The 72,089-nt window shown below is 45.6% G+C and overlaps 1 protein-coding gene across 1 annotated transcript; it reads left to right on the forward strand.

The window, feature by feature from the left end:
* Positions 1–30,345: 30,345 nt before the first annotated feature.
* LOC120941679 (antimicrobial protein CAP18-like) lies at positions 30,346–45,726 on the forward strand. Its single transcript, XM_040355223.1, has 5 exons — positions 30,346–30,569; positions 38,282–38,383; positions 42,753–42,815; positions 45,288–45,425; positions 45,479–45,726. The coding sequence occupies exons 1-4, from the start codon at positions 30,396–30,398 to the stop codon at positions 45,399–45,401; spliced, it is 453 nt and encodes a 150-aa protein (XP_040211157.1). The 5' UTR covers positions 30,346–30,395; the 3' UTR covers positions 45,402–45,425; positions 45,479–45,726.
* Positions 45,727–72,089: the final 26,363 nt, after the last annotated feature.

The raw sequence follows: 72,089 nt of genomic DNA on the forward strand, positions 1-72,089 counted from the left end.
GTGCCGGAATTATCGTTTAGGAACAAAGTGTTGTGAAAGATGTTTTTGTTGTGTTATTAATGGAGCAATAAAACGGATAAAAAGATTCCACAAGACTTGTAAAGAAAGAGGAAGATGGAGGTGCGGGAGATAAATAGAATCGGACACATAAATCGCCATTACGGAGGACACAAGATGAAGGTCTGGCAGTGTGTGTTGTGGCTCTGCACAGTCACATTGGAGGTCGCTCGCTCTCAGGCCTCGTACACACGACAGAGTTTCTCGGCAGAATTCGTCGAGAATCTCGGTGAAGAGCCGGATTCTGTCGAGAAACTCGGTCGTGTGTACATTTTTGGCCCGATGGAGCCGCCGAGGAACTCGTCGAGCAAATAGAGAGCAGGTTCTCTATTTTCTCGATGGCAGTGGATTTTGGCTCGACGAGTTCTTCATCGGGCTGTTTTTTAAACGAGAAACTCGGTCGTGTGTATGCTAAGAAACTTGTCAAAAACTTGACACTGGAGACCAACATAGGTAAAACTAGCGTTTGGATTGGAGATAGCACATTCGTGTCGCTTCCAACATTATTTAATCGTTTATTTGCAGCGCTTTACACAATTTTTCCTAAGGGCACAAAACTGCAATATACTAATTTTTTTTTTACGATATTCACACAGAGTTCCTTAAAATTAGGTGGAACCTTTTTCTTACTGGACTCAATATTTTATTTTTTTTTTATTGTCACCTTATTTTGGTCGTGTGTTTTAAATCCTGCTTTTAATCACCTTAATTTTAAATTTTTTAAAAATGCAAATCCTTTTATTTTTTGTAATGTCAAGTTCCCCCCATAGAAACCTTATTGCTTTGTCTTATCTCATGTGTCCCTTTCAAATTACACCTTATATCCAATTTTTACAAAATAAGAACCTGCCTTCTCACTTGCAAAATTGAAATGTAAAAAAATACAAGGACAAGTATGAACTGTAAAAAAAAAATGTACCATTTATTTTGGTAATAAAAAAAAATTTGATATGCAAAAGTCAGCACTGGAGAGCTTGCTGCCATTTGTGCACAGCCAGGTGTGGCCTGATGTGACTGGTGATCAGTTGGAGGCCAAAATGGGGACTTGAGAGGTTCATTCAGGAAGTCACGCATCAAGGTCTTGGACTCCCCGAGGTCAGAAACTGGAGCAGGGCAGGCAGATGTCACCAGGTTGTGGTACTACAGCAGCCTGAACTCTGGTACACCACATGGAAGTAAGGGAGTCACTTTCTTGATTTCTTCAAGGCCTTCCTTGGTGGCTTCCCTGCAGCCTGCTCTTTCACCTTCTCTGCAGCCTTCTCAGCAGCCTTCCTCTTATGCCTGGCTGGAGGTGGTGCCACAGGGGTAGTACTCATGCCAGGAGGAGGAGTAGACGAAGGTGGTGGAGGATGAGTAGCCGACGGTGGTGGAGGAGGAGGTGGAGGAGAAGGAGGAGCAGTAGAAGGAGGAGGAGCAGTAGAAGGAGGAGTAGAAGGAGGAGGAGCAGTAGAAGGAGGAGGAGTAGAAGGAGGAGGAGCAGTAGAAGGAGGAGGAGCAGTAGAAGGAGGAGGAGCAGTAGAAGGAGGAGGAGTAGAAGGAGGAGGAGTAGAAGGAGGAGGAGCAGTAGAAGGAGGAGCAGTAGAAGGAGGAGGAGCAGTAGAAGGAGGAGGAGCAGTAGAAGGAGGAGGAGTAGTAGAAGAAGAAGAGGAAGCAGAATGTTCAGATGGAGCAGGAGAAGAAGAGGAAGAAGAATGTTCAGATGGAGCAGGAGAAGAAGAGGAAGAAGAATGTTCAGATGGAGCAGGAGAAGAAGAGGAAGAAGAATGTTCAGAAGGAGCAGGAGAAGAAGAAGAAGAAGGTGGGGGAGCTTGAGAAGGAGCAGGAGAAGAAGAAGAAGAAGGTGGGGGAGCTTGAGAAGGAGCATGAGAAGAAGAAGAAGGTGGGGGAGCTTGAGAAGGAGCATGAGAAAAAGAAGAAGAAGAAGAAGAAGGTGGGGGAGCTTGAGAAGGAGCATGAGAAGAAGAAGAAGGTGGGGGAGGTTGTGAGTTATGTGGTGTGTGAGGATGGGGATGGCGGCAAATCACAGTGTCCTCTGTGAGAAGACCCCTCACCCCCTGATTTGCCAGGGTGATGAGGAGGCCCTCAAAGAGGAGGCGTTGGTCTAATGTCATTTCTGACATTTTGGCCAAAACAACTGTGACAAATCCCTCCTGAGCAGTGGGAGGCTGTTGCAGGGTTGCATGGGCATCCCGAATGAGGGCTAGTGAGGCGTCACGCACCCTTGTATCCCTCACCTGCCTTCTCGGACGCAGATGAAGAGGAGACACCTGGCATCTCGTGCTTGGCCCAGCAACCTCCTGCAACCCACTTGGGCCTGCCACCTCATCCGCTCCACTTGGGCCTGCCACCACGTTACTGCTACTTGGGCCTGCCAACACGTCCAAGATACTTGGGCCTGCAGCCTCCTCCAAGCCACTCACCCTGTCCTCCTCCTGCCTGGCATTTTCCTGATCCTCCTGCTGCCTGGTCTCGTCCTGTGTATGGGAAAAAAGTAAAGTTTTACTATTTTTTAAAATTTTTGGTTTATTTATTTAAGCTCCTGACTGTAGCATTTTTTTTGGTCACGACTTAGCTAAGCCAATCATTCTGACCCATGTTTTATGGTCAATCACACCACAAAAATTCATGGCCAATACTGACAAATTTTAGGAATAACACTTTTAGATTTAAATTTTTTTTACCTTTAATATCTTAATTTACATCTCTTTAACAACATTTGAACACCACATATTTGCACATTGAAAGTACTATATACCTGGCTCCAGCTGGGCAAATCTGGATCTTCATCCAGGATGGAAGGCTGCTGAGAGGGTTCTTCTGCAGAGGGAGCAGCAGGTTGGCTGGAGGGAAGGCTGGAGCTTCTGTGGCTTCTGGGGCGAAGGCTAGAAAGTGACTCCCTAACCTCCAGGTGTTCATCCAGGAAGCTCAGTTTGCTGTAGTACCACAACTTGGGTTGAAATACCCGCCCTGCTCCAGCTCCAGACCTCATCGAAGCCAAGACCTTGTTGCGTGCCTTCCTGTAGGTGCCTCTCAAGGTCCCAATTTTGACCTCCAACTGGTCAGTTGTCACATCAAACCCCACCTGTCTCCGCACAAGTGGGAGCAGGCTCTCCAGTGCAGTTTTCCGCAATTCTCTATTTCGAGAGATGGGGTCTTTGGTGGCCCACAGAACAGGAAGTTCTTGCCACCTATCAATAAAGATCTCCAAGAAGTCGGGTTGGTTAAAGCGATTCATCTTTTCCTGTCCAAAACCAAGGATAAAAAAATAATGTCACTACACAATCTAGAAAGTCAATTACTCTTTCTCACAAGCTAGCCCTTAAAGGGTCACTAATGGATAACTATATTTTTTGAGGAAATTACTGTTTACAGTGTCTAGAGACATACAAGTGCATACATATAATGTGCCTCTAGTTTCACTTTTGGTTTTAAATTTAGTTATTGTTTCTGTGAAGTAAAGAGACACACAGAACCAAAAAAAAATAAAAGCAGGGCATATTTTTATTGTCAAAAATTATTAGCATTGTTTTGGTTGATTTTTAAACACACAGCTTAGACCACAGTGACAAGCTCCCCTGATAAATTTGAGAGGGAGCAGAACCAGGAAGTGATGATTTATGCAAATGATTACAGCTGCTTAAAAGCAAAAAGGGACAATGAGGACATGAAATCAATACTGATATAATGTAAAGTTAGTTATTTCTGCCCCAAACAATTTTGGCTTAGTGCTCCTTTAAATGTCTGTCTTTCCTGAATATGCCACTGCTGTCCCAAGTTCGAAGCATACCTACACGCTTGTCGTTCAAACGTCTTTCTTACGCAACCCGGTCGTATGGACGCTACATGTTTTCGAGCCTTATATACACTCCGCACACGACATCCGCCCATGCTTAAAAAAAATTGATGTTTCCCCCCCGCCCCTTATCTTCCGTCGCAAAAACGACAAGGTGGAATTGGCAGCAGATCATGTTGGGTCAGTTCCTAGGAAACAGATGACCAGTTGTGTCGAACTAATAAGCCAGATCTCATCCTCATTTGTGTATGAAACGTTAGTTAGAGAAAAGCACTCCGATATAGTTTGGTCAAGACATAAAAGCGACCATTTGCATCATGTTTAAACCGACTTGTTTTTAGAAGACATCCTGATGAGAACCGAGATTGCCCACACAACAGTAGTTGGATCAAAATGCATAATCAAAGCGTTGTTTACGTACGACGGCACTATAGCGGACCATTACCTTCAAATTAAAAACTGGCTATGTTGTAATTTCTGAACCTAAGATGTAGGCCACAAAATCATTCAATCAAGAAAAACATGTAAAATGTAGTTACATACCGGTCTTTGACCCGATCGTTATCTCCGCCGTCTTCCACAAACTGTGAACGCCCCTTTTACTCACGTGGTAGCCCTTTATACACGCGCATGTGGGACTTTACGCACGTCTCCCCGCCCCTGACGTTCATGGTATCGTATTTTCCCCGCCCCTTTTCCATCTTTTTTTTGTTGGAAGCACATGTTGGAGAAGATGGCAGCACGGCGAATCAGGTGTAAGGCCTCCAACATGACCTTTGAGGAAATGGTGGAGATGGTCCTCATCCTCAAAGCAGAGGACTACGATGGGAGGCATGGGCCATATAAGTACCCTAATAAGGTCAAGGCCCAAATAATGGAGAAGGTGAGGAGGAGTCTCCATCAGAAATTTGGGGTGAAAAGGTCCAAGGAGCAGATCCGGAAAAGGTGGTGTGACCTTAAAAAACGGGAGCCGGAACAAATGAAGAGGATCAGGAGAGTGATTAGAAGAAGTAAGTTTGTTATATATTTTGTAAGATTTGTTCCGCGCCATGTGTTTTTGATTTCAGGTTGTACTGTAATATTTTTTTAGGCACAATAATTTGTCGTCAAACTGGACGTCCATTCGGAACGACTAAATATTGTGTTTAAAATCCTAGAAATTAGGACATTTTTTTAAAATTGTGGTGAGATCAATCGTGAAAATAATGTAGATGTGCTATTAAAACCACCAAACTTTTTTTATTAATTAAATATACAGTAAAAGGAGAGTCTGCTCAGCAGTCGGTGACACATGTGGACTCATTTGCATAATTGTTGTCCCCTTTAATAACCCATTTTGGGATTCACACAGAGCTGAGGTGATCCAGTGTATACTTTGTTGGCTTACATGTTTAAAAGTAGACCAAAGCTACAAGATTTGTCAGGATCTTTGTGAATGCCTTCAATCCTGTGTTTTGCCCTGAGGGGTTTTTCAAAACATCAATAGTCCCAGAAATTGTCTAAAGTGAATCATATTCCTCTTTCAGGCCTATAAGCTAGAAAAAACCTGTTTCCATTTTCTTCATTCTCGTAGGGCGTCATGAAGCTTCGACACGGGAGCAAGAAGTCCAGCAAGCCACACCCCCGAGGGATGGTGATGATGCGCAGCCTGCCACCACATCAGGTAAAGTAACATATAACTAACCCAGCTTCAGGTAATGTAGATGTAGGCCTGCCTAATTTTAAAAAATGGTTTTGTCCCACATTTCAGGATCAGGTGGTGGCTTGGACAGGCATACAAAACAGATGGTTATATCTGAAATCTGGGCCTGCAGAGAAGAGGTGGAGGAGATTCATCTGGCCAACCGACAAATTAAAGAAAGAACAAGGAGGGTGGAAAATAAATTAAAAAATTTACTTGATGTTTTGGGGAGACTCTGAATCTAAAAAAAATACCAAAAAAAATTTTATATACCAGATTTTAATGTTTATTTAATTTAAAAAAAACCAAAAAAATAATAAAACCAGATTTTCTACTTTATGTAATTAAAAAAAAACCAAAAAAAAAAAAAAAACCAGATTTTCTACTTTATTTAATCAAAAAAAAACCAAAAAAATAATAAAACCAGATTTTCTACTTTATTTAATCAAAAAAAAACCAAAAAAAAAATAAAACCAGATTTTCTACTTTATTTAATCAAAAAAAAACCAAAAAAATAATAAAACCAGATTTTCTACTTTATTTAATCAAAAAAAAAACAAAAAAATAATAAAACCAGATTTTCTACTTTATTTAATCAAAAAAAAACCAAAAAAATAATAAAACAAGATTTTCTACTTTATTTAATCAAAAAAAAACCAAAAAAAATACAAAAATTATTGTATATTGTATGAGAAAAATCAACCAAAAAAATACAAAAATGATTGTATATTGTATGAGAAAAATCAACCAAAAAAATACAAAAATGATTGTATATTGTATGAGAAAAATCAACCAAAAAAATACTAAAATGATTGTATATTGTATGAGAAAAATCACCCACAAAAATACAAAAATGATTGTATATTGTATGAGAAAAATCACACACAAAAATGATTGTATATTGTATGAGAAAATATAAAAAAAAATTTTGTAGGGTATTTATGAATAAATAAAAATAAAAAAATTTAGAAAATAAAGAGCTTTTGAACATCAAAAAAGTGTGTGGTGTTTTTCCTAAAATACGTCAAATTTTCTATGTGTTTGGTTTGGGGGTCACCTGGGAAATGTTTGCTAGTTGATAATGAAAATACACTTAGTTACACTTAGTAAAGAACTCCAAACAACACAAGCAAGACATAACAAGTTTAGAAAAAAAATTATGATTTATTTTTAAGAAAGCTACAATTATGGCAAATTTGCTTGAGATGGTATTGCCCCCCTACCCATGAAATAGTCCATGTATTTGTCCCGGACTTCACGGGCACTCTGGGGGGGCAGTCCTGTGTGGCCAGCTTCAAGGCCCGCCAAAGTTTCTGCAGGGGTCAAATGTTGTGCCTCGGGCCCAACCAGGGCCATATAATTTGGAGATTGTCTCCTTAAAAAATTGTGGAGAATGCAGCAGGCAAAAATAATTGTATTCCACTTATATTCCGCCATGTGGAGAGAGGTGAGGAAAAGGCGGAACCGGCTGGCCATGATGCCGAAAGCGTTCTCAACCACTCTACGTGCTCGGCCCAGCCGGAAATTAAAGACACTCCTCTCTGGGGTGAGGGTGCGCTGAGGGAATGGCCTCATAAGATGGGGTCCCAGGGCAAACGCTTCATCAGCCAGGAAAACAAATGGCAGGCCTTCTACATTCTGGTCATCCGGTGGCAATGACAGATCATCATCCTGAAGGCGAAGCGCGAACTCCGTCTGCCTGAAGGCTCCCCCATCCGATACCCGTCCATTCATCCCGACATCCACAAAAAGGAATTCATACTGTGCTGACACCACCGCCATCAGCACAATACTGTTGAACCCCTTATAATTAAAGAACTGGGATCCTGAACGGGGTGGAGGCACGATGCGGACGTGCTTCCCGTCGATGGCTCCCCCGCAGTTGGGGAAGTTCCATCGGGTCTGGAAGTCCAAAGCCACAGACTGCCACTCCTGTGGTGTGGACGGAAGCTGGGGAAGAAAAAAAGAAAAAATTAGCCACATAACCTTGCAAGCAGATTATACAAAGACATTATAAGCATTATAACATTTCTGGGAACTAGCATATTATATCTAAATATATTTAGCCAATTAACACATTAAACACCCCCTCTGATGGGCCAGTGCCCAAGTTTGGGGGAGGGCTAGATGAGTTTGGGAGTACTAAAAAAAATTAATTTTGATTATTGGTGAACATAGACTTTACAACACATTTTGGAGGGGAGGGCTAGATGAGTTTGGGAGTCCTAAAATTAAAATAAAAAAAAATTAAATATTGGTGAACATAGACTTTACAACACATTTTGGAGGGGAGGGCTAGATGAGTTTGGGAGTACTAAAAAAAATTAATTTTGATTATTGGTGAACATAGACTTTACAACACATTTTGGAGGGGAGGGCTAGATGAGTTTGGGAGTCCTAAAATTAAAATAAAAAAAAATTAAATATTGGTGAACATAGACTTTACAACACATTTTGGAGGGGAGGGCTAGATGAGTTTGGGAGTACTAAAAAAAATTAATTTTGATTATTGGTGAACATAGACTTTACAACACATTTTGGAGGGGAGGGCTAGATGAGTTTGGGAGTCCTAAAATTAAAATAAAAAAAAATTAAATATTGGTGAACATAGACTTTACAACACATTTTGGAGGGGAGGGCTAGATGAGTTTGGGAGTACTAAAAAAAAATAATTTTGATTATTGGTGAACATAGACTTTACAACACATTTTGGAGGGGAGGGCTAGATGAGTTTGGGAGTCCTAAAATTAAAATAAAAAAAATTAAATATTGGTGAACATAGACTTTACAACACATTTTGGAGGGGAGGGGGGGGACATTACAATGGATATAACACAATACATTGGGAAGTGACTAGACTAGGTAGGTTGGGGCCCAGGATAGCATGCTGGGGAGGTAAGTGATGGAAAATATGCATGTAGGCCAAAAAAGGGGCATCAAAGTTTACAGCATGCATGGGGGCAAAGGGGACATTCACAGCATATTCCAGACATGGTAATTAGGGAAGGAGGAGATAACTACAAGACATTAGCATACATTATAGACATAAAATGTGATATTAAAGGAGAAAACTTACCCTCATATATTCCTCCTGCAGAACCTGGATGATGGCAGAGCAGGTGTCAGGAATGATGAGGCCCAGAGCCTGGGGGGAGATGCCCGTGGAGAACTTTAAGTCCTGAAGGCTTCTCCCAGTTGCCAGATAACGGAGGGTGGCAACTAGCCTCTGCTCAGCACTGATGGCTTCCCGCATAACGGTGTCCTGCCTGGTAATATAGGGGGACACCAAAGCCAACAGGTGCTGAAAGACGGGATCAGACATCCTCAGGAAATTCCTGTAATCAACAGGATTATTTTCCTGAAGCTCCCGCAGCAAAGGCATGTGAGAGAATTGGTTCCTACGGAGCAACCAATTCTTGGTCCATGAACGTGTCCTCCTCCTGTTCATGAACTCCTCATCGTCTAGGTCATAAACAAACAGACCTATAGACAGAAGATGCTTAGCACGAAGTCGGCGACGACTAGGTGCCTGCAACATGGCTACAAGGCTAGTTACGAACGACAAATCAGAATTGCACTAAACAGACCGCAGTGAAGAACAGCAAGACCTATGAAGAACGACCCTGACAATGAAAAACGCGGGGACAGGACCGCAATGTAAAACAATACGACCTGACCGCACGTCTCGATTGCCTAGATACGACCCACACAAGTACAAACTGAACGGCAGAGATCAATCTGAAAGCACAAAGACTGAAAAGCACGAATCGTCACTCACCAAACTTTTACTAACACGCGTAAACACGGAATCAGCAAAAGGAGCCCCAAGGGTGGCGCCAACAAAATCAAACCTCCCCTTTATAGTCGCGTCATACGTCGTGAGCGTCATCGCGCCGGAGAACGACCAGATTTTGGTATGTTACGTGTGTACGCAAAGCAAGCCTGCCGAGCTTCTCGACAAGTTCAACAAGGAACTCGTCGAGGAACTCGACGGGCTTGGCACGTCGAGTTTCTCTGTCGTGTGTACGAGGCCTGACTCAACCTAAGACACAAAATGGTGTCTCTTCTGCCAAATATATATGGATATGGAAAACATGAAAACTATGTAATATGCGTAATATAAAAGGCCTGTACGTATATTCTTTTAACCCCAAATGTCCCCCAAATTCGAAAATTAGAAAGGAAAATCTGAAAATTAGAAAGAACGAAAATCCCCAAATTCTAAATAATAACTAAATAATTAATTAATAACTATTAAATTACAAGTATTGGAATTTCATTTCAAATTCATCTGTTAGTAAATGTAACGAATTCGAATTTATCTGACGTTACGAATTATCTGAAATAAAGAATGCCGCATCTAAACAAGTGGAACAAAATAATAATTAATAATAATACGTTTTTTTTATTATTATTGCTATTTATTATTATGAATTCATTATGTTCCATCTGTTTAGATGTGGCATTCGTTATTTTGGGTAATTCGTAACTTCGGATAAATTCGTATTCGTTACATTCACCAACAGCCAAATTTAAAAGGAAATTCCAATACCTATAAATTTAATAGTTAATAATAGTTAAGTTATTTTTTCAGATTTTCGAATTTTCAAATTTTGACTTTTTTGAATTTCATATGTCTCAATTGCCACCCCTTCCCACAGTCAAACACTATTATTAAACATTTATATAGCTCTGACATATACCGCAGCGCTGTACAGAGATCACTGAGACAGTCACACCAGTCTCTGTACCAGAGGAGCTTACACTCTAATGTCCCCCTAGACATGTGCACTGACGAAAAATGTGTTTGTTTTCCTTTCATTTGTTTCTTGTTATTTTTCAGAAATTCAAAAAATTTGTAAATTCATAAATAAGAAAGGAAATCCGAAAATTAGAAAGAATGAACATACAAAAATTCGAAATAATAACAACTATTAAATTATAGGTATTGGATTCTAATGTCCCCCCCCGCCACAGTCACACACTATTATTATTATACATTTATATAGCTCTGACATATACCACAGTCACATCAGTCTCTGTACCAGAGGAGCTTACAATCTAATGCCTGCATGAACCTCCACACACACCCCAGAGTGTACATCCATGTGGGTCCAGTACAGGGGTCAGGATGCTGACAGACACCTTATAAACCTTCATTGGATAGGTAGCAATTTGCGAGGAAGAGAGCAAGCACATTGCACCTGGATATAAAAAATGTGTCTTTTTTTGGATATTGTAGACAAATATTTCACTCATTTGCACCACGGATACTAAGATTTTTTTGGGCAGCCGGCCATTTCTGAGGGATACAGCAAGTATATTGCATCTGGAAGAAAAAAAATAGATGTCTTTTTATTTTTATGTTTTAATCATTTTTATTACAAACCATACACAGCTTGCATTAAATGGGTTGTAAAGGTTTACATTTTTTTTAAATAACAAACATGTCATACTTACCTCCACTGTGCAGTTCATTTTGCACAGAGTGGCCCCGATCCTTGTCTTCTGGGCTCTCTCTGCAGCTCTCTCGGCTCCTCACCGCATCAACTAACCCCCCTGGGAAGCGCTTTCCCAACGGGGTTACCTTGCGTGCGCGCTCCTGAGTCCTGTATTCAGCGTCCATAGCCGCCAAAACTACAGGACTCGGCCCCGGCCCTCTCGTCATTGGAGTTGATTGACAGCAGCGCGAGCTAATGGCTGCCCTACTATCAATCTATCCAATGAAGAGACGAGAAGAGCCGAGGAAGCCTGGCCGAGAAGCCAGCGCGTTCATGACTCAAGACTTTCGAAGGCTCAGGTAAGTAAACAGGGGGTTGGGGGGGGTGTAAGAATCAGATGTTTTTTCACCTTAATGCATTAAAGGGTCACTAAAGGAATTTTTTTTTTTAGCTAAATAGCTTCCTTTACCTTACTGCAGTCCTGGTTTCATGTCCTCATTGTTCGTTTTTGCTCTGATGTTGCTGTAATTCTTCTCTGTTCTGGACACTTCCTGGTTGTCTGTTTCCTGATGACCACAGTACTGGGAGATTCTAGTTTCATTTTCCAAACCATCACTGCTCTATGGCTCTGTACATGCACAGAGGCAGGATAACATGCAAAAACGAAATTAGATGCAAAAACGAAACTAGAGGTACATTATATGATTGATTTTTATCTATTTTTAATCAATTTTAACCACTTAAGACCCGGACCAAAATGCAGCTAAAGGACCCGGACAGGTTTTGCGATTCGGCACTGCGTCGCTTTAAAAGACAATTGCGCGGTCGTGCGATGTGGCTCCCAAACAAAATTGGCATCCTTTTTCCCCCACAAATAGAGCTTTCTTTCGGTGGTATTTGATCACCTCTGCGGTTTTTATTTTTTGCGCTATAAACAAAAATAGAGCGACAATTTTGAAAAAAATGCAATATTTTTAACTTTTTGCTATAATAAATATCCCCCAAAAAATATATAAAAATACATTTTTTCCCCTCAGTTTAGGCCGATACGTATTCTTCTACATATTTTAGGTGAAGAAAAAAATCACAAGAAGCGTTTATCGGTTGGTTTGCACAAAATGTATAGCGTTTACAAAATAGGGGATAGTTTTATTGCATTTTTATTCATTTTAATTTTTTACTACTAATGGCGGCGATCAGCGATTTTTTTCATTATGGCGGACACATCGGACAATTTTGACACATTTTTGGGACCATTGTCATTTTCACAGCAAAAAATGCATTTAAAATTTGCAGTTTGGGAGTTAACCACAGGGGGGGTGCTGAAGGGGTTATGTGTGACCTGAAGTGTGTTTACAACTGTAGGGGGGTGTGGCTGTAGGTGTGACGTCATCGATTGTGTCCCCTTATAAAAGGGATCACACGATCGATGATGCCACCACAGTGAAGAACGGGGAAGCTGTGTTTACACACAGCTCTCCCCGTTCTTCAGCTCCGGGGACCGATCGCGGGACTCCAGCGGCGATCGGGTCCGCGAGTCCCGCGGTCCCAGAGCTTCGGTTCCCTCTTACATCAGGTGCTCCTACCAGAGTAATTCATTACACGGGGTGCCCCTATCAGACTACCCCCATAAATCAGTTGCCAACATTACAGTATCCCCTTTATATCAGGCGTCCCCATCAAAGTGCCCCTTTACATCAGGTATTCCCAACAGAGAGCCCACTTACATCAGGTGTTCCCATTACAGTGCTCCTTACATCAGGTGCCCCCCCCTACATCAGGTGTCCTCATTAAAGTGCCCCTTTACATCAGGTGTCCCTATCAGAGTGCCTCCTTACAACAGGTGTCCCCATCAGTGTGCCCCCTTAACATAAAATGCGCCCCTCAGCATGCTACTTTAATTTTATGTTAAGGGTGACTCTGATTGGCACAACAAAATGTGCCCATCTGCACGCCCCTTAACCACTTCAGCCCCGGACCATTTTGCTGGTCAATGACCGGGCCACTATAAACAAAAATAGAGCGACAATTTTGAAAAAAATGCAATATTGTTTACTTTTTGCTATAATAAATATCCCCAAAATATGTCTAAAAAAATATATTTTGAGCCAGATTCACATACAAGAGCGCCGGTGTAACGTAACCCGTTTACGATACACCGCCGCAAGTTTCCAGTTTTAGTGCCCGATCCACACAGCACTTACCTGGAAACTTGCGGCGGTGTATCGTAAAGACGTCCGGCGCAAGGCGGGCCAATTCAAATGGGCGTGTGCCATTTAAATTAGGCGCGCTCCCACGCCGGACCTACTGCGCATGCTCTGTTTCGCAATTCCCGTCGTGCTTTGCGCGCAGTGATGTCATTTTTTCGAACGGCAACGCGCGTAGCGTACTTCTGTTTTCCCGGACGGCTTACGCAAACGACGTTCATTTTTAAATTTCGACGCGGGAACGACGGACATACTTTAGACAGCAATACGTTTGCTGACTAAAGTTAGGGCACCAAAAACGACGACTAACTTTGCGACGGGAAACTAGACTAGCGGCGACGTAGCGAATGCGAAAATCCGTTGTGGATCGCCGTAACTCCTAATTTGCATACCTGACGCTGGTTTACGACGCAAACTCCCCCCAGCGGCGGCCGCGGTACTGCATCCTAAGATCCGACAGTGTAAAACAATTACACCTGTCGGATCTTATGGATATCTATGCGTAACTGATTCTATGAATCAGCCGCATAGATAGAAACAGGGATACGACGGCCTATCAGGAGAAACGCCGTTGTATCTCTTTTGTGAATCTGGCCCTATTTCCTCAGTTTAGGGCGATACGTATTCTTCTACCTATTTTTGGTAAAAAAAATCACAATAAGCGTTTATCGATTGGTTTGCGCAAAAAATAGAGGATAGTTTAATGGCATTTTAATTAATAATTCTTTTCTTACTAGTAATGGCGGCGATCAGTGTTTTTTTTGTGACTGCGACATTATGGCGGACATATCGGACACTTTTGACACTATTTTGGGACCATTGTCATTTTCACAGCGAAAAGTGCTATAAAAATGCCACTGATTACTGTGAAAATGACAATGGCAGTGAATGGGGTTAACCACTAGGGGGCGCTAAGGGGTTAAGTGTGCCCTAAGGGAGTTATTCTTACTGTAGGGGGGCGTGGCTGTAGGTGTGACGTCACTGATCGTCATTCCCTATATCAGGGAACAGATGATCAGTGTCACTGCCACACAGAAGAACGGGGAAGGTGTGTTTACCCTCACCTCTCCCCATTCTTCAGCTCCTGTGACCGATCGCGGCGATCGGGTCCCGCTGGCGCGGTCACGGAGCTTTGGACCGGGTCGCGAGCGCGCCGCCGGCAGAGCGCTCGCGAACCCACGGCTGGGCTCTTAAAGGCAATGTACAGGTACGTGATTGTGCCCTTCTGCCGATGTATATCGGTGTGATGGGGTCCTTAAGTGGTTACGTTTCCAAGTCCATGCCAGGTCTATCATCCCCTCACAAGCATGTGACCACATCCCAAGGCCCCAATTGGTCAATTTCATATTGTCCTCGGGTGCAGAGCACTGCCCCCCGAACCCTCCCATCCTGCGATACCAGCAAATCAGCATCGGCTTCCGGCTTCCTGGCCAATCAGGACAGGAGACCAAAGACCCAGAACCTGGAAAGAAGACCGGGTCAAGACAGAAGCCACAGTGCCAGACACCAGGGGAGCCATGACAACTGGAGGGTGATTGAGGACCTGGAGGTGCCCGCCCGCACCCGCTCCCTCCAAAATCCTCCAGCACCAGCCGCCACTGGTCTATACACATCTAAACCACACAGGGCAGGCATAGATGTGGGGGGGGGATGTCCTTCCTAGATATGATGATCTACTCTCTCCTGCACTGCGCTCTATCACCAATAGATAGTGCCACGTCCCACACTCCGCTTGAGTGCTTCCATCATATACCGCTTCCTATCAGTCTGGATAGAGATATCAGATATTCCAGCTGCTCACAAGCACCCAACGAGACGAGACTTGTTTGTGTGCTGAACATGGAGTGTTTATTAGAACCAAGAATACAATCTTATATACAGTTAACCACTTAAGCCCCGGACCAATATGCTGGCTAAAGACCCAAGGGGTTTTTACAGTTTGGCGTCCTTTTTTCCCCACAAATAGAGCTTTCTTTTGGTGGTATTTGATCACCTCTGCGGTTTTTATTTTTTGCGCTATAAACAAAAATAGAGCGACAATTTTGAAAAAAATGCAATATTTTTTACTTTTTGCTATAATAAATATCCCCCAAAAACATATATAAAAAATTGGTTGGTTTGCGCAAAATTTATAGCGTTTACAAAATAGGGGATAGTTTTTTTGCATTTTTTTTTTTAATATTTTTTTTACTAGTAATGCCGGCGATCAGCGATTTTTTTTCGTGACTGCGACATTATGGCGGACACTTCGGACAATTTTGACACATTTTTGGGACCATTGTCATTTTCACAGCAAAAAATGCATTTAAATTGCATTGTTTATTGTGAAAATTACAGTTGCAGTTTGGGAGTTAAACACAGGGGGCGCTGTAAAATTTAGGGATCACTGTGTATGTGTTTACTAGTGTAGGGGGGTGTGGCTGTAGGATTGACATCATCGATCGAGTCTCCCCTATAAAAGGGATCACTCGATCGATGTGCTGCCACAGTGAAGCACGGGGAAGCCGTGTTTACACACGGCTCTCCCCGTTCTTCAGCTCCGGGGAGCGATCGCGACGGAGCGGCTAAAAACAAATAGCCGCGCCGTCGTCCCGGATCACTCCCCAAACGGACCCGACCTCCGCATGTACCGGGGGGGGGGGTCCCGATCGGACCCCCCACCCACGTCTAGGCAGGCACGTACAGGTACGTTGATGTGCCTGTCCGTGCCATTCTGCCGACGTAAATGTACATGAGGAGGTCGGGAAGTGGTTAATCACTTAAGGACCGCCTCCTGCACATATACGTCGGCAGAATGGCACGGCTGGGCACAGGCACGTACCTGTACGTCCTCTTTAAGTGCCCAGCCCTGGGTCGCACGCCCGCGACCCGGTCCGAAGCTCCGTGACCGCGGGCGCGGTACCCGCGGACCCGATTGCCGCTGGAGTCCCACGATCGGTCCCCGGAGCTGAAGAACGGGGAGAGGTGTGTGTAAACGCAGCTTTCCCATTCTTCACTGTGGCGCTGTCATTGATCGTGTGTTCCCTGATATAGGGAAACACCATCAATGACGTCACACGTCCAGCCCCGCCCCCTACAGTTAGAAACACATATGAGGTCACACTTAACCCCATCAGCGCCCCCTAGTGGTCAACCCCCAAACTGCAATTGCCATTTTCACAGTAATCAGTGCATTTTTATAGCATTTTTTGCTGTGAAAATGACAATTGTCCCAAAAATGTGTCAAATTTGTCTATGGTGTCCGCCATTATGTCGCGGTCACGAAAAAAATCGCTGATCGCCGCCATTAGTAGTAAAAAAAATGTATTAATAAAAATGCAATAAAACTATCCCCCATTTTGTAAACACTATACATTTTGCGCAAACCAATCGATAAACGCTTATTGCGATTTTTTTTACCAAAAATATGTAGAAGAATACGTATCGGCCTAAACTGAGGAAAATTTTTTTTTTTATATATATTTTTGGGGATATTTATTATAGCAAAAAGTAAAAAATATTGCATTTTTTTCAAAATTAACGCTCTATTTTTGTTTATAGCGCAAAAAATAAAAACCGCAGAGGTGATCAAATACCACCAAAAGAAAGCTCTATTTGTGGGAAAAAAAGGACGCCAATTTTGTTTGGGAGCCACGTAGCACGACCGCGCAATTGTCAGTTAAAGCGACGCAGTGCCCAATCGCAAAAAATGGCCTCGGTCCTTTACCTGCATTTTGGTCCGGGTCTTAAGTGGTTGAAGAGGAGGTAACCAGAACACAAATTAACTAATCATTTACCCAGACTAGGCGACTCCGAGATATGACCTTTCAGTGTAGACGTCGCGTCTCCTCGCTCACCTGCTATACAATACACATTATCATAAGTGTAAACACAGGACATCTTCACACAATAGCCGGGTCAATTAGCACAGAGAATAGACAGAGGGCTGGAGGGGATCTCCTTACACTGTATGTCCCAACAGTATGAATCAGTCACTCTAATGGCATATACATCGTCCCCAGGCATACAGCTCACAAAGAGCACCGTTCCCCCAAATGCCAGGGCGCCCATGATCGCAAGGCAAGAGGCTAGCATTCAGTCCCCTCCAAAAGCCTCTGTCCCAGGTGAGTCTGTCACAGATAGATTCATGCAATGCATGAATCTATCTATTGTCACCGCTGACACCCCTACTCAGGTGGAATATTCAAATTGCAATAGCAGCCACCGAAATCCAGACCCCTGCTGTAGATACTGTAGCTGGAAGAAAGGGCGGGGCCGAATCGTGAAGTATGTTGAAACTTGAATTTATTTATTTAACCACTTGCTGGCCACATCATTTAAATATATGTCGGCAGAATGGCACGGGCGCATGGGTCCATGACCGCGCCCGCCGGACACGCGGGCTCCATGTCCACCGGTGTCCTGTGTCACGGAGCTGCAGAACGGGGGGATGCCTAGTGACAGGACACCGATAGACTGCTCCCTGTCATCGGGAGCAGCAATCAGTGTCCTGTTACAGTAAGCCCCGCCCTCCACACAGTTAGAATCACTCCCTAGGACACACTTAACCCCTTCCTAGCCCCGTAGCGGTTAACCCCTTCCCTGCCAGTCATGTTTATACAGTAATCAGTGCATTTATATAGCACCGATCGCTGTATAAATGTGAATGGTCCCAAAAATAGCATCATAAGTGTCCAATGTGTCCGCCATAATGTCGCAGTCACGACTATCCCCCTATTTTGTAGACGCTATAACTTTTGCACAAACCAATCAATAAACGCTTATTGCAATTTTTTTTACCAAAAATATGTAGAAGAATACGTATCGGCCTAAACTGAGGAAAAACATTTCTTTAAATAGATTTTTTGGGGATATTTATATAGCAAAAAGTAAAAAATATATTTTTTTTTTCGCTCTATTTTTGTTTGTAGCGCAAAAAACAAAAACCGTACAGGTGATCAAATACAACCAAAATAAATCTCTATTTGTGGGGAAAAAAAGGACGTCAATTTTGTTCGGGAGCCACGTCACACGGCCGCGCATTTGTCAGTTAAAGCGACGCAGTGCCGAATCGCAAAAAGGGGCCAGGTCATTGGGCAGCCAAATCCTCCGGGGCTGAAGTGGTTAACCTAACAGCCAACTTGATACTCACATTAAAAACATGCAAACTAAACACAGCGCCACGAGCGGCGAGCTCGCAACCTGACGTCACTTCTGACTTCATCATTCCCCCACGTGGCTTCTCACAAACTGCAGACAGGACTTCTTCTGTCTTTCTTTCTCCAATGTCTTTCTTCTTGTCACTCTTCCATAAAGGGCAGATTTGTGGAGAGACCACTAATAGTTGTCCTGTGGACAGATTCTCCCCCCTGAGCTGTGGATCTCTGCAGCTCCTCCAGAGTCACCATGGACCTCTTGGCTGCTTCTCTGATGAACGCTCTCCTTGCCCGGCCCGGTCAGTTTAGGTGGACGGCCATGTCTTGGTAGGTTTGCGGTTGTGCCATACTCTTTCCATTTTCCGATGATGGATTGAACAGAAGCTCCGTGAGATCTTCAAAGCTTGGGAGATTTTTATTATAACCTAACCCTGCTTTATACTTCACCACAACTTTATCCCTGACCTGTCTGGTGTGTTCCTTGGCCTTCATGATGCTGTTTGTGCATTAAGGTTCTCTAACAAACCCCTGAGGGCTTCACAGAACAGCTGTATTTATACTGAGATTAAATGACACACAGGTGGAGTCTATTTACTAATCAGGTGACTTCTGAAGGCAATTAGATCCTCTAGATTTTAGTTATCAGAGTAAAGGGGGCTGAATTCAAATGCCCCCCCCCCCACACTTTTTACATATTTATTTGTAAAAAAAAAAAAATGAAAACCATTTATAATTTTCCTTCCACTTCAGAATTATCCACGTTTACATTTTTATTTTTTTTCTTATTTATTTTAGCTTTTATTTTTTATTTTTTACACTGTTCTTTTTTTTTTTTAATGGTGTCACTTTTATTCCTATTATAAGGAATGTAAACATCCCTTGTAATAAAAAAAAGCACAACAGGTCCTCTTATATATGAGATCTGGGGGATCAAAAAGACATCACATCTCATTTACACTAAAATGGCAAAAAATTAATAAAAAATTTTGTCATTTGAATTTTTTTTTTAAAAAAATGGCCCTTTAAGACCCCCTTTCACACTGAGCCGCCCATAGGGTCGGCGGTAAAATGCCGCTATTTTTACCACCGACACTATGGGCGGATTTGCGGCGACCAACGACTCCATTAAACAGCGGAGGGCACCGGAAAGCGGCGGGAGGGGGGAGCCCCTCTCCTGCTGCCGATAAAAGTGATCTTGCGGCGAATCCGTCGCAGAGAGCACTTTTATCTAAAAGAGGACTGCTCACTGAAGAAGAGGATACCGGGGGTTACGGTAGCTAGCGGCCGCCATAACAAAGATATCCCTCTTCAAAGTGCCGACGTATATCGGAGTGAGCCGGTCCGGAAGAGGTTGCGTTTAAAACAAATAAAAACAATGGATAAAAAATAAATAAAAAATTAAGGATCGCATTGCACAACATCGCAGCTCGGTTAGAAGCAAAAAAACAGGTCTGCCGATATCTAAGCATTCCCCTGAATGTGATTATAATAAGGACACAAAACTGCGTTTTCTACATTTGGAAAAAGTACCTAAAGATAGGAGGGGTGGAGACAGGATATTGAAAATTAAACAAAGGGAGAAATAGTGGATTCATGAACTTCAGTCTTTGTATCCACAAGGATTAAACAGAGATTATGATCTTTATTTGTTTTCCTGAAAGTAACAATCTAGTTGCATTGTGACATATTGTATCCATTGAGTGATCGCTCGGCTCTCTTGTAGGTCAAGGGTGAGTAGCAGCATTTTTTGTTGATTGAATATGAAGATTTTCAAATTTCTAGAAATTGCAGGGACAATTTACAGCGCCTTGAAAAAGTATTCATACCCCTTGAAATTTCCCACATGTCATGTTACAACCAAAACAGTAAATGTATTTTATTGGGATTTTATGTGATAGACCAGGGGTCTCCATAATTTTCAAAAGCAAAGGGCCAGTTTACTGTCTTTGAGACTTCAGGGGGGCCGGATTCTGACCAATGGGGGTAGAAAATGCCCCAGGGCCGAGCATCAGTGAGAATAAACATGGCCCCATTTTCTCTCCATGTCGAATCTTTTCTCTCTATGTCAAATCTTTTCTCTCTATGTCTAATCTTTTCTCTCTATAATGTCGACTCTTTTCTCTCTGTGTCGAGTCTTTTCTCTCTATGTCGAATCTTTTCTTTCTATGTCAAATCTTTTCTCTCTATAATGTCGAATCTTTTCTCTCTGTGTCAAATCTTTTCTCTCCATGTCGAATCTTTTCTCTCCATGTCGAATCTTTTCTCTCTATGTTAAATCTTTTCTCTCTATGTCTAATCTTTTCTCTCTATAATTTCGACTCTTTTCTCTCTGTGTCGAATCTTTTCTTTCTATGTCAAATCTTTTCTCTCTATAATGTCGACTCTTTTCTCTCTATGTCGAATCTTTTCTTTCTATGTCAAATCTTTTCTCTCTATAATGTCGAATCTTTTCTCTCTGTGTCAAATCTTTTCTCTCCATGTCGAATCTTTTCTCTCCATGTCGAATCTTTTCTCTCTATGTTAAATCTTTTCTCTCTATGTCTAATCTTTTCTCTCTATAATTTCGACTCTTTTCTCTCTGTGTCGAATCTTTTCTTTCTATGTCAAATCTTTTCTCTCTATAATGTCGACTCTTTTCTCTCTATGTCGAATCTTTTCTTTCTATGTCAAATCTTTTCTCTCTATAATGTCGAATCTTTTCTCTCTGTGTCAAATCTTTTCTCTCCATGTCAAATCTTTTCTCTCTATAATGTAGAATATTTTCTCTCTATAATGTATAATCTTTTCTCTCTATAATATTGAATCTTTTCTCTCTATGTCAAATCTTTTCTCTCTATGTTGAATCTTTTCTCTCTATGTTAAATCTTTTCTCTCTATGTTGAATCTTTTCTATGTCAAATGTTTTCTCTCTATAATGTCGAATCTTTTCTTTCTATAATGTCGAATCTTTTCTCTCTGTGTCAAATCTTTTCTCTCCATGTCGAATCTTTTCTCTCTATAATGTCGAATCTTTTCTCTCTATAATGTCGAATCTTTTCTCTCTATAATGTCAAATCTTTTCTCTCTATAATGTCGAATCTTTTCTCTCCATGTCGAATCTTTTCTCTCTATAATGTCGAATCTTTTCTCTCTATAATGTCAAATCTTTTCTCTCTATAATGTCAAATCTTTCCTCTCTATGTCGAATCTTTTCTCTCTTCTCTATAATGTTGAATCTTTTCTCTCTATGTCGACTCTTTTCTCTCTACGGTATGTCGAATCTTTTCTCTCTATATCGAATCTTTTCTCTCTATGTCGACTCTTTTCTCTCTATGTCGAATCTTCATGTCTCTATAATGTCGAATCTTTTCTCTCTATAATGTCAAATCTTTTCTCTCTATAATGTTGAATCTTTTCTCTCTATAATATTGAATCTTTTCTCTCTATGTCAAATCTTGTCTCTCTATGTTGAATCTTTTCTCTCTATGTCAAATCTTTTCTCTCTATGTTGAATCTTTTCTATGTCAAATCTTTTCTCTCTATAATGTCGAAACTTTTCTCTCTATAATGTCAAATCTTTTCTCTCTATGTTGAATCTTTTCTCTCTTCTCTATAATGTTGAATCTTTTCTCTCTATGTCGACTCTTTTCTCTCTATGTCGAATCTTTTCTCTCTATGGCGGGCATCACTAAATGGCGGACCGCGGGCCAAATGCGGACCGCCTCACTCTCTTATGCGGCCCGCCGCGGTACCGCCATTTAGCAGCCTTTTCTTTCCCCTGCCGTCTCTGTAATCCTCACACAGAGCCGACAGGAGGAGGCGGGACAGTTCTGGATGCAGGGCGGAGTTGCCGGAGGTAAACAAGCAGGTGATTGGCTGCTAGGATGAAGGGCAGTCTTAGCAACCAATCATCATCTTACAACACCCGCCCTCCATCGGAGCTATGCCGTGCCTCCCTCCGATCTTCGGTCTATGCAAGGTGAGTGAGGGGGCAAAGTTGCAGTGGCTCTGTAGTTCCCTCACTGCGGGGGGGCCCTCAGGAGACCGGGATATCGCTCCATTGTTGCTGGCTGCAGTTATGAGCAGAGAGCGTCTACTCTCTGTCACACTGCCAAGACCTCGCACTGACAGCCCACACCCTCCTCCTCCGGACACTCAGACAGGAGAGGAGATAGAGAGAGCAGGAGCTTCTCCTCCTGTGTGCACCAGCAGCCCCGCCCACATCCAATCCCTGGCAGCTCCGTGCCTTGCAAAGGGAAAGTTCAGCAGCCTGCAGCTAGATAGATAGTGGATGAAAGATTGCAACCCTCCACAATAGGGGATCCACAGCTCTCCAGGACAGCCTTTCTTCCTTCCTTCAAACCTCTCAGTGATTGAAAAGAAAGCAGCTCACAGGTGGGTCAGTCATGAAGAGAGAGTCTGTTGTCACCTCCAGTGCCCCTCTACCAACACAGCAGCCTGCTGGGATTTCCCTGGTATGGTGCACTACAAGCCCCAGCATGCTCTGTCAGCCTATGTGTATGTATAGCACAGGTGACTAGGCCTGCTTGCTGACCACAGTGGCAGAACTCCACTGCCCAAGTCAATGGCAGCTGGTGCTCAAATAAACTGAAAAAACCCCCCCCCCATCAATTGCAGCCTCACTGTACCATCAAACGCTCCCACTGTGCCCCATCAAACGCTCCCACTGTGCCCCATCAAACGCTCCCACTGTGCCCCATCAAACGCTCCCACTGTGCCCATCGAATGCTTCCACTGTGCCCCCCCTACCGCTGTCTGCCCGGCACTTACCCTGTCTCAGTAGGGCAGACGGCGGGTGGGCACAATGCCCCCCCGCCATTTAGCAGCCTTTTCTTCCCCCTGCCGTCTCTGTAATCCTCACACAGAGCCGACAGCAGGAGGCGGGACAGTTCTGGATGGAGGGGGGCAGCAGTGGTTTCCTCCATGCTACCTTATATTTATTCTCTTTTCTAACACAGCAGGGGGAACTGCGAGTGCCAAGAATAGGGGGTGTCGGCGGCGGCCATTGATAGATTCATGCATTGCATGAATCTATCTATTGGTGATAGAGGGGGGTGGTTGGAGAGAGGGGGCAGCGACCGGGCGCACCACCACTGACCCAAGCCTCCATCTATGATGGAGGCTTTCTCTTATCTCGCCAGCCTCTGAGCACACCAATGTAAGGGAGAGCTCCGTGGACTGTAATGTAAAGGGGGATTCTGATATAAGTGAGGGCTTTGGTGAGTAGAGACCCCCTTATATCGGTTCCCAGAGCACCCCTTACATCAGAGTTCCCCTTTATATTACAATCCACAGAACTCCCCCTTAGGGCCCTTTCACATGGGACAAAACGGACACCATGATCATTGGAAAGGGCCCCGGGACCAGAGATCAGGGGGGCCTTTATGGTTCCCTGCACCGGGGCCCAGATGGTTCTAGTTATGCCTCTGAGTTACAGGGAGTGAGGACACTGGTCTGGAAAGCGGAAAAAGATAACTCGCTGAGGACATTAAAGTGGAGTTGTTGAGGGCTGTCATGTGGTGGGCTGAGGACATGAGGGTGGGGGGGGAGGGAGGCTGAGCGGACTGTGATGTATGGGGGGAGATGTGGATATTACAGGGTGGGAGATGTGGACATGACAGGGGGGAGGCTGAGGACTGTGATGTGGGGGCAATGAGGACAGTAATGTGAAGGGGGCTGAAGATAGTAATGAGGGGGGATAATGTAAATTGGGGCAAAGGACAGTACTGGCGGGGGGGTTAGTGTCAAGGTAGTCTGAGAACATTACTGTGGAGGGGGGAGATATAAAGGAGGACCTGAGGACACTCCTCAAGAGGGCTCTGATGTGCACTGGGGACTGAGGATGCTGATGTAAGAATGGGTTCAGATCTGTACATGTGCATATGTCGTGGGTAGGTCAGCCCTTTTTAATGGGCTGCACTGCCCGCAAAAAAACTGGGGAAAGACGTCCTTGACGTCTTTTCCAAAATAGTGCGGCAGCAACATGCGGTTTGGCACATGCGAAAAGGCGCAACGGGTAATGACATGATGTTCGGACCCCTGCTGGAAGAAAATTTTGCTGACCGGACCTCAGTGAATTTTAATTCATTACCCCTGCTCTATGGCGACTCTTTTCTCTCTATGTCGAATCTTCATGTCTCTATAATGTCGAATCTTTTCTCTCTATGTCGAATAATCTCGGACAAATAGAGTTAGGCAAATTCAACCGCAGGTTCGATAGACACAGATCGCTATTGTCAGCGTCATGTTGAATCATCTATCCGTATCGAACTGTCGTCGCAATGGTATGGAAATCATTTTTTTTCTTATGGAGCCTGCACGTTCGTTATCGTTTGTTAAAACTAATGCGAAAATCCCAGAAATTCGGACAAAAACGAATGTCTAGTTTTCAACTGTTTTTACAAATATGTAAAAAAGTAGGGGGGGGGGCATTTGTATTCAGCCCCCTTTACTCTGATAACCAGGTCTTTTTTTCAGCGGGAATGCAGTTCCGGCACCTCCTGACTGTATGTAATGGCAAGGGGTGCTGGGGTGTGCTGCAGGGTCTATTGATGTTCGCTGCTGAGGGATCTATTCTAGCTGCTGAGGGATCCATTTTTGCAGGGGTGGTCTATTGTTGCTGGTGGGGGTCAGTTGTTGTTGGGAGAGATCTACTGTTGAGGGAGCAGTCTATTATTGCTGGGTTTTTTTTTGTGGGTGGTCCACTGTTGTTAGGGGGGATCTATTGTTGCTGGCTGCAGGGGATCAGTTTTACTGCTATCCTTATTATCATTACCAAATTCCATATAAATTACTTAGCACCACAAAATTATAGTTCTGAATTGTTTCAAAGGGTCAGTGCTGGAAAATGGGTAGGGGATGGAACCAAGGAACGGTGCTCAGAGGTGGGTAGGGGCGGAGACAAGGGGTGACTCATAAAGACTCGTCTGTTAATATGAGGGGCCCGTCTGCCAGTGTGAAGGGCCCACCTGTTCATTCTGGCTGTGCTACTGAGGCCCGCCTGTCCCTTTGTTCGGCTGCGGGATGGGGGGGGGGCTTTCACCTGCTGGCCGCTGAGAGGAGGGGAGGCAGAACTGAGAGTCTGGACCACCCCACCTATCCTCTCCACTCCACCACATACATTACGCTGCCGTAACTTAGGGCGCAAGTTCATTCTGAATATGGAACTTGCGCCTTAATTTACGGCGGTGTAACGTAGATACGTTACGCCTGCACAACATTACGCAGGGCTATCTGAATCTAGCCCACTCTGTATGCACTGCATATGTGGGGGAAACCACAAAAAAAAAGTTTGAAGCAAACAATCAGGTCTGCCGATACCTAAACATTCCCCTGAACTTGATCATAAGGACACGGAAGTGCGTCTTGTGACAAAGAGAAGAATGTTGTATATGCAAATTCAGTCTTTGTATCCACAAAGATTAAACAGAGATTATGATCTTTATTTGTTTTTGTGAAAGTAACAATCCGGTTGCATTGTGACATATTGTATCCATTGAGTGATTGATCCGCTCTCTTGTAGGTTAAGGATGAGTAGCAGAATTTTTGTTGATCAAATATAAAGATTTCCAAATTTCAAGAAATTAATGGGTTAATCGAGGTGGGTTTGGCAGTCGGGAAATTGCCAGTGTGGCGGCACCCGTTCCTGTCAGTATTTAGGTAACAGTGTAATCATTGTAGAGTACGTTACACACAGCTTGAGGAAGAGCGAGGATATCAGGCGTTATGTTCATCATGTTTTGTATGAAGACTTAAAATAAAGTAAAAAACGTTTGAATTTGGAGATTGTGTCCCTGTGTTCTTACTATATACCGTGCATAAGGAAAGTATTTACAGAGCTTCACTTATTCCACATTTTGTTATGGTACAGCCTGATTCCAAAATAGATTCAATTTATTATTTTCCTCAAAATTCTACAAACCATCCCCCCATAATGACAACGTGAGAGAAGTTTGTTTGAACTCTTTGCAAATTAAAAAATAAATAAAAAACAAATCCCATGTACCTAAGTATCACAGGCTCCTCCCATGTACATAAGTATCACAGGCTCCTCCCATGTACATAAGTATCACAGGCTCCTCCCATGTACATAAGTATCACAGGCTCCTCCCATGGACATAAGTATCACAGGCTCCTCCCATGGACATAAGTATCACAGACTCCTCCCATGTACATAAGTATCACAGTCTCCTCCCATGTACACAAGTTTCAAAGGCACCTCTCATGTACATAAGTATCACAGGCTCCTCCCATGGACATAAGTATCACAGGCTCCTCCCATGTACATAAGTATCACAGGCTCCTCCCATGTACATAAGTATCACAGGCTCTTCCCATGTACATAAGTATCACAGGCTCCTCCCATGTACATAAGTATCACAGACTCTTCCCATGTACATAAGTATCACAGGCTCCTCCCATGCACATAAGTATCACAGACTCCTCCCATGTACATAAGTATCACAGACTCCTCCCATGTACATAAGTATTCACAGGCTCCTCCCATGTACATAAGTATCACAGGCTCCTCCCATGTACATAAGTATTCACAGGCTCCTCCCATGTACATAAGTATCACAGACTCCTCCCATGTACATAAGTATCACAGACTCTTCCCATGTACATAAGTATCACAGACTCCTCCCATGTACATACGTATCACAGACTCTTCCCATGTACATAGGTATCACAGACTCCTCCCATGTACATACGTATCACAGACTCTTCCCATGTACATAAGTATCACAGGCTCCTCCCATGTACATAGGTATCACAGGCTCCTCCCATGTACATAAGTATCACAGGCTCCTCCCATGTACATAGGTATCACAGACTCCTCCCATGTACATAAGTATCACAGGCTCCTCCCATGTACATAGGTATCACAGGCTCCTCCCATGTACATAAGTATCACAGGCTCCTCCCATGTACATAAGTGTCACAGGCTCCTCCCACGTACATGAGTATCACAGGCTCCTCCCATGTACATAAATATCACAGGCTCCTCCCATGTACATAAGTATCACAGGCTCCTCCCATGTACATACGTATCACAGGCTCCTCCCATGTACATACGTATCACCAACTCTTCCCATGTACATAAGTATCACAGGCTCCTCCCATGTACATAAATATCACAGGCTCCTCCCATGTACATAAGTATCACAGGCTCCTCCCATGTACATACGTATCACAGGCTCCTCCCATGTACATACGTATCACCAACTCTTCCCATGTACATAAGTATCACAGGCTCCTCCCATGTACATAGGTTTCACAGACTCCTCCCATGTACATAAGTATCACAGGCTCCTCCCATGTACATAAGTATCACAGGCTCCTCCCATGTACATAAGTATCACAGGCTCCTCCCATGGACATAATTATCACAGCCTTTGTCATACACCCCTCACATTTGTGTAAATATTTTCTTGTATCTTTTCATGTGACAACACTGAAGAAATGACACTTTGCTACAATGTAATGTAGTGAATGTACAGCTTGTATAACAGTGTAAATTTGCCGTCCCCTAGTGGCGTCACTATGGGGGGGGGGGCAGGCCGCACCCGGGTGACACCCGCCAGAGGGGTGACACCAGGGCTTTTTTCAGCTGGAACATGACGGAAGAGAGTTTCGCCATCTCGGTGCTGCCCTGTGCTTTCCGCTCATTACTGTCACTTATAAACACAGAAACCAGGCTTCTGTATTTAGAAGTGACACAGTGCTCCTGTCCTGACCCACCTGTCCCCTGCACCCACCTGCACCATGTACCTACCTGCACCCTGCACCCCACCTACACCATGTACTTACATGCACCATGCACCCACCTGCACTCTGCACCCACCTGAACCCTGCACCCACCTACACCCTGCACACACCAGCACTCTGCACCCACCTGCACCCTGTAGCTCCCTGCACCCACCTGCACCCTGCACCCACCTACACCCTGCACACACCAGCACTCTGCACCCACCTGCACCCTGTAGCTCCCTGCACCTACCTGCACCCTGCACTCACCTACACCCTGCACCCACCTACACCCTGCACACACCAGCACTCTGCACCCACCTGAACCCTGTAGCTCCCTGCACCCACCTGCACCCTGCACTCACCTGCACTCTGCACCCTCCTTGACTCTACACTCTGCACCCACCTGAACTCTGCACTCTGTATGTAGCACCCTCATGGCATTTAATGACCCTTAAGCACCCTCCCCCACCCAGTTGCTGTGTCATGCTCAACCCCCCACCCCCCTACTTTGGGGAAAGGTGTGCAGCTCATTTTAAGGGTTTAGACATTAATGGCTGTGTGTTGAGTTATTTTGGGGGGACGGCAAATTGACACTGTTATACAAGCTGTACACTCACTACACAACATTGTAGATACAAAGTGTAATTTCTTCAGTGTTGTCACATGAAAAGATACAAGAAAAATATTTACAGAAATGTGAGACACTGTAGATATAGATGTAACATACATAGCAATCATGTATTATTGTTCATTTATTTGTATTATTAAAAAATAAATAACAAAAACAACATAATAAATGTAATATAAATAAAAACAGTAATATAACAAATAAAGATAATAATATTAACAATAATAATAACAGCAATATATTAAATATAATATTAATAAATAATATTATTAATACTAATACATGAATAATTATTATTAATAATAATAAATTAATAAATAATGATGATATTATAACTAAATTATTATTATTATAAATATACACTGTTATACAAGCTGTACACGCACTACTTTACATTGTAGCAAAGTGTCATTTCTTCAGTGTTGTCACATGAAAAGATACAAGAAAAGATTTACACAAATGGGAGGGGTGTACTTATTTTGTGAGATACTGGGCTAGATTCAGCATTAATTTACGCCGGCATATCCATAGATACGCCGCGTAAATTCAAAGCTGCGCTGGCGTATCTACTTTCTGTATTCAGAAAGCAAGATAAGCCTACGATCTGACAGGCGTAAGTCTCTTACACCGTCGTATCTTAGGGTGCATTCTCACGCTGGCCGCTAGGTGGCACTTCCGTCGTTTTAGGCGTAGAGTATGCAAATTACCTAGTTACGCCGATTCACAAACGTACGTGCGCCCGGCGGTAGTTTTTTACGTCGTTTGTGTAAGGTTTCTTTCGGCGTAACGTTCCTCCTGCTTCTATGAGACGCACGCAATGTTAAGTATGGACGTCGTTCCCGCTTCGATTCTTGAATTTTTTATGTCGTTTGCATAAGTCGTTCGCGAATGGGGCTGGACGTAATTTACGTTCACGTCGAAACCAATACGTCGTTGCGGCGTACTTGGGAGCAATGCACACTGGGATATGTACACGGACAGCGCATGCGCCGTTCGTAAAAAACGTCAATCGCGTCAGGTCATCACACATTAACATAAAACACGCCCCCCCCCTTCCACATTTGAATTAGGCGGGCTTACGCCGGCCCCATTTAGGCTACGCCGCCGTAACTTAGAAGGCAAGTGCTTTGTGAATACTGCACTTGCCTCTCAAACTTATGGCGGCGTAGCGTAAATACGATACGCTGCGCCGCCGTAACTATGCGCGCCCCTACCTGAATCTAGCCCACTGTGTATAATATTTGAGGGTTCTAAGTAATTTTCTCGCGCCAAAAACACTGATTTTAATATGAGAGAAGTGTCAGGATCGGCCGGGAAGCTGTAAGTGGTGAAATTGTAACGCATTTCCCGCTCCTCTCTAACCGTTATTACCAAATAAGCAGAAATTGTCCAGGTTCTCCTTTTCGCACACTAAAAAAAAGTTTGATTCAGAGATTTTGAATTTGATCTGAGATCTGTGTCTGGCGAGGAGGTGAAGGACGTTGCCGGATTAGAAAGGTTGCGCAAGGAATTTTCTCTGGCAGCTCTTAGATCTGCTGCAATCCCGGGCAGGCTGGGGATGTGGAAATCTTGGCTGGGATTTCACCTTCTAATACCATCTTCCAGGAAGAGACGGGGGCACTATAAAGAGGAAGAGACGGGGACACTATAAAAGGGGAGATTACAGTATCAGGGCCATCACCTTCACCGTCCTCCGAGGGAAGATGAAGGTCTGGCAGTGTGTGGTGTGGCTCTCTGCCCTCACATTGGAGGTCGCTCGCTCTCAGTCTCCGGATCGGGAAGGATGGATCAGAGAAGCTGTGGATCTCTACAACCAGAGAGAAGATGGAGAGTTCCTCTTCAAGCTCCTGTCTGAGCTCCCCGCCGCCCTCCTGGAGGTACAGTATGGAGGGTCCATAATAGACCCGAACATAGCTTTTTTCTCAGAAAATAGGTGCAGGAACTCAACCACGAACCCGTTCAGATTTCACAAATGGTAGAAGGGTCTTTAAGGGGCATTAAATACTAGAATTGCATTACATACAGAGTGTAGAGTTCAGGGGGGTTACACACAGAGTGCAGAGCTGTCACTTGTAAACACAGAAACCAGACTTCTGTGTTTACAAGTGATTGTGGTGAGCGGGCACCAAAGGGTCTGAGCCAGAGGTGGTGGAACTGAGTTCCCCCAAGTTCCCCCTGAAAAAAAGCCCTGGACCCGAATACTCCATAGACAAGATTAGAGCGCACCAAATCAACCACTTAAGGATCAAGCCTCTTTCTGAGATTTGTTGTTTACAAGTTATAAACAATTTTTTTTTGCTAGAAAATTACTTAGAGCCCCCCAAACATTCTATATATTTTTTTCTAACACCCTAGAGAATAAAATGGCGGCTGTTGCAATACTTTCTGTCACGCCGTATTTGCGCAGCGGTCTTACAAGCGCATTTTTTTTGGAAAAAATAAGTCAACAGCTTAGGCGCAGTTCTTGAACTGTATTTGGCGCTTAACAAATAATAAAATCAAATCAAATCAACAGTAAAGTTAGCTCAATTTGTTTTTTTATAATGTGAAAGATAATGTTACGCCGAGTAAAATTGATACCCAACATGTCACGCTTCAAAGTTACGCCCGCTCGTGGAATGGCGACAAACTTTTACCCTTAAAAATCTCCATAGGCGACGTTTAAAAGATAATCTACAGGTTGCATGTTTTGAGTTACAGAGGAGGTCTAGGGCTAGAATTATTGCTCTCGCTCTAACGATCGCGGCGATACCTCACATGTGTGGTTTGAACACCGTTTTCATATGCGGGCGCCGCTCACGTATGCGTTTGCTTCTGCGCACGAGCTCGGCGGGTAGGGCGCTTTTAAAAAATAATAATCTTTTTATTTAATTTATTTATTTTACCAATACGTCGTCGGTGCAACGACGTATTGGTTTCTACGTGAACGTAAATTACGCCCAGTCCTATTCGCGAACGACTTATGCAAACAACGTAAAAAATGCAAATTTCGAAGCGGGAACGACGTCCATACTTAACATTGGCTGCGCCTCCTAATAGCAGGAGCAACGTTACGCCGAAAAAGCCTTACGCAAACGACGTAAAAAACTACCGCCGGGCGCACCTACGTTCGTGAATCGACGTAACTAGGTAATTTGCATATTCTACGCCGAAAACAACGGAAGCGCCCGGGAGAGCGGCGGGTGGGCCCTCTCCCGCCGCCGATAAAAGTGACCTTGCTGCGAATCCGCCGCAGAGACCACTTTTATCTGAAACCGGAACGCCGGCTGAAGAAGAGGATACCTCGGTTATGGTAGATAGCTGCTGCCATAACAGAGATATCCCTCTTCAAACAGCCGGCGTATATCGGCGTGCGGCGCTCCGGAGGGAATTAAGACAAACCAGAAATCAGTGCATCTCAAAAAAAAATTTGAATATCATCAAAAAGTTCATTTATTTCAGTAATTCAATAAAAAAAATGAAACTCATATTTTATATACAGTGGAACCTCGGATTACAAGGATAATCCGTTCCAGGAGAATGCTTGTAATCCAAAGCACTCGCATATCAAAACGAGTTTCCCCATAGAAGTCAATGGAAACGAAAATAATTTGTTCCGCATTGACTTCAATGGCATGCAATACCGCATGCGGTCTGGAGGTGGGGGGGGCGCCAGAGAGCTTTGTAAACACTCGGAAAGGGCTTCTGACCTTTGACCTTTGGGGGAGGTCCCTGTTCCAATTCCTGAGTCCTAGCCATATTCTTCAATGGGAAACCCTAACCCCTAACCCTAAACCCTACCCTAACCCTAACCCTTACCCTAACCTTAACCCTAAACCCTACCCTAACCCTAACCCTAAACCCTAACCCTAAACCCTAACCCCTACCTTAACCCTAACCCTTACCCTTACCCTAACCCCTAACCCTAACCCCAACCCCGTCCCCTAACCCCGTCCCCTAACCCTAACCCTAAACCCTACCCTAACCCTAACCCTTACCCTAACCCTAAACCCTAACCCTAAACCCTAACCCCTACCCTAACCCTAACCCTAACCCTAACCCCTACCCTAACCCTAAACCCTAACCCCAACCCCTAACATCAACCCTAACCCTAAACCCCAACCCCAACCCCTAACCCTAACCCTAAACCCTACCCTAACCCTTACCCTAACCCTAAACCCTAACCCTTACCCTAACCCCTAACCCTAACCCCTACCCTAACCCTAAACCCTAACCCCAACCCCTATCCCCAACCCTAACCCCAACCCCTAAACCTAACCCCAACCCTAACCCTAACCCTAAACCCTAACCCCTAACCCTAAACCCTAACCCCAACCCCTAACCCTAAACCCTAACCCTAAACCCTAACCCCTACCCTAACCCCTTACCCTAAACCCTAACCCCTAACCCTAAACCTAACCCCGTCCCCTAACCAAGTTACGATTTAAAAAATTGCGTTACTCGCAATCCGAGCTTCCGCTGTACATGTATTACACTCAGAGTGATATATTTCAAGCATTTCTTTCTGCCAATTGTGATGATTATGGCATAACCACTTCCCGCCCGGTCAATGGACAATTGACGTCCGGGAAGTGGTTGTGAAATCCTGACTGGTCGCCTATGAGTGCCCATCAGTGCCGCCTATAAGTGCCCATCAGTGCCGCCTATAAGTGCCCAGTGCCGCCTATGAGTGCCCATGAGTGCCGCCTATGAGTGCCCATCAGTGCCGCCTATGAGTGCCCATCAGTGCCGCCTATGAGTGCCCAGTGCCGCCTATGAGTGCCCATCAGTGCCGCCTATTTGTGTCGCCTGTCAGTGTCCGATAGTGCCGCCTCACCGGTGCCCATCAGTGCCACCTCATCGGTGCCCATCAGTGCCACCTCATCGGTGCCCATAATCGAAGTAGAAAACTTACTTATTTACCCAAAAAATTAACAGAAAAAAATAAAAACTGAGGCCCAGATTCTGAAAGGGCTTACGACGGCGCAACGCAATGTACGCCGTGGTAAGTCCTAATCTGGGCCCTTTGTATCTATGCGACTGATTCTTAGAATCAGTTACACATAGATATCCATTAGATCCGACAGGCGTTAGGCTCTTAAGCTGTCGGATCTTAAATGCATTTTTTTTTTTGGCCGCTAGGTGTCGCCTCCGTCGTTTTCCCCGTCGAGTATGCAAATTAGCAAAATACACGAATTCCCAAACGTACGCGCGGTCGACGCAGTGAAGTTACGACGTTTACGTTAGATTTGCGCCACGTAAAGTTGCCCCTGCTATATGAGGGGCAATCAATGTTAAGTATGGCCGTCGTTCCCGCGTCGAAATTTTAAAATTTACGTAGTTTGCGTAAGTCGTCCGTGAATGGGGCTGGACGCCATTTACGTTCACGTCGAAACCAATGACGTCCTTGCGACGTCATTTAGTGCAATGCACGTCGGGAAATTTTAGGGACGGCGCATGCGCAGTACGTTTAATTTAAATGCTCCACGCCCCCTACCCGGCTCATTTGAATTAGGCGGGCTTGCGCCGGGGGATTTACGCTGCGCCGCCGCAACTTTACAGGCAAGTTCTTTGTGAATAAAGCACTTGCCTGTAAAACTTGCAGCGGCGTAACATAAATGTGACATGTTACGCCCGCCGAGTTTTACGCCCATCTACGAGAATATGGGCCTTCATTTTTTTTCTAAATTTTCGGTCTTTTTTTAGTTGTTGCGCAAAAAAATAAAATCGCAGAGGTGATCAAATACCACCAAAAGAAAGCTCTATTTGTGGGAACGAAATGATAAAAAATTTCATTTGGGTGACCGCGCAATTGTCATTCAAAGTGTGACAGCGCTGAAAGCTGAAATTGTCCTGGGCAGGAAGGGGGGTAAGTGCCCCCCGGTATGGAAGTGGTTAAAGCTAGTGAAGCCCCCCCAAAATTCAGGATCTCGCAAAATTAGAATACAGTGGAATGCGGTTAACAAGCGTTTTTAATAACTCGGTTTGCGAGTGTTGTCTCGCAACACAAGCAGGATTCAAGCCAATGGGGTGTGCAGTACCGCATTTGGCCAGAGGTGCGGGGGGCGCCAGTGAACAGCCAGCTTCTTTAGCAATGGTCTTTTGTGACTTATACTCATTGTGGAAGGTGTCAGTGACTGTCTTGTGGACAACTGTCAAGTCGTCAGCCTTCCCGATGATTGTGTAACCTACTGAACCCGACTGAGAGACCATTTAGAGCAGAGGTGTCAAACCGGTGGCCGAGGCAAAATGGGACTTGTAGTTCCTCAACAGCTGGAGGGCCGCCAGTTTGACAACCCCCGGATTTAAAGGCTCAGGAAAACCTTTACAGGTGTTTTGAGTTAATTAGCTGATTAGAGTGTGTCAGTCTTGCAATGCCTCGTGGGACTTGTGGTTTCGCAACAGCTGGAGGGCCACCAGTTTTGAGAGCCCTGCTAAATGGTCTCTCAGTCTGGCTCTGTAGGTTACACAATGATGGGGAAGACTGATGACTTGAGAGCTGTCCTCCAGAAGACAGTCACTGACACCTTCCACCAGGAGGGCAAGTCACAAAAGACCATTGCTAAAGAAGCTGGCTGCTCACAGAGTGCTGTATCCAAGCATAATAATGGAACATTGAGTGGAAGGAGAAAGTGTGGAAGAAAAAAGGTGCACAAGCAACAGTGATAACCGCAGCCATGAGAGGATTACAAAGACAATTCAAGAATTTGGGGGAGATTCACAAGGGATGCATTTGATGGGCACAGTGGCTGCATTCAATGGGCACAGTGGCAGCGTTCGATGGGCACAATGGCTGCATTCGATGGGCACAGTAGCTGTGATCCATGGGCACAGTGGCTGCATTCGATGGGCACAGTGGCTGCATTCAATGGGCACAGTGGCTGCATTCGATGGGCACAGTGGCTGTGTTTGATGGGCACAGTGACTGCGTTCGATGGGCACAGTGGCTGCATTTGATGGGCACAGTGGCTGCATTCGATGGGCACAGTGGCTGTGTTTGATGGGCACAGTGGCTGCGTTCGATGGGCACAGTAGCTGCGTTCCATGGGCACAGTGGCTGCGTTTGATGGGCACAGTGACTGCATTTGATGGGCACAGTGGCTGCGTTCGATGGGCACAGTGGCTGTGTTTGATGGGCACAGTGACTGCGTTCGATGGGCACAGTGGCTGCATTTGATGGGCACAGTGACTGCATTTGATGGGCACAGTGGCTGCGTTCGATGGGCACAGTGGCTGTGTTTGATGGGCACAGTGGCTGCATTCAATGGGCACAGTGGCAGCGTTCGATGGGCACAATGGCTGCATTCGATGGGCACAGTGGCTGCGTTTGATGGGCACAGTGGCAGCGTTTGATGGGCACAGTAGCTGCGTTTGATGGGCACAGTGGCAGCGTTCAATGGGCACAGTGCCAACATTTGATGGGCAAAGTGGCAGCGTTTGATGGGCACAGTAGCTACGTTCGATGGGCACAGTAGCTACGTTCGATGGGCACAGTAGCTACGTTCGATGGGCACAGTGGCTGCCATCGATGGGCACAGTGGCTGCGTTCGATGGGCACAGTGGCAGCGTTCGATGGGCACAGTAGCTGCGTTCGATGGGCACAGTAGCTGTGTTCAATGGGCACAGTGACAGCATTGGCAAGAGCATTTTTTACAATTCGGCACTGCGTCGCTTTAGCTGACAATTGCGCGGTCGTGCGACGTGGCTCCCAAACAAAATTGGCGTCCTTTTTTCCCCACAAATAGAGCTTTCTTTTGGTGGTATTTGATCACCTCTGCGGTTTTTATTTTTTGCGCTATAAACAAAAATAGAGCGACAATTTTGAAAAAAAAACAATATTTTTTACTTTTTGCTATAATAAATATCCCCAAAAATATATAAAAAAAACTATTTTTTTCCCTCAGTTTAGGCCGATACGTATTCTTCTACATATTTTACGTAAAAATAAGTGTTTATTGATTTGTTTGCGCAAAAGTTATAGCGTTTACAAAATAGGGGATAGTTTTATGGTATTTTTATTGTTCATTTATTTTTTACCAGTAATGGTGTTGATCTGCGATTTTTAGCGGTACTGCGACATTGCGGTGGACAGATCAGACACTTTTGACACATTTTAGGGAAGGTGTTCTGTAGTCCTGTCCTTGGGTGACAACACTGTTCCTCCATAGATGCAGTACAAAATCGATGTTGTCACCCTAGGCTGGGACTACCGAATACTTTCCCCTCTTCTCATCCCCATAAGATAGGTTAGTCATGTCCTTGGGTGACAACGCTGCTCCTCCATACACACAGTGCAAAATCTACATTGTCACCCAAGGTTAGTTCTACAGAGCACATCCCCCTCTCCTCATCCCCATAACATAGCGAAGGTGTTCTGTAGTCCTGTCGTAGGATGACAACGCTACTCTTCTATAGATACAGTGCAGTAAGTGGAGTGTTGCTGCCAGGGCCGCCATCAGGGGGGTACAGGCAGTACACCTGTAAGGGGCCCGGAGGTCCCCAGGGGCCCGGATGGCAACCCCCCTTTTTTTTAATATATTTATTTTATTTTTTATTAAATTTAAATTTTTTTTTTTTTTTTTTTAGGGGTCCGAAGGTCCCCAGGGGCCCGGAGATCCCCAGGGCCCTGGATGACAACCCCCCTTTTTTTATTAAAAAAAAACTTTTTTTTATATATTTTTTTATTTCTTTTATTTTTATATATATATTATTATTATTATTATTATTATTATTATTTTTTTATTAAAAAAAAAACTTTTTTTATATATTTTTTTATTTCTTTTATTTTTATATATATATTATATATATATATATATATATATATATATATATATATATATATATATATATATATATATATATATTATTATTATTATTATTAAAGGTCCCAGAGGTCCCCAGGGCCCCGAATGGCAACCCCCCTTTTTTTTTATAATTTTTTAATATATATATATATATATTTTTTTTTTTTTATTATTAAAGGTCCCAGAGGTCCCCAGGGCCCTGGATGGCAACCCCTTTTTTTTTTTTATGTTTCTTTTTATTATTAAAGGGCCCAGAGGTTTCTTTTTTTTATTATTAAAGGGCCCAGAGGTTCCGGATGGCAACCCCCCTTTTTTTTGCAATTTCTTTTTATAAAAAAAAAAATACATTTATTAAAGGGCCCAGAGGTCCCCAGGGCCCCAGATGGCAAAAAAAAAAATCAATATATATTTTTTCTTTTCTTTCTTTTTTTCTTTTTATTAAAGGGCCCAGCAGAGGTCCCCAGGGCCCCGGATGGCTACCCCCCCCCCCTTTTTTATATATATTTTTCTTTATTTCTCCTTCTAAATTCATGGCAGCCCCCCCTTCTCAATTTCAGGGGGCGGCAGCACCCCCCCCCCCCCGGTTCTCTGCTCCAGGGGGCCCATGCCTGAAGCTGTGTAAGGGGCCCCATAATTCCTGATGGCGGCCCTGGTTGCTGCCCTAGTACAGGAAGTGTGTTACTGGCAGGATCACCAGGAAAAGTAAAGGCTGTAAAAAAAAAGAAAACAAATGCAGCCATCGAATCTAAGGACAGATAAGCTGCAATATGTTACATTTTTGCTCTTGGGTCTTTTTTTTTCCGCAGGAGGAGGGAGACTCTCCAGCTATCGGTTTCTTGATAAAGGAGACGGACTGCCCCAAATCTGAGGAGAATGACTTGGAGGGATGCGACTACAAGAAGGACGGGGTGAGGAAATCAATCAATAATCGATAACTAGAGATGAACCAATATTATTAATATAATAATAATAATAATAATAATAATAATAATAATATTTATTTTAATAATTTTAATAATCATTTTAAAAATAATAATAATTTTTTTAATAATAATAATAATAATAATATTTATTTTAATAATTTTAATAATAATTTTAAAAATAATAATAATGTTAATAATAATAATAATAATAATAATATTTATTTTAATAATTTTAATAATCATTTTAAAAATAAAAATAATTTTAATAATAATAATAATAATAATAATAATAATAATAATAATATTTATTTTAATAATTTTAATAATCATTTTAAAAATAATAATAATTTTAATAATAATAATAATAATAATAATAATAATAATAATAATAATAATATTTATTTTAATAATTTTAATAATCATTTTAAAAATAATAATAATTTTAATAATAATAATAATAATAATAATAATAATAATATTTATTTTAATAATTTTAATAATCATTTTAAAAATAATAATAATTTTAATAATAATAATAATATTTATTTTAATAATTTTAATAATCATTTTAAAAATAATAATAATTTTAATAATAATAATAATAATATTTATTTTAATAATTTTAATAATAATTTTAAAAATAATAATAATTTTAATAATCATAATAATAATAATAATAATAATAATAATAATAATAATATTTATTTTAATAATTTTAATAATAATTTTAAAAATAATAATAATTTTAATAATAATAATATTTTCTAATATTTGCCGATACCAATTACCCATAATTCATAACTCGGGATGAATCAATATTATTATTATTTTTTTATTTTTATTTTTTTAATACTCGCCGATACCAATTACCGATCCCGGTTTACACGTCAGCAATGGCACTGAAAAGTTATTTACAAATTAATATTTTTTTTTTGCACTTTTTTTTCAATGTGAAACGTGTAAATATATGTAAAAGGTGCAAAAATATCAACAAACAGCGGAATAAAAAAAATAAAAAGTTTTAATCATTAATAGTTTATAAAAATAGAAGTAAATAAATAAATCAGCAGGAAAATAATAATTAAATGGAGAAGGATAATAATGAGTTAATTAAGGCTGATTAACATTTAATAAAAAAAAAAAAAGATATATATATATTTTTTTTACTTGACAGGTTGCTTTAGCCACTTCAGCCCCGGAAGGATTTACCCCCCTTCCTGACCAGGCCACTTTTTGCGATTCGGCACTGCGTCACTTTAACTGACAATTGCGCGGTCGTGCGACGTGGCTCCCAAACAAAATTGGCCCCACAAATAGAGCTTTCTTTTGGTGGTATTTGATCACCTCTGCGGTTTTTATTTTTTGTGCTATAAACAAAAATAGAGCGACAATTGTGAAAAAAAATCAATATTTTTTACTTTTTGCTATAATAAATATCCCCCAAAAACATATATAAAAAAACATATTTTTTCCCTCAGTTTAGGCCGATAAGTATTCTTCTACATATTTACACTTATTCGCAATAAGCATTTATTGATTGGTTTGTGCAAAAGTTATAGCATTTACAAAATAGGGGGTATTTTTATGGCATTTTTATTAATATTTTAATATAGTAATGGCGGCGATCAGTGATTTTTTTTCGGTACTGCGACATTATGGCGGACACATCGGAGACTTTAGACAAATTTTTGGGACCATTGTCATTTTCACAGCGAAAAGTGCTATAAAAATGCATTGATTACTGTGAAAATGACACTGGCAGGGAAGGGGTTAACCACTAGGTGGCGCTGTAGAGGTTAAGTGTGTCCTAGGGAGTGATTCTTACTGTAGGGGGGGGTGGCTTGACAGGGAGCACTCTTTAAGTGCCCGGCCGTGGCTTGCGGGCGCGCCCGTGACCCGTTCCGAAGCTCCGTGACTGCGGGACCCGATCGCCGCTGGAGTCCCGTGATCGGTCCCCGGAGCTGAAGAACGGGGAGAGGTGAGTGTAAACACAGCTTCCCCGTTCTTCACTGTGGCGCCGTCATCGATCGTGTGTTCCATTATATAGGCAAACACAATCAATGACATCACACCTACAGCCACACCCCCCTACAGTTAGAAACACAGATGAGGTCACACATAACCCCTTCAACGCCCCCTTGTGGTTAACTCCCAAACTGAAATCTTCATTTTCACAGTAATCAGTGCATTTTAAATGCATTTTTTGCTGTGAAAATGACAATGGTCCCAAAAATGTGTCAAAATTGTCCGAAGTGTCCGCCATAATGTCGCAGTCACGAAAAAAAATCGCTGATCGCCGCCATTAGTAGTAAAACAAAAAAAAAATGCCATAAAACTATCCCCTATTTTGTAAACGCTATAAATTTTGCGCAAACCAACCGATAAACGCTTATTGCGATTTTTTTTACCAAAAATAGGTAGAATACGTATCGGCCTAAACTGAGGAAAAAATAAATGTGTTTTTATATATTTTTGGGGGATATTTATTATAGCAAAAAGTTAAAAATATTGTTTTTTTTTTTTCAAAATTGTCGCTCTATTTTTGTTTATAGCGCAAAAAATAAAAACCGCAGAGGTGATCAAATACCACCAAAAGAAAGCTCTATTTGTGGGAAAAAAAGGACGCCGATTTTGTTTGGGAGCCACGTCGCACGACCGCGCAATTGTCAGTTAAAGCGGCGCAGTGCCGAATCGCAAAAACTGTCCGGGTCCTTTACCTGTCTAAAGGTCCGGGTCTTAAGTGGTTAAGTGTAGGGGGGGGGGGCCGCAATGGCCTTGAAACCGCAGTTGCGGCACAGGGGTGTAAGAGTTAACGGCCTCTGAAATGCGATCCACCGCGGATTGTTTTTCAGAGGAGCAGTTACGCCGGCGGCATGCGTGAAGCGAGCTCTTAGGGATTTATAACAAGCTGACGGATCGAACCAACGGGCTCCAGATGCCTTCTACACATGCGGAGGGTTTGATTTCCTGGTTCTGTGTGCATCCGTTCTCCTTCTCAGCATTTGGTAGGTGAGCGGCGCTGAAGTGGGGAAATCGGTTCTCAGGTAGAATCAGGCCCGGATTTCCCACAAGGCCACCGAGGCCAGGCCTCGGGGTGGCAGGGCACAGAGGGGCGGCAGCGGCATGGAGTCCCCCCCCCCCACACACACATACCTCTCTCTCCCCCCCCCCCACACACACATACCTCTCTCTCCCCTCTCTCTCCGTTCCCCCCCCCCCACCTACCCCCCTCTCCCCTCTCTCTCCGTCCCCCCCCCCCCACACACACATACCTCTCTCTCCCCTCTCTCTCCGTTCTCCCCCCGGCCGCCGAGTCTGTCTCCTGTCCCTCCCCCCGATGTACACAGTGAGAGGGGAGAGCTGTGCTCTTCCCATCTCAGCTGTGACAGGAGTTCTAGCACAGCGCTAGGACTCCTGTTTTGGAGGTGACAGGGTCAATAAAGAGAACCTGTCACCTCCAATTGCTATCACACAGGTACCGTATTTATCGGCGTATACCGCGCACTTTTTTGCCCTGAAAATCAGGGCAAAATCGTGGGTGCGCGGTATATACGCCGATACCCGCTTTCCCGCGCCGAGTTTGAATACTGCGCCGGCATATACCTAGCGCAGTACACTTGTGAATAGTCGGGCAGTCTCGGCTCCTTCTGCGCTCACGTCCTGGACGTACAGGACTTCAGCGCGAGAGTTGCCGAGCCTGCCCGAAGATACACGAGTGTACTGCGCTCGGTATATGTCGGCGCAGTATTTAAACTCGGCACGGGAAACGAGCGGGGAGGACGCGAGGACGCCGGACCCGCCGAAGAGGACACCCGAAGCCGCAGACGGACGCCACGCAAGACACCAAAACTGTTAGTACAAAAGATCTTTTTTCCACAGGAATTGGGGCAACTTTAGGGGTGCACGCTATACGCGGGAGCGCGTTATACCCCGATAAATACGGTAATTGTTTTCTCCTGTGTGATTGCAATAAAGTTAGGTGAAAAAAAAATAAGAAATAGTTAAATTAATAAAATAAAAAAGTAAAGAATAAGAAAAATAATAATAAAAAAAAAAGAAAAGTATACAAAAAAAAGTAAACGACAAGCTACAAATAAAAAAAAAAAAAAAAAGTAACAAAAAAGTAAAAAAAAAAAAATTTGAACTAACCGTCCGCCCCTGCCATCCGGTTACCATTCTCTGTTGATTTGGGGGGGGGGTTTGGTTGGCAGGGAGGGGGTGCATTGCGGAACCTGGCCTTGGGGCGGCACGGAGAGCAAATCCAGCCCTGGGTTGAATGTTCCTCTGATATTCTCTCTGTCTGATCCGAACATTCGCGTCTCCGATACTAACAGGAGATTTGTGTGCTTTGCAGGAGGTGAAGGTCTGCGCTCTCCAGCAGGAGGAGGAGGATGTGAAATGCGTCAGTCTGTCCGAGGTAAAGAATAAAACCGGCACGCCGCTCATCAATTTATAGCAGGAAAGAAACGCCACGGGACGGATCACAGCGAGCCCATCGGGCAATCCCCACCCCTTCACACAAATAGAACTTTCTTTTGGTCGTATTTAATCACCTCGGGGGGGGGGGGGGATATTTTTTGCTGAATAAAAACAAACTGAACATTTTTAAAAAAAAAATATTCCTTCACTGATGAGCACTGATGGGCACTAATAGGCAGCACTGATGGGCAGGACTAATGGGCATGGATAGGTGGCACTGATAAGCAGCACTGAAGGACACTGATAAGTAGTTTTAAAAGGCATGGATAGGCAGCACTGATGGGTACTGATAGGCAGCACTGATGGGCAGGACTAATAAGCATGGATAGGTTGCACTGATAGGCAGCACTGAAGGGCACTGATAGGCAGCACTGATGGGCACTGATAGGCAGCACTTATGGGCAGGACTAATGGGCATGGATAGGTGGCACTGATAAGCAGCACTGATAGGCAGCTCTAAAAGGCATGGATAGGCTGCACTAATGGGCATGGATAGGCAGCACTGATGGGCACTGATAGGCAGCACTGATGGGCAGGACTAATAAGCATGGATAGGTTGCACTGATAGGCAGCACTGAAGGGCACTGATAGACAGCACTGATGGGCACTGATAGGCAGCACTGATGGGCACTGATAGGCAGCACTGATGGGCAGGACTAATAAGCATGGATAGGTGGCACTGATAGGCAGCTCTGAGGGCACTGATAGACAGCACTGATGGGCACTGATAGGCAGCACTGATGGGCACTGATAGGCAGCACTGATGGGCAGGACTAATAAGCATGGATAGGTGGCACTGATAGGCAGCTCTGAAGAGCATTGATAGGCAGCTCTAAAGGGCATGGATAGGCTGCACTGATGGGCATGAATAGGCAGCACTGATGGGCATTGATTGGCACTGATGAGGCAGAACTGATGAGGCAGCACTGATGGGCACGGATGAAGGGGCACTGATGAGGCAGCCCTGATGGGCATTGATTGGTGGCACTAATGGGCGGCACCCATGGCAGCACTGGAGGGCACCGATTGCCAGCACTGGTGGGACTGCCCTGATTATCAGTGTAGATGTCCCTTTTAGAGAGGCCGGTTATCGGCTCTCTTATCCTTTCCTCACGCTGTCAGCGTAAGGAAAGGAATGCCGAGAACTGGCCTCTGGTTATCTCCATGATCAGCTGTGATTGGACATAGCCAATCACGTGGTAAAGAGACGCCAGATCTCCAGATACGCCGTCGTAACTCTGAGGCCCCATACACACGAGAGGATCCATCCGCTGAAAAATCTCAGCGGATCGGTTTCAGCGGATAGATCCCCTGGTGTGTACGTTCCTGCGGATATTTCCGATTTCCAGCAGATAAAAATTTCCTAACATGCTAAGAAATCTATCTGCTGGAATCGGCTTCAGCGGATCGATCCGTCCGAACCCGTCCCTTGCATGCGTCGTAATGATTCGACGCATGCGTGGATATCCTTATATGACAGCGTCGCGCACGTCGCCGCGTCATCATCGCGGCGACGGCGCGACACGTCACCGCGATGGGAATTTGGCGCGGATTTTCATCCGATGGTGAGTACACTCCATTGGATAAAAATCCTCAGAGGATTTATTCGCGGATACGGTCCGGCGGACCGTATCCGCAAATCAATCCTATCGTGTGTACCAGGCCTGAGTGCGGGCCGTCGCATCTCGGCGTCTGATTTTATAGAATCAGATACGCCTCAATGTTGCCTAGATACGAGCGACGTAAGTCTTCTACACCGTCGTATCCTACGGTGCAATATTTACGCTGACCGCTAGGGGCGCTTCCCTAGACTTCCGTGTTGAATATGCAAATTAGGTAGATAGGCCGATTCAGAAACATGCGTCCGCCCGGCGCATTTTTTTTACGTCTATTACGTTAGGCTTTTTCCGGCGTAAAGTTACCCCCGCTATATGAGGGGTATCCTATGTTAATCATGGACGTCGTTCCCGCGTCGAATTTTAAAAATTTTACGTTGTTTGCGTAAGTCGTTGGCGAATAGGGCTGTACGTAAGCTACGTTCACGTCTAAAGCATTGACGATTTGCGGCGTAATTTCGAGCATGCGCACTGGGATTCTTTCACGAACGGCGCATGCGCCGTTCGAAAAAAAACGTCAAATGCGTGGGGTCACAATTCATTTAAATAAAACACGCCCACATCATCCACATTTGAATTAGGCGGGCTTACGCCGGACCACATACGTTACGCCGCCGTAACTTAGGGCGTACGTTTTTTCAGAATACGGAACTTGCGCCCTAATTTACGGCGGCGTAACGTATCTGAGATACGCTACGCCCGTGGATAGATACACAATTGTATCTGAATCCGGGCCTGGGACTTTGTAGAAGGCAGGTACGTGGAAATTATTGTTGCTTTTTTTCTTGTTTCAGAAATCGCGCAGCAAGCGATCCAGCAAAAAGAAAAAGTGCAAATTCTTCTGCAAAGTGAAAAATAAGATCAAATCTATCGGCTTCCAGATCCCTATCAGTATCCCGTTTAAATAATATGTCACCGCGCCATGAGTGCAGGACGAGCGCCGCCCGCCAACGCTCTCCCCGTGTACACCGCGCCATCAGTGCAGGACGAGCTCCGCCCGCCAATGCTCCCTCCCGTGTACACCGCGCCATCAGTGCAGGACGAGCGCCGCCCGCCAACGCTCTCCCCGTGTACACCGCGCTAAACCTCCGCTTCATCGGAAATGTTCTCTATTATGGATACATTGTATACTGTGTGTGTGGATTTGTATCGGATGATCTGCAGGTGACGCTTTTTATTTTCTTCCAACATTTCCGCAAATGAACCCAAATAAAATTATATTCCTGAAATCTGTGCCGGGCTTTACTTCAGTCTCTGTACCAGAGGAGCTTACACTCTAATGCCCCCCCCCCCACAGTCACATCAGTCTCTGTACAGAGGAGCTTACACTCTAGTGTTCCCTCCCCCCCACAGTCACACACTATTATTATTATACATTTCTATAGTTCTGACGTTTACTGCAGGTGCTGTACAGAGAACACTGAGCCAATCACATCAGTCTCTGTACCAGAGGAGCTTACACTCTAATGTCCCCTCCCCCCACAGTCACATCAGTCTCTGTACCAGAGGAGCTTACACTCTAATCTCCCCCCCCCCACAGTCACATCAGTCTCTGTATAGAGGAGCTTACACTCTAATGCCCCCCCCCCCTCAGTCACATCAGTCTCTGTACAGAGGAGCTTACACTCTAATGCCCCCCCCCCCCCCAGTCACATCAGTCTCTGTACAGAGGAGCTTACACTCTAATGTCCCCCCTCCACAGTCACATCACTCTTTGTACCAGAGGAGCTTACACTCTAATGTCCCCTCCCCCCACATCACATCAGTCTCTGTACAGAGGAGCTTACACTCTAATCTCCCCTCCCCCCCACAGTCACATCAGTCTCTGTACAGAGGAGCTTACACTCTAATGTCCCCTCCCCCCACATCACATCAGTCTCTGTACAGAGGAGCTTACACTCTAATGTCCCCCCCACAGTCACATCAGTCTCTGTACAGAGGAGCTTACACTCTAATGTCCCCCCTCCCCACAGTCACATCAGTCTCTGTACAGAGGAGCTTACACTCTCCAGCTGCTTCACTCTCCTCCTCTGACAGGAGGAGGGAGAGAGGGAGGATGGACTTGGGAAGGAAACACAGCGGCGGCACAGTCTCTCCTCCTCTGATCCACTCCTGTCAGTTTCCGGTGGAGAGAGCTGCCTCTGGACACAGACAAGAGGAGGAGGCAGAAGAGGAGCACTCTGGCACTTCAGCGCCCCCACCTCTGTGGCGCCTGGGTGCGCTGCACCCCGTGCACCTATCCAGGATGGGCCCTGGGTGCCGAGGTTCGCCATCATTGGCCTAGGCTTATACTCGAGTCAATACGTTTTAGGTAAAATAAGGTGCCTCGGCTTATATTCGGGTCGGCTTATACTCCAGTATATATGGTAGTAGCTGACACCAAACATACATATTGAAATAAACCATCAGAAACGATTCCCTACAATATAATTCCATGCTACATACACACAGATAACACTGAGGCTGGGTTCACACTGGAGAACGGAGCGGCTCACAGCAGGAGTCCGGGGTGCGTTTGCGTTCATCATTTCGGGTCCTAATTTCATCCTGAATTTTGGGCTGAATTCTGACTTGAAACGGACCAAAAGTCACACACAAGCCACTGCGGAGATGTGTGAACCGGCTCCAGAGAGGGACGGTCACAATCTCCTGCTATGCGAATTGGATGCAGACATAGGCATGCGCACGGGGTGTGCCAGGTGTGCCCAGGCACACCCTAATCACCCTGTGCAGCACAGATTCCCTCTACTGCCCTGGCTCTCCTCCTCCTTCCCCCCGCAGCACTGCCGGCTTCCCTCCTCTACTCTTCCTCCGGATGTTTTAGGATGAACATCGTGAGTGATCGGTAGTATGTGTTTGAGCTTTGGGGTGCACACCCTAATGTAATAGGCTGCGCACACCTATGGATGCAGGGAAATCTGCATCCAATTCGCAATAGTGTAAACCCAGCTTGAGTGGTGGAAAACATAAGGGGCCAGATTCAGAAAGATCAGCGGGTCTTTCTGCTGGCATAACGTATCCCCGATACGTTACGCCGCTGTAACTTTGGGCGCAAGTTCTGTATTCAGAAAGAACTTGCGCCCTTATTTACGGCGGCGTAACGGATGTGTTGCGGCGTAAGGCCGCGTAATTCAAATGGGGATGTTGGGGGCGTGTTTTATTTAAATTTGACTTGACCCCGCGTTTTTTACGTTTTTTTTTAACGGCGCATGCGCCGTCCGTAAAATATCCCAGTGTGCATTGCTACAAATTACGTCGCAAGGACGTATTGGATTTGACGTACAGCCGTATTCACGAACGACTTACGCAAACGACGTAAAAAATTCAAAATTCGCCGCGGGAACAACGGCCATACTTAACATTGCGTACGCCTCATAATAGCAGGGGTAACTATACGTCGGAAAAGGCCGAACGCAAACAACGTAAAAAAATGCGCCGGCCGGACGTACGTTCGTGGATCGCCGTAACTAGCTAATTTGCATACTCGCCGCGGAATTCGACGGAAACGCCACCTAGCGGCCGGCGGAAAAAAATGCATCTACGATCGACGGCGTACTAAGACGTACGCCTGTCGGATCGATCCCAGATGCAGTCGTATCTTGTTTTGTAGATATAAAACAAAGATACGACGCAGGAAATTTAAAATTATGCGGCGTATCAAGAGATACGCCGGCGTAATTCTTTTGTGAATCTGTCCCAAGGATTTGTTATATAAAGGTAACAAGAGGATTGTAGATCACGGGGTAGATATATTGACGACATACAAGAGTCCTCTTTGCTCAGAGAACCAAACCGACCATGGACCGGCCATGGAGGGGTTATAAAACTCTACTCTTACCTCTAGAACACATAGAGAGAGTTAGGGAAAGAGTAGAAATGTAATTTATAGAAGTATTCCATTTGTGTTATTTATTTTCCCTGCAAATCGTGTATTCGGGTGAGTTTTAATTTTTTTTGAGTCACATGCTATGCCAATGTGTGGCAATATATAATGAAGTAGGCAACTCACAGAAGTAAGATGGAACGGCGCTTTTCATATATATCTGGTTGGCGATGGGCTAACGCATGTGGGGAGCAGAGTCCTACCTAGCGATGTAAAATTTCCAGAAATTTTGAAGCCATTGGGAAAAATAAAATGTACCACTTTTTTCTCTCTAGCGCCTATGTACTTTATAGTACCGGTGATAGTTAAATTTAGAGGGAGATCAGAGTGTAGTTAAACTCTGATCCAAATTGTCAAGTGCAAAACAGGGTCTCTGTCAGGAACGTTACTTACCGAGGCCGAGATGCCAAGGGCGGCTCACCTTTGCGACTCGATGCGATCCACCCGCTGGGGTTTGAGACAGAAGGAAGGACGCACCAAGAGGCACCGGGTCCAGTGGCAGGAGGGAATCCAAGGTGGACCGGGAACAGTATAGCCGAAGCTCACTGGAGGCTGTTCAGAAGCACACAGGAGATAGTCCAAACAGAAGGTGCTCAAACAGGAACAAGACTGAAGAGTAATCCAGAGAACAAGCCGAGGTCAGGGGTTGGAGCAGGTAGGGTATCCGAAGTTCAAAGCCAAGGTCAGGGGTAGAGAAGTCAGACAGTCCAAATTTCAAGCCGGGGTCACAGGGTTGGGGAGAGCAGCAATCCAGAGAGCAAGCCAAGGTCAGGTAAACAGGATATCCACAGACAAGGTTTCCAGTAACAAAACTGACAACGAACCAGCCATTTGCAAGGAGGAAGGGGCTGGCTTAAATAGGCCGCTCAGGCCACTGATTGGTCCAAAGTAGCACAGGTTCAGAACCAGGCTCCGACGGACAGCAAGAAGAATATCACTGAGCAGTGGCTCAGAGGCAAAGACCTGGACCAGCAATGGAGAGGTCCTGGGTTCGATTCCACCGAGAGCCAACTGGGGAATGTGACCGTGAAAGGTTAGTGCCCTGACAGTCTCTGTCTCAGCTGGGCTGTGCTGTGGTCTGTTTCTCCCTCAGAATAGGTGGGTCTTGAGTTTTTTTCTGAAGGCCAGGTGATCAATTTCCGTTCGGATGTTAGTTGGTAGTGCGTTCCACAGTCGAGGTCCTTGGAATGCAAATCTTCGTTCTCCTTTGGTCTTGTAGCGGGCTTTGGGGATTTGTAGTAATTTTTGGTTAGTTGATCGAAGCACTCGATTGGGGTTTTGTTGTTTTATTCTCACACATAAGTATTGGGGAGCGCTTTCGTGTACACATTTGTGCGTCAGGCATATGGCCTTAAATGTGACTCGGTTTTTTACGGACAACCAATGGAAAGAGCTAGGGGATGGTGTGAATGATTCCCAGGGTTTTTTCCCTGGTACCAGTCGTGCCGCCGTGTTCTGGACGACTTGGAGACGGGGCCAACTGGTATTTTGGGAGTCCGAGGTAGAGGGAATTTGCATAATGTAACCTAGAGTTAATGATTGTCCCTACCACTACCGCTGTGTCTTCTTTGGGGATGAAGGGGACAATTCTTCGTAGGAGCCATAGAAGATGGTGGGTTCCACTAACTACTGATCCTATTTGTGCATTTATTGTCATGTCGGAGTCAAAAATGACTCCGAGACTTTTGACTTTGATGCTAGGGGTGATGGTTTGTCCCAGAATGGGCAGTGGTGTCCAGGGAGTTCTGGCCAGTTTCCTTTGTTTGTATGGAGTTGAAGGAGTTCTGGCCCAGATTCACAGCAGAGATACTCCGTCGTATCTCTGTTTCTATCTATGCGGCTGATTCATAGAATCAGATACGCATACAGTAGATATCCCTAAGATCCGACAGGTGTAATTGTTTTACACTGTCGGATCTTAGGATGCAGTACCGCGGCCGCCGCTGGGGGGAGTTTGCGTCGTAAACCAGCGTCGGGTATGCAAATTAGGAGTTACGGCGATCCACGACGGATTTTCACGTTCGCTACGTATCGCCGCTAGTCTAGTTTCCCGTCGCAAAGTTAGTCAGCGTTTTGGGTGCCTTAACTTTACACAGCACACGTATGTGCTGTATAAAGTATGGCCGTCGTTCCCGCGTCGAAATTTAAAAATTAACGTCGTTTGCGTAAGCCGTCCAGGAATACGGAATAACGCTACGCGCGTCGCCGTTCGAAAAAATAACGTCATGTCGCGCAAAGCACGGCGGGTAATTCAAAAGGGAGCATGCGCAGTAGGTCCGGCGCGGGAGCGCGCCTAATTTAAATGGCACACGCCCCTTTGAATTACGCAGGCTTACGCCGGAGGCCGCCGGCGTAGTTTTCATCGCAAGTGCTTTGTGAATCAGGCACTTGCGATGAAAATTTGCGGCGGTGTAACGTATCTACGATACGTTACGCCGCCGCACTTCTACCTGAATCTGGGCCTATGTTTTTGTTCCATTTAGTTTGAGGTGACTCTCCGTCATCCAGATGTCTATCTGGGTGAGGCATTTTTCTAATACGGGGTATTGGTTCTTTTTGGCGCTGATACGAAAATAAAGTTGCGTGTCGTCCACGTAGGAATTATAGAGAAGGTCTTGATTACTTATTATTTTTAGGAGTGGGCGGAGGTAAATGTTGAATATCACGGGCGATTGGGGTGATCCCTGGGGGACTCCGCAAGACACGCTACGAGATTCAGACGTGAAAGGTCCTATTCTCACTGTCTGAGAGCGGTTTTCCAGAAATTATGAAAACCAGGGTAGATCCGAGTCTGCCACTCCAGCTACCTCTGTGAGGCGAGTTAACAGCAGTTTGTGGTCTACTGTGTCAAAGGCAGCACTAAGGTCCAGCAGTATCAGGAGACAAGATTCTCCGTCGTCTGCCACTTCGAGGGCGTCATCCCATATTTTGAGAAGCGCTTTCCATACCATGTCCTGGGCGGCAACCCGATTGTAGTGGGTCCAGCAGTTTGTGGGTGTCTAAATGGTGTTGTAGTTGTTGTACTACTACTTTTTCCATAACCTTGGAGAAGATGTTGAGGGAGGTTATAGGACGCCGGTTGTTTGGGTCTTTATGGTCTAGGTTAGTTTTTTTTAGAAGGGGTTTAATTATGCCTTGCTTTAAGGAGGTTGGCACAAAGCCCTCTTTAAACGATTGGTTTATAAGGTGAGTGGGCATCCAATCATAGCAGAGGACGGGAGAAGACGTTTTTTAAAAACTTTTTTTTTTCATGCCGAAAAACGGTCGTGTGTACGCCGCATAAGGTCCACCTCTTCTTGGGCTGCCCGGCTTCTGGTGCCTCCTTGATATCTGCCACATTTTTGTAGCCTGGCTGGAGTTCTACTTTAAATGAATGGCAGAATGTTTTTGTTTTTTTGTTTTTAGAAATGAAGTGTTGTGAAAGATGTTTTTGTTGTGTTATTAATGGAGCAATAAATTAATAAAAAAGATTCCACAAGACTTGTAAGAGAAAGAGGAAGATGGAGGTGCGGGAGATAAATAGAATCGGACACATAAATCACCATTACGGAGGACACAAGATGAAGGTCTGGCAGTGTGTGTTGTGGCTCTGCACAGTCACATTGGAGGTCGCTCGCTCTCAGTCTCCAGATCAGGAAGAACGGATCAGAGAGGCCCTGGATCTCTACAACCAGAGAGAGGATGTCCTCTATTTCTATAAACCCCTGGAGGACCTTCCACCCATACCTGTGCAGGTGAAGTACAGGGCAATACATGGGGGGGGGGGCGGGGGCTTCAAGGGCAACACATGGGGAGGGACAGGGGCTTCAAGGGCAACACATGGGGGAGGGACAGGGGCTTTAAGGGCAACACATGGGGGAGGGACGGTGCCTTCAAGGGCAACACATGGGGGAGGGACGGGGGCTTCAAGGGCAACACATGGGGGAGGGACAGGGGCTTCAAGGGCAACACATGGGGGAGGGACGGTGCCTTCAAGGGCAACACATGGGGGAGAAACGGGGGCTTCAAGGGCAATACATGGGGGAGGGACGGGGGCTTCAAGGGCAACACATGGGGGAGGGACGGTGGCTTCAAGGGCAACACATGGGGGAGAAACGGGGGCTTCAAGGGCAGTACATGGGGGAGGGACGGGGGCTTCAAGGGCAACACATGGGGAGGGACAGGGGCTTCAAGGGCAACACATGGGGGAGGGACAGGGGCTTTAAGGGCAACACATGGGGGAGGGACGGTGCCTTCAAGGGCAACACATGGGGGAGGGACGGGGGCTTCAAGGGCAACACATGGGGGAGGGACAGGGGCTTCAAGGGCAACACATGGGGGAGGGACGGTGCCTTCAAGGGCAACACATGGGGGAGAAACGGGGGCTTCAAGGGCAATACATGGGGGAGGGATGGGGGCTTCAAGGGCAATACATGGGGGAGGGACGGGGGCTTCAAGGGCAACACATGGGGGAGGGACGGTGGCTTCAAGGGCAACACATGGGGGAGAAACGGGGGCTTCAAGGGCAGTACATGGGGGAGGGACGGGGGCTTCAAGGGCAATACATGGGGGAGGGACGGGGGCTTCAAGGGCAACACATAGGGAAGGGACGGGGGCTTCAAGGGCAACACATGGGGGAGGGAGAGGGGCTTCAAGGGCAATACATGGGGGAGGGATGGGGGCTTCAAGGGCAATACATGGGGGAGGGACGGGGGCTTCAAGGGCAATACATGGGGGAGGGATGGGGGCTTCAAGGTCAACACATGGGGGAGGGACGGGGGCTTCAAGGGCAATATATGGGGGAGGGACGGGGGCTTCAAGGGCAACACATTGGATGGGGGGTTTCAAGGGCATTTGTATTCTTTTAAGGATTTGTCCAATATTCCTATAAATGTAATAATATGTTATGTTCAGAATATAGAGCCGTTTATCCAACTGTCCATCCAGAGCCTCTGGTTCATCCTTCCGTCTTCCCAATCTTCTTCCAGGAGGAAAGAAAGGACGAGATCCTGAGATTCGGAATAATGGAGACGAGGTGTGTGAAGTCGGGGGGAGGGGACGCGGCGGCGCGGTGTGAATATAAAGCGGATGGGGTGAGTTTTATCTGAGAGGATTTCATGTGAAATGTGAAGTCTTTGTTTATGACGGAGAGGAAGATGGAGAGGAAAGGTCCCTCCTCTGATGATGAATGATACAGAATAATACAATGTAACAAGATTATCACTTTGTATCTCTGATGTGTGTGACATCGCTGTGCTGGGAGCACATATATGTACAGCATAGGATGCATTAAGATGAAAAAACACAAACTTTTACAACCCCTTTAATGTGGCTTAATGTACAAAAAAGACCTTAACCACTTAAGACCCGGACCAATGTGCAGGTTAAGGACCTTGCCCCTTTTTTGCGATTTGGCACTGCGTCTCTTTAACTGACAATTGCGCGGTCGTGCGACGTGGCTCCCAAACAAAATTGGCGTCCTTTTTTCCCCACAAATAGAGATTTCTTTTGGTGGTATTTGATCACCTCTGCGGTTTTTATTTTTTGCGCTATAAACAAAAATAAGGCTCGTACACACGGTCGGACATCCAACAAAATTTCCCTTGGATTTTTGTCCTAATTGATTTGTCCGGTCACACCCATCTCATACACACGCTCTGACTTTTTCGGCAACAAACACGAACGTAGTGACGTTTCAACGTAATGATGAGCGTTTAAAAGAGGAAGTTCAATTCTCCGGCGTCGCCCATTGCGTTCCTTCTGCTAACTACTATAGTTAGTAGACGTTTCGTGTGAGTGCTTTCTAGATTTCGGAACTTGCCGCGTCACGAATGTGCACTTTCAAATACGAACGCTAGTTGCACTAGACAGACCGCTTCCGGCTGCTCTTTACGTCTGAGCATGCGCGTTTGTACTTTGTCCAAAAGTCCGATTGTTAGCTGTACACACGGTCGGACTAGGCACCATCGGACTTTTGTTGACGTAAAGTTGGTCCGTTTGAAGACCCAACTTTTTGTCCGACGAAACCCGAAAAAGTTGGTCCGATGGAGCGTACACACGGTCGGACAAATTCGAAAACTTGCAGATTTTGAAGTTGGTTGGCAAAAAGTGTGACCGTGTGTATGGGGCTTTAGAGCGACAATGTTGAAAAAAATTCAATGGGGTAGTTTCAGTAACATCTGCGCTTTTTTTACGTAGGCGCAGGGCACCGTATTTTGCCCTGCGCCCACACAAATTTTCTGCGCTACCCGCGATTCACAGAGCAGTAGCTCCGTAAATTGCGTGGGCGCTCCGGCAAAATGCCCGGCGTAAGCGCGCGCAATTTAAATGATCCCGTAGGGGCGGGAATCATTTAAATTAGGCGCGTTCCCGCGCCGATCATAGAGCGCATGCTCCGTCGGGAAACTTTCCCGACGTGCATTGCGGCAAATGACGTTGTAAGGACGTCATTTGCTTCAAAGTGAACGTGAATGGCGTCCAGCGCCATTCACGAATCACTTACGCAAACTACGTAAAGTTCAAATTTTGCGACGCGGGAATGACGGGAATACGCAAAAACCGCCGTACGCAAATGGCGTAAACTGCGTACGCAGGGCTCGCGTAACGTAGTGAATCGGTGTTAGTATGCAATTTGCATACTATACGCTGAGCACAACGGGAACGCCACCTAGCGGCCATCGCAAGATTGCAGCCTAAGATATGCGGGCATAAGAGCCTTATGCCACGCATATCTTAGGCTGCAGTCGGCGTAACGAGGTTCCTGAATCAGGAGCATTCGTTACGCCGGCGCAAGTAAGCAATTGTGCTGCGTAACGATGGTTACGCAGGCGCAATTGCTCTCTGAATCCGGGCCAATATTTTTTACTTGTTGCTATAATAAATATCCCCAAAAAAGATCTAAAAAATATATTTTTCCTCAGTTTAGGCCGATACGTATTCTTCTACCTATTTTTGGTAAAAAAAAAACGCAATAAGCGTTTATCGATTGGTTTGCGCAACATTTATAGCGTTTACAAAATAGGGGATAGTTTTATGGCATTTTTTTTAATAATTATTTTTTACTACTAATGGCGGCGATCAGCGATTTTTTTCGTGACTGCGACATTATGGCGGACACATTGGACACTTTTGACACATTTTTGGGACCATTGTCATTTTCATAGCGAAAAGTGCTATAAAAATGCACTGATTACGGTAAAAATTACAATTGCAGTGAAGGAGTTAACCACTAGGGGGCGCTGTAGGGGTTAAGTGTGACCTCATGTGTGTTTCTAACTGTAGGGGGCGGGGCTGGACGTGTGACGTCAGTGATCGTCGTTCCCTATATCAGGGAACAGACGATCAGGGACATTGCCGCAGAGAAGAGCGGGGAAGGTGTGTTTACGCTCACCTCTCCCCGTTCTTCAGCTCCTGTGACCGACGGCGGGACACTGGCGGCGATTGGGTCCGCGGGTCCCACGGGCGCGGTCACGGAGCTTCGGAACGGGTCGCGAGCGTGCCGCCGGTATACTTTGCACAGCCCAAGTTCTCAACTTCCCAAACCCAAGAAGTTTCATGGGTTTTAGTCTCCTACAAGGCAAACGTTTGTTTTTTGGGGAGCTTAACCACTACCCGACGGCCGTACGACTCTATACGGCCGTACTTTTCTGACTGGCCGTGTTTTTACAGCCTGCGCGCGCAGTCGCTGAGATGCCGATGCGCGTGCCTGGCGTCCGTGATGTCTGCCAGGCACTCGGGATCGGCGGCTACAGGGACAAGACGTGGAGCTCTGTGTGTAAACACAGAGCTCCATGTCCTGTCAGGGAGAGAGGAGACCGATCTGTGTCTCTTGTACATAGGGACACAGCATCGGTCACCTCCCCCAGTCACCCCCCTCCCCCCACACAGTAAGAACACAATTCGGGGTACACATTTAACCCCTTCTTCACCCCCTAGTGTTAACCCCTTCAATGCCAGTCATTTATACAGTAATTAGTGCATATTTATAGCACTGATCGCTGTATAAATGTGAATGGCGCCAAAAATGTGTCAAAAGTGTCCGATGTCTCCGCCATAATGTCGCAGTCATGAAAAAAATGCTGATCGCCGCCATTAGTAGTAAAAAAAAATAATAAAAAATAATAAGAATTCTGTCCCCTATTTTGTAAGCGCAATAACGTTTGCGCAAACCAGACGCTTCTTGCGATTTTTTTTATTTTTATTTTTTTACCAAAAATATGTAGAAGAATACGTATCAGCCTAGACTGAGAAAAAAAATGTTTTTTTTAAAAAAAAATTGGGCCATTTATTACAGCAACAAGTAAAAAATCTTGTTTTTTTTTTTTCAAAATTGTCGCTCTATTTTTGTTTATAGCGCAAAAAATAAAAACCGCAGAGGTGATCAAATACCACACAAAAGAAAGCTCTATTTGTGGGGAAAAAAGGACGCCAATTATGTTTGGGAGCCACGTCGCACGACCGCGCAATTGTCAGTTAAAGCGACGCAGTGCCACAAGCTGAAATTTCACCTGGTCAGGAAGAGGGTATATGTGCCCAGTAAGGAAGGGGTTAAAGCGGATGTGCCATGGGAAAATAATATTCAAAGCCAGCAGGTACAAATACTGCAGCTGCTGACTTTTAATATTAGGACACTTACCTGTCCTGGAGTCCAGCGCCGATCGCAGCAGAGGACGAGCGATCGCTTCTCTCTCTGCTGCTCCCCCACGCTGAGGGAACCAGGAAGTGAAGCGCTGCGGCTTCACTGCCCGGTTCCCTACGGCACATGCGCAAGTCGCGCCGCGCCCGCCGATTGGCTCCCGCTGTGTGCTGGGAGCCGAGTGTTCCCAGCACACAACGGGGGGGCGACGGGATGTGACGGAATGCCCGTCTTTTGCCGGGCCGGAAGTGGGTGCAAATACCTGTCTTTAGACAGGTATCTGCACCCCCCTCCCCCCTGAAAGGTGTCAAATGTGACACCGGAGGGGGGAGGGTTCCCGATCAGCGGGACTTCACTTAGACTTCACTTTAATGTGGCTTAATGTACAAAAAAAAAGATGTTAACCAATTTCCCTCAAACTTCACATAATAGAAGACTCTATCTATGCCAACATATTCTGAAAATGTCAGATCATTTGGTAAATCCCCCCAAAAGTTATTCACATTTAAGCATTTTTTTTATAATCCTTAAAGGGGAGGTTCACCCTAAAAACCACTTTCTCTAATTACACTGCCCCCCCACATTACAATACGATTATGCCTGTTATGTTTTTTTTGATGCTGTACATACCTTCGTACAGCTATTCACACGTGGCTTTGGGGTTGCGAGTCCCGCAGGAGTGGGCGTTCCTCACATGCTGGTGATTGACGTTTTGACCAAAAAACGAGCTCCCCCCGTCGCGTAAGCCGCGTCACGATTGGCGAAAGGAGCCGAGCCTGCGCATCGCCGTTCGGCTCCTTTCGCCAATCGTGACGCGGCTTACGCGACGGGGGGGGGCTGTTTTTTTGTCAAAACGTCAATCACCAGCATGTTAGGAACGCCGACTCCCGCGGGATTCGCAACCCCGAAGCCACGGGTGAATAGCTGTACGAAGGTATGTACAGCATCAAAAAAAACATAACAGGCATAATCGTATTGTAATGTGGGGGGCCAGTGTAATTAGAGAAAGTGGTTTTTAGGGTGAACCTCCCCTTTAACCAGTTGCAGACTTTGGGCGTAGTAGACACGCCCACAAACATGTCACCAGTGCACACAGGGCGTGTCTAGTACGTCCAGTCCTTCTGCTCTGCTGTCGGGACCCTTCTCTGTCCCAGTACCCAACAATTCAGCAGGAGCTGTCAAAAAAAAAAAAAAACAGGCTTTCAATGTTTATCAACAACCACGTCACAGAAAGTTACAGGGAAACATTGTATCAATTGTAACTTTCTGTATTTTGCATCTACAGATCAAAGGGATAAACTTTGATTTGCAGGTGAAGAGAGTTAAAGTGGATGTGAACTTTTTATGTCACAATATAGAGTATAAGATTCCCTATCATCTGTGCCCAGTCTTGCCACACACAGTTAATCCAGCTCTGAGCAATCCTCTTTTAACCACTTAAGCCCCGGACCAATATGCTGCCTAAAGACCCAAGGGGTTTTTACAGTTCGGGACTGCGTCGCTTTAACAGACAATTGCGCGGTCGTGCGACGTGACTCCCAAACAAAATTGGCGTCCTTTTTTTCCCCACAAATAGAGCTTTATTTTGGTGGTATTTGATCACCTCTGCGGTTTTTATTTTTTGCGCTATAAACAAAAATAGAGCGACAATTTTGAAAAAGATGCAATATTTTTAACTTTTTGCTATAATAAATATCCCCCAAAAATATATAAAAAAACATTTTTTTCCTCAGTTTAGGCCGATACGTATTCTTCTACCTATTTTTGGTAAAAAAAAATCGCAATAAGCGTTTATTGATTGGTTTGCGCAAAATTTATAGCGTTTACAAAATAGGGGATAGTTTTATTGCATTTTTATCCATTTCTTTTTTTTTTTTACTACTAATGGTGGCGATCGGCGATTTTTTTGACTGCGACATTATGGCGGACACTTCGGACAATTTTGACACCTTTTTGGGACCATTGTCATTTTCACAGCGAAAAATGCATTTAAAATGCATTGTTTACTGTGAAAATGACAATTGCAGTTTGGGAGTTAACCACTAGGGGGCGCTGTAGGGGTTAAGTGTGACCTCATCTGTGTTTCTAACTGTAGGGGGGTGTGGCTGTAGGTGTGATGTCATTGATTGTGAATCCCTATAAAAGGGATGACACGATCGATGACGGCGCCACAGTGAAGAACGGGGAAGGTGTGTTTACACACGGCTCTCCCCGTTTTTCAGCTCCGGGGACCGATCGCGGGACTCCAGCGGCGATCGGGTGTCATGGTCACAGAGCTTTCGGACCGGGGCGCGCCGGGGGCTCGCGCCCGCGACCCACGGCTGGGCACTTAAAGAAGACGTACCAACAATTCAGCAGGAGCTGTCAAAAAAAAAAAACAGGCTTGCAATGTTTATCAACAACCACGTCACAGAAAGTTACAGTGAAACATTGTATCAATTGTAACTTTCTGTATTTTGCATCTACAGATCAAAGGGATAAACTTTCGATTTGCAGGTGAAGAGAGTCAAAGCGACCTTGACAAGTAAAATAAAATAAAATGTAACCCTTTCGTTTTCTCTAATCAGCACTGATTAACTCTATATTCTCCTTTTCTATTCCATTTTAATTTTGGCATAGAGAGTCTTCTATTGTGTGAACTTTGGGGGGGAATTGCTTAACATTTATGGTCTTTTTTTTTAACTAGATGCCGAACAGCCGCCGCAGTTCTACGGCGGCAGGTTGGCTCTCCTGCGCGAGAGCCCGTAGCTCTACGTCGACTCTCGAAAAGCGGCCACTAGGGGCGCGTGCGCGCCGCCGGAGGCGCGCGCCTCCCGCTGGCTCCTGACTCCCGCGCTCGTGCCCGGCGGTCGCGATCATTCGTTACAGAGCGAGAACCGGGAGCTGTGGGTGTAAACACACAGCTCCCGGCCCTGTCGTGGGGGAGAAATGACTGACCGTCCGACTTCTAATGATCTCAGAGGGGGGGCACACACAGCAGATTATTCGGAGTGTCGGTCTTAGGAGATGAGCGCTATGGTATAGGTGAGAGACATTCAGCTGTTATTTTATCTGAATACGCAGGAAGTCAGAATCTGTGATCTGAACCTGACTGCACCCGGCAAAGAGAACCTGCAGTGTGACATCATAACCAAGGTAAGTGACCGACACAAAATCCATCCTCACCCCCTGCTGGAGGACTCTGCTCCTCCCTCTATAGCTATCCTCTCCTGAAATACTCTGCACTGCTGGAGGACTCTGCTCCTTCCTCTATAACTCTCCTCTCCTGATATACTCTGCTCTGCTGGAGGACTCTGCTCCTTCCTCTATAACTCTCCTCTCCTGATATACTCTGCTGGAGGACTCTGCTCCTCCCTCTATAGCTATCCTCTCCTGAAATACTCTGCACTGCTGGAGGACTCTGCTCCTTCCTCTATAACTCTCCTCTCCTGATATACTCTGCACTGCTGGAGGACTCTGCTCCTTCCTCTATAACTCTCCTCTCCTGAAATACTCTGCTGGAGGACTCTGCTCCTCCCTCTATAACTCTCCTCTCCTGAAATACTCTGCTCTGCTGGAGGACTCTGCTCCTCCCTCTATAACTCTCCTCTCCTGAAATACTCTGCACTGCTGGAGGACTCGGCTCCTCCCTCTATGTATGGGTAGTAATGATAATGAATGGTGTAGATGGGAGGAGCCTCCGTTTCCTGCTTTGTAGTGCTGCACAGTGACTGCACTTTACTGTTCCTCCGCAGTACAAATCCTTACATACACAGGTTGGTCTTTCCTGCATAGAACGTCTGTACAGTAAGTGGGCGGCTGTTTATCTGTCTCCTCGGTGTACTTGGTTTTATCTCAGCAGTCCTTCTTCAGGGCGGTGACATTTCTGAGCCCCTCCCCCCTCTGAATGTAAATCAGATTTCTAATGTAATTGTTGGGAAATCTCACTTTCTCCTTCAGATTTCGAGGGTGAGACGCGCGGGCAGACCCTTCTTCAGACCCTTCGACAGACCATGCGGTCCAGGCTGTCACTCCGGAATTGGATCTGCACCCGGCATAGATCGGGAGTAATTCCTCCAATGAAGAGAAGAGAATTCTATGGAAGGTTCTCTATGAAATGTCACATAAAGGAGGAAAATAAAGAATGAAAATTACGCGACTCTCGGAATTGTCATTGGTGCTCCAGATCCGGGTTATAATGTATGGTGGGGGGATGGGGACAATATCCTATTCTTCCTATACTATTCTATATTCTATCCTCCCTATACTATCCTATATCCTATCCTTCCTATACTATTCTATATCCTATCCTTCCTATACTATTCTATATCCTATCCTTCCTATACTATCCTATATCCTATCCTTCCTATACTATCCTATATCCTATCCTTCCTATACTATTCTATATCCTATCCTTCCTATACTATTCTATATCCTATCCTTCCTATACTATCCTATATCCTATCCTTCCTATACTATCCTATATCCTATCCTTCCTATACTATTCTATATCCTATCCTTCCTATACTATTCTATATCCTATCCTTCCTATACTATTCTATATACTATCCTTCCTATACTATCCTTCCTGAACTATTCTATATCCTATCCTTCCTATACTATTCTATATCTTATCCTTCCTATACTATTCTATATCCTATCCTTCCTATACTATTCTATATACTATCCTTCCTATACTATCCTTCCTGAACTATTCTATATCCTATCCTTCCTATACTATTCTATATCTTATCCTTCCTATACTATTCTATATCCTATCCTTCCTATACTATTCTATATCCTATCCTTCTCATACTATTCTATATCCTATCCTTCCTATACTGTCCTATATCTATCCTTCCTATACTCTTCTATATCCTATCCTTCCCATACTATTCTATATCCTATCCTTCCTATACTATCCTATATCCTATCCTTCCTATACTATTCTATATACTATCCTTCCTATACTATCCTTCCTGAACTATTCTATATCCTATCCTTCCTATACTATTCTATATCTTATCCTTCCTATACTATTCTATATCCTATCCTTCCTATACTATTCTAAATCCTATCCTTCTCATACTATTCTATATCCTATCCTTCCTATACTGTCCTATATCTATCCTTCCTATACTCTTCTATATCCTATCCTTCCCATACTATTCTATATCCTATCCTTCCTATACTATCCTATATCCTATCCTTCCTATACTATTCTATATACTATCCTTCCTATACTATCCTTCCTGAACTATTCTATATCCTATCCTTCCTATACTATTCTATATCTTATCCTTCCTATACTATTCTATATCCTATCCTTCCTATACTATTCTATATCCTATCCTTCTCATACTATTCTATATCCTATCCTTCCTATACTGTCCTATATCTATCCTTCCTATACTCTTCTATATCCTATCCTTCCCATACTATTCTATATCCTATCCTTCCTATACTATTCTATATCTTATCCTTCCTATACTATTCTATATCCTATCCTTCCTATACTATTCTATATCCTATCCTTCCTATACTGTCCTATATCTATCCTTCCTATACTCTTCTATATCCTATCCTTCCCATACTATTCTATATCCTATCCTTCCTATACTATCCTATATCCTATCCTTCCTATACTATTCTATATACTATCCTTCCTATACTATCCTTCCTGAACTATTCTATATCCTATCCTTCCTATACTATTCTATATCTTATCCTTCCTATACTATTCTATATCCTATCCTTCCTATACTATTCTATATCCTATCCTTCTCATACTATTCTATATCCTATCCTTCCTATACTGTCCTATATCTATCCTTCCTATACTCTTCTATATCCTATCCTTCCCATACTATTCTATATCCTATCCTTCCTATACTATTCTATATCTTATCCTTCCTATACTATTCTATATCCTATCCTTCCTATACTATTCTATATCCTATCCTTCCTATACTGTCCTATATCTATCCTTCCTATACTCTTCTATATCCTATCCTTCCCATACTATTCTATATCCTATCCTTCCTATACTATCCTATATCCTATCCTTCCTATACTATTCTATATACTATCCTTCCTATACTATCCTTCCTGAACTATTCTATATCCTATCCTTCCTATACTATCCTATATCATATAAAATATTTTTTTGCAATTTTTTTATGTCACACGATAATTGCACATTGTGGTTAAGTTTTCAGGAAAACAAAATACATTTTAGTGAGTGAGTGAAGAACTTATATAGCGCGACACATGCAAACTAAATCGCCTCTGGGCGCTCGTTGTTCCTGTCTCCTTTGACATTAAAAGAGATGAGTTTTGATCTTTTTTCTGAAGGCCAAGTGGTTTTCCTCCAACCAAATACTGGTTGGTAAAACGTTCCATAGTCTGGGACCCTGGACCGCGAATCTTCTTTCTCCTTTGGACTTGAATCTGGCTTTGGGTATCTGTAGCAGATTTTGGTTGGTGGATCGCAGAACGCGATTGGGGTTGTGAGACAGACAGAGTGCTTTAAATGCAATTCTGTCCTTTTACGGGCAACCAGTGAAGGGTTCTCAGCGAAGGTGAGATTGATTCCCATGGTTTTTTCCCAGTCACTAGTCTGGCGGCCGTGTTTTGAACGACTTGCAGGCGCGTGATTTGGTACTTTGGGAGTCCGAGGTAAAGGGCATTGGCATAGTCCAGTCTGGAATTCACGATTGTTCCCACCACGACTGCTACGTCTTCTTTAGGAATAAGTCTGCGTAGTAGGCGCAGCAGATGGTGCGATCCGCTGACTACTGACCCTATTTGTGCGTCCATTGTCATGTAGGTGTCAAAGATGACTCCGAGACTTTTGACTTTTGACTTTGGCGCTAGGGGAGATTGTTTGGCCCAGAATGGGCGGGGATGTCCAAGTTGTTGCAAGTTGGTTCTTGCGATTGGCGTGAAACATAAGAAGTTCTGTTTTTGAACTGTTGAGTTTAAGATAACTCTTTGTCATCCAGTTTTCAATCAAAGAGAGACATGTCTCTAGACCAGACCTGGGCAAACTACGGCCCGCGGGCCGTATACGGCCCGGCGGACCTTTTAATACGGCCGCCGCCGACGAAATCGCCGCTGCTGCCACGTTAATCACCGCGGCGGGGAACATTACAGACAGCGTTCGTTTGAACAGCTGTTTTCCCGCCGCGCATAGACACTCCCCCTTGGACGGATCTGTCCAATCGCGAGCAAGGGGGAGTCACATAGACACTCCCCCTTGCTCGCGATTGGACAGATCCGTCCAAGGGGGAGTGTCTATGCGCAGCGGGGAAAACAGCTGTTCAAACGAACGCTGTCTGTAATGTTCCCCGCCGTGGTGATAACAGTAGGCAGGGCAGCCACTTGTGCAGCCACTTGTGCCAACACACGCAGCCACTGTGCCACCATAAATTGTCGCCACTGTGCCCATCAAACGCAGCCACTGTGCCAATCACACCAGCCACTGTGCAATCAATTGTTGCCACTGTTCCCAAACGCAGCCACTGTGCCAATCACACGCAGCCACTGTGCCAATCACACGCAGCCACTGTGCCAATCACATGCAGCCACTGTGCCCATCAAACACAGCCACTATGCCAATCACACGCAGCTACTGTGCAATCAATTGTCGCCACTGTTCCCAAACGCAGCCACTGTGCCAATCACACGCAGCCACTGTGCCAATCACACGCAGCCACTGTGCCAATCACATGCAGCCACTGTGCCCATCAAACGCAGCCACTGTGCCAATCACACGCAGCCACTGTGCAATCAATTGTCGCCACTGTTCCCAAACGCAGCCACTGTGCCAATCACACGCAGCCACTGTGCCAATCACACGCAGCCACTGTGCCAATCACACGCAGCCACTGTGCCCATCAAATGCAGCCACTGTGCCCATCAAACGCAGCTACTGTGCCAATCACACGCAGCCACTGTGCCCATCAAAGGCAGCCACTGTGCCCATCAAACGCAGCCACTGTACCAATCACACGCAGCCACTGTGCCAATCACACGCAGCCACTGTGCCCATCAAATGCAGCCACTCTGCCCATCAAACGCAGCCACTGTGCCAATCACACGCAGCCACTGTGCCCATCTAACGGAGCCACTGTGCCATCACATGCAGCCACTGTGTGCCAACACACGCAGTCACTGTGCCATCAATTGTTGCCACTGTGCCCATCACACGCAGACACTGTGCCATCAATTGTCGCCACTGTGCCCATCAAACGCAACCACTGTGCCATCACACGCAGCCACTGTGCCATCACATGCAGCCACTGTTTAATCAATTGTTATTGATTAAACAGTGGCTGCCTGTCCCCAGCGTCTGTCCCCCTCCTGTGTCATGTCCCCAGCGTCTGTCCCCCTCCTGTGTCATGTCCCCAGCGTCTGTCCCCCTCCTGTGTCATGTCCCCAGCGTCTGTCCCCCTCCTGTGTCATGTCCCCAGCGTCTGTCCCCCTCCTGTGTCATGTCCCCAGCGTCTGTCCCCCTCCTGTGTCATGTCCCCAGCGTCTGTCCCCCTCCTGTGTCATGTCCCCAGCGTCTGTCCCCCTCCTGTGTCATGTCCCCAGCCTCTGTCCCCCTCCTGTCATGTCCCCAGCATCTGTCCCCCTCCTGTGTCATGTCCCCAGCATCTGTCCCCCTCCTGTGTCATGTCCCCAGCCTCTGTCCCCCTCCTGTGTCATGTCCCCAGCCTCTGTCCCCCTCCTGTGCCATGTCCCCAGCCTCTGTCCCCCTCCTGTGCCATGTCCCCAGCCTCTGTCCCCCTCCTGTGTCATGTCCCCAGCGTCTGTCCCCCTCCTGTGTCATGTCCCCAGCCTCTGTCCCCCTCCTGTGTCATGTCCCCAGCCTCTGTCCCCCTCCTGTGTCATGTCCCCAGCCTCTGTCCCCCTCCTGTGTCATGTCCCCAGCCTCTGTCCCCCTCCTGTGTCATGTCCCCAGCCTCTGTCCCCCCCCTGTGTCATGTCCCCAGCCTCTGTCCCCCTCCTGTGTCATGTCCCCAGCCTCTGTCCCCCTCCTGTGTCATGTCCCCAGCCTCTGTCCCCCTCCTGTGTCATGTCCCCAGCGTCTGTCCCCCTCCTGTGTCATGTCCCCAGCGTCTGTCCCCCTCCTGTGTCATGTCCCCAGCGTCTGTCCCCCTCCTGTGTCATGTCCCCAGCCTCTGTCCCCCTCCTGTGTCATGTCCCCAGCGTCTGTCCCCCTCCTGTGTCATGTCCCCAGCGTCTGTCCCCCTCCTGTGTCATGTCCCCAGCGTCTGTCCCCCTCCTGTGTCATGTCCCCAGCGTCTGTCCCCCTCCTGTGTCATGTCCCCAGCGTCTGTCCCCCTCCTGTGTCATGTCCCCAGCGTCTGTCCCCCTCCTGTGTCATGTCCCCAGCGTCTGTCCCTCTCCTGTGTCATGTCCCCAGCGTCTGTCCCCCTCCTGTGTCATGTCCCCAGCGTCTGTCCCCCTCCTGTGTCATGTCGCCAGCGTCTGTCCCCCTCCTGTGTCATGTCCCCAGCGTCTGTCCCCCTCCTGTGTCATGTCCCCAGCGTCTGTCCCCCTCCTGTGTCATGTCCCCAGCGTCTGTCCCCCTCCTGTGTCATGTCCCCAGCCTCTGTCCCCCTCCTGTGTCATGTCCCCAGCCTCTGTCCCCCTCCTGTGTCATGTCCCCAGCCTCTGTCCCCCTCCTGTGTCATGTCCCCAGCCTCTGTCCCCCTCCTGTGTCATGTCACCAGCGTCTGTCCCCCTCCTGTGTCATGTCCCCAGCGTCTGTCCCCCTCCTGTGTCATGTCCCCAGCGTCTGTCCCCCTCCTGTGTCATGTCCCCAGCGTCTGTCCCCCTCCTGTGTCATGTCCCCAGCGTCTGTCCCCCTCCTGTGTCATGTCCCCAGCGTCTGTCCCCCTCCTGTGTCATGTCCCCAGCGTCTGTCCCTCTCCTGTGTCATGTCCCCAGCGTCTGTCCCCCTCCTGTGTCATGTCCCCAGCGTCTGTCCCCCTCCTGTGTCATGTCCCCAGCGTCTGTCCCCCTCCTGTGTCATGTCCCCAGCCTCTGTCCCCCTCCTGTGTCATGTCCCCAGCCTCTGTCCCCCTCCTGTGTCATGTCCCCAGCCTCTGTCCCCCTCCTGTGCCATGTCCCCAGCCTCTGTCCCCCTCCTGTGCCATGTCCCCAGCCTCTGTCCCCCTCCTGTGCCATGTCCCCAGCCTCTGTCCCCCTCCTGTGCCATGTCCCCAGCCTCTGTCCCCCTCCTGTGTCATGTCCCCAGCCTCTGTCCCCCTCCTGTGTCATGTCCCCAGCCTCTGTCCCCCTCCTGTGTCATGTCCCCAGCCTCTGTCCCCCTCCTGTGCCATGTCCCCAGCCTCTGTCCCCCTCCTGTGCCATGTCCCCAGCCCCTGTTCCCCTCCTGTGCCATGTCCCCAGCCCCTGTCCCCCTCCTGTGCCATGTCCCCAGCCTCTGTCCCCCTCCTGTGCCATGTCTATAACAAGTACTCGTACCAGTTGTCCAACAATGATATTTACTGCTTTTTATAAAGAAATACAATTGATTTTATGCAGTATTGAGTTTAGCCTTTTGGCCCGGCCCTCCAAAATATTTTTAGTTTCTCATGTGGCCCCATCGAAAAAATAATTGCCCACCCCTGCTCTAGACAGAGATGATGGTCCTTTTTGTTGCAGATACGAAAATATAGTTGTGTATCATCTGCATAGGAGTGATAGAGTAGTTTTTGACTGCTAATGATTTCAAAGAGAGGGCGAAGATAGATGTTGAACAGCACCGGTGACAAGGGGGATCCCTGAGGGACTCCGTGCGATAACGTGCGTTTTTCAGAAGTGAAAGGTCCTAACTTCACTATTTGTGATCGGTTTTCCAAAAAAGAGGAGAACCATGATAGATCACCTTCTGCGACTCTGGCTACTTCTGCTAGCCGAGTCAGTAATAGTTTGTGGTCTACCGTGTCGAAAGCTGCACTTAGGTCCAACAGAACTAGGAGACAAGATTCTCCTTCGTCTGCGGCCTCGAGAGCGTCATCCCGTATTTTGAGTAATGCAGTTTCTGTCCCGTGACCGGGACGGAAACCCGATTGCAATGGATCAAGTAGATTATGGGTATCCAGATGCTGTTGCAGCTGTTGTACCACTACTTTCTCCATTACCTTGGAGAGGACGTTTAGGCCTGTTATGGGTCGGCGGTGAATTGGATCTTTGGGGTTGAGGGTGGGTTTCTTTAAGATGGGTTTGATTATGCCTTGTTTCAGCTGGGAGGGCACTAAGCCCTCTCTGAAGGACAGGTTTATAAGCTGCGTGATAGGCTGTGCCAGGATATCGGCACATTCCTTCAGCAGTTTAGTGGGAATGATATCATTAGGCGATGTGCTATTTCGTAGAGTACCGATGATATTTTTAGTGGCATTGATGGAGATGGGTTCAAGAGTGAACTTTGTTGATTGCGGTGAATTTGAGTGGTTATTGGGCGAAAGATTGGGGGGGGGAGTTTGGGGGGATACTGTTTTGCTGAATGCTTTCCCGTATTCCCTCGATTTTGTTGATGAAATAATCTGATAATTCATTGCAAAAATTTTGGGTGTCTAAATTGGGGGGTTCAAGACAGACCGGATTCATGGTCTGGGTGACCAGCTTGAAGAGTTTGCGGGGGTGGTTTAGGGCATTAGTGATGATATTGGCGAAGTGATTTTTTTTGGCTTTGAAGATTTCTTTGTGGTAATTTTTTGTTATTACCTTGTAGACGGAAAGGTTTTCTCCAGTAGAGCTTCTTTTCCAAGCGGCTTCCGCTCTTCTGCGCTCTTGCTTCAGCAGCACCAGCTGGAGTTGTTTTTTCGGATGTGGGTTTTGCGTTTGGGCGCTACTAAGTCGGCTGACTGCAGTAGAGCTGTGTTTATGGCATCCAGGGTTTCTGTGGCAGTTTGATATGATTGGATTATTTTAATTTTTTTCCCTAAAGTGGTTTTGAAGAGCTCTGAATAGAGCTTCTTTTGCGATCTAGTCCAGTGTGTTGTCACCGGTTTTGATGTTTTTGTTAATGGGGCATTTATGGTGATTGTGAGTTTAATTGCATGGTGGTCTGTCCATGGCAATGGTTCATTCTTTTGAACGTTTATTTCCAGATCTTGTCTGAAGACAAGATCGAGCGTGTGACCAGAAATATGTGTGGGCCCACATACTAATTGCTGCAGGCCTAATCTTTCCAGGTGGTCAATGCAGGCCACAGGATCCTCAGGGGAGTTGGCCTATAGGTTAAAGTCCCCCAGTAGCAAAAGGTGTTTGCTATTTAGGGTGTAAGTGGACATGAACTCTGTCCAAGCTGGGAGAAGCTGCGATTTTGGACCCGGTGGTCTATAGCAGAGAAGAATATGGACGGTCTCTTGGGGGTTTGTTTGTAGTTGCAGAGAGAGGGTTTCCATGAATGGAAGTGAGTACTGAAGGGCTGGTTTGGTGATCGAGAGGTGAATCTTATGGATCACCGCCAGGCCTCCTCCTCTTTGCCCCACTCTGTTTTGCATTAGAATGCGGTAGTTCTCTGGCACCAATTCTCCCAGAATGGTGTTACAGTCGGCTGTGAGCCAGCTTTCTGTAATAAAGAGGCAGTCTAAGTCGCATTATAGGATGAATTCATGAATTTCTTGTCGGTGCTTCACTGCCGATCGGGTGTGGATCAAAGCGCATGATATGCGCTTGGACTGAGGTGAGGGGGTATACTGTTTGACTGTCGATCGTTGATCGATTCTTAACAGTTTCAAAGTTCTTAGTGCTTTTTTGGTGGCCTCTGGTAATATTGAGGCGAATGGTTTTAAATCCCAGATGGTCCCTGCGTTATAGCTTATATTAGGCATAGTTGCAAAGAAAACAGGGAGGGTGAATATTGATCGGGGGAAATTGTTGATTGATGGGAGGAGGATTTGCAAGTGGGCCACCAGTTGCAGAATGCCTTTCCTCCCCGTTGATCCAGAGGAAGGCGGAAAAAACCCTGGCCTAGCTGTGCCAATCTGCGGCGATAGGGAAAATAATTCCTTCCTGATCCCCTGAAAGGGCGATCGTGCAAAGCCTGGATCAAGTAGAAAAGGTGGGCGTCCCTAGGTTTATATGTGAAGAGCGGATGAAGGGAGGGGGGCTGGGGTATATGGACCCCTAGATTCAGGGGTAAGAACGTGGCCCCCAACGATAGGGCTCGGGGAGTGTGAGGGGGGGTGACTTGGAGGGGTGTCACTATTATTGGTGTAGTAAGATGGCCACTGACCGGGAGCTAGGCCCGAGCCGCTGGCTGAGGTACTAGGGAGAGGCAGGGCCAGATTAAGAACATCATGGGCCTGGTGCTGAGGATTTTGGTGGGGCCTTTTATAAATAATAAATAAATGCGTGGGAATGACATGAACGCAGCCCGACCAAGGCAAGTGACCAATGGCACAGAACCCCGAAGGAAGACCGGGTGAAGATGTAAGCGCCCGGGCCCCCGCCTGATTCATCACAGCACAGCACTGGAGGGCTCAGTCTGAAAATTAAAGTGTACACTAATGTGCTAATATGCTGTGTATACTTGTACTTTGTGGCATAACCTACCCCAGGGCCTCTAAAAAGTAGTAATGTCAGGAAAGTTTACTACCACTTTAATATCACAGGAGCCTCTCATGTGGCCCCTACTGACCCAGTGGCCCTTGGGCAGTGCCTAAGTGCACAGTTGCCAACATTTCAAAAATATTTTCAGGGACACTTTTTTATACAAGTGCTATATTTAGAGTAGCTGAGATCCCCGATGTTCCTCTATACATCACAGCAGAAATCACAAAATTAAATGAGTGCTAATAATGGGGCAGAACAAATATGAGAACTGATATTTCCTTTAGTTGAACTAACAAAAGTGTGTCCATTCTAGAGCTGGTAACATTGAGGGTATTCAGTATAATTTTAAAGAACTGTTTTTGTGGGTAAGCGACATAGGGGAGGAGTATGGACGGTATATAAGTGGGAAGTATGTGCAGGTGAGGGAGAGGAATGTGGAGGGTCTAACAGTGGGCACTATGTACAGGAGAGGAGTGCAAAGGGTATGACAATGGGCAGTATGTACAGGAAGAGTGTGGGGGTATGACAGAGGGTAGTATGTACCAGAGAGAAGTGTGGAGGGTATGATGGGGCAGTATGTACAGGAGAGGAGTGTGGAGGGTATGACAGTGGGCAGTATGTACAGGAGAGGAGTGTGGAGGGTATGACAGTGGGCAGTATGTACAGGAGAGGAATGTAGATGGTATGATAGTGGGCACTATGTATAGGAGAGGAGTGTGGAGGGTATGACAGTGAACACTATGTATAGGAGAGGAGTGTGGAGGGTATGACAGTGGGCACTATGTATAGGAGAGGAGTGTGGAGGGTATGACAGTGAACACTATGTATAGGAGAGGAGTGTGGAGGGTATGACAGTGGGCACTATGTATAGGAGAGGAGTGTGGAGGGTATGACAGTGAGCAGTATGTACAGGAGAGGAGTGTGGAGGGTGCGACAGTGGGCACTATGTACAGGAGAGAAGTGTATGACAGCAGGCACTATGTACAGGAGAGGAGTGTGAAGGGTATGACAGTGGGCGCTCTGTATAGGAGAGGAGTGTGGAGGGTATGACAGTGGGCGCTCTGTATAGGAGAGGAGTGTGGAGGGTATGACAGTGGGCACTATGTACAGGAGAGGAGTGTGTAGGGTATGACAGTGGGCACTATGTATAGGAGAGAAGTGTGGAGAGTGTGACAGTGGGCACTATGTATGGGAGAGAAGTGTGAAGAGTATGACAGTGGGCACTATGTAAAGGAGAGGAGTGTGGAGAGTATGACAGTGGGCACTATGTAAAGGAGAGGAGTGTGGAGAGTATGACAGTGAGCACTATGTACAGGAGAGGAGTGTGGAGAGTATGACAGTGAGCACTATGTACAGGAGTGGAAGGATATTTAGGGACTGCGTAGTGGTTAAGCGGGTCATACATGGAATGAAATTACACCAATTATGCAGAGACCAGCCATAGTCGATCTATGTATGGGCTAGCTGGTTTTACACAAGTCAATCTATTAATCGACTTGAGTACAACCAGCCTGTTAGGTTTTTCCCAAAACAATCAGTGCT

Source organism: Rana temporaria, chromosome 5, assembly GCF_905171775.1.
Source record: "Rana temporaria chromosome 5, aRanTem1.1, whole genome shotgun sequence".
NCBI lineage: Eukaryota > Metazoa > Chordata > Amphibia > Anura > Ranidae > Rana > Rana temporaria.

What these genes read in the sequence shown, in the direction of transcription:
- LOC120941679 (XM_040355223.1), top strand. Translation starts at nt 30,396, where the DNA reads ATGAAGGTCTGGCAGTGTGTGGTGTGGCTCTCTGCCCTCACATTGGAG. An exon ending in TCCCCGCCGCCCTCCTGGAG is followed by an intron (nt 30,570 to 38,281) that starts GTACAGTATGGA and finishes TTTTTTCCGCAG; the next exon opens with GAGGAGGGAGACTCTCCAGC. An exon ending in GCGACTACAAGAAGGACGGG is followed by an intron (nt 38,384 to 42,752) that starts GTGAGGAAATCA and finishes TGTGCTTTGCAG; the next exon opens with GAGGTGAAGGTCTGCGCTCT.